The 71047-nt window shown below is 45.8% G+C and overlaps 2 protein-coding genes across 9 annotated transcripts; both read right to left on the bottom strand.

The window, feature by feature from the left end:
• Window positions 1–19115: 19115 nt before the first annotated feature.
• Window positions 19116–35688, bottom strand: GTF2A2 (general transcription factor IIA subunit 2). 3 transcript variants are annotated; one of them, XM_084816703.1, is made up of 6 exons: window positions 35554–35688; window positions 33763–33906; window positions 31959–32101; window positions 31210–31314; window positions 29938–30064; window positions 19913–20460 (listed from the first exon to the last, which is right to left on the bottom strand). In XM_084816703.1, exons 3-6 carry the CDS (start codon window positions 32028–32030, stop codon window positions 20435–20437), a joined length of 330 nt encoding a protein of 109 aa, XP_084672829.1. In that variant the 5' UTR covers window positions 32031–32101; window positions 33763–33906; window positions 35554–35688; the 3' UTR covers window positions 19913–20434. The 3 variants fall into 3 exon arrangements, with proteins under 3 accessions (XP_084672828.1, XP_084672829.1, XP_084672830.1); XM_084816702.1 differs by lacking the exon at window positions 33763–33906 and having other exon boundaries at window positions 19116–20460; XM_084816704.1 differs by lacking the exon at window positions 33763–33906 and having other exon boundaries at window positions 20136–20460; window positions 35634–35688.
• Window positions 35689–37493: 1805 nt separating this feature from the next.
• BNIP2 (BCL2 interacting protein 2) lies at window positions 37494–60379 on the bottom strand. 6 transcript variants are annotated; one of them, XM_084816700.1, is made up of 11 exons: window positions 60279–60379; window positions 53122–53247; window positions 51849–51913; window positions 50571–50735; window positions 47481–47657; window positions 47290–47392; window positions 45830–45961; window positions 43877–43963; window positions 43691–43789; window positions 41194–41229; window positions 37495–39059 (listed from the first exon to the last, which is right to left on the bottom strand). In XM_084816700.1, exons 2-11 carry the CDS (start codon window positions 53169–53171, stop codon window positions 39011–39013), a joined length of 963 nt encoding a protein of 320 aa, XP_084672826.1. In that variant the 5' UTR covers window positions 53172–53247; window positions 60279–60379; the 3' UTR covers window positions 37495–39010. The 6 variants fall into 6 exon arrangements, with proteins under 6 accessions (XP_084672827.1, XP_084672826.1, XP_084672822.1 ...); XM_084816701.1 differs by lacking the exon at window positions 41194–41229 and having other exon boundaries at window positions 37494–39059; XM_084816696.1 differs by lacking the exon at window positions 60279–60379 and having other exon boundaries at window positions 53122–53468.
• Between the last annotated feature and the right edge of the window lie 10668 nt (window positions 60380–71047).

Below are 71047 nucleotides of genomic sequence, written 5' to 3'. Positions count from 1 at the left end.
GATTAAGAGAGATTGCAAGGTCAATGAGCACAGAGGGGGTGGTTGGTCCCTGCTAGGATTTGCTGAGACCAAGGTCCACAGGACTAAATTTGCTAGTTCCTAACCAGGTGCTTTACACTGCATCCTCCCTTTCAAACCTTTTGGGGTTGGAAGGATAGGAATAGAAAGCCCTCACTCTCTGCTTCTTCCTTGGTTTCACCCATTGTCCAAAAACTATTTGAACCATATTTAGAAATACCCTTCCCCTAAGCCTTTGAACTGATGTTCACCCAGTCTTTTGAAACAAGATGAATTAATCCTTCCTGATGTGGCAAGAGACCACTCCCTCTTTAGCGGAAATAAAGCAAAAAATAACAGCCCATGGTAGGATTCTTACAATGCCCTCCCCTCCCATTATGCGATGGTTCCAGGTGTCAGAACAATTATTAATAATGCTAACTGTAGGTTTAAAAATGTATCTGACCTCCCAACTCAGCAAGGTCACTTGAGCAAGAATGTCCCATGAAAAATAACCGGGGCATGAACCCAACACCTTTGGTGGGGTGATGCATCAGCACTGAGTTGCAAGAGCCTACTCCCCCCCTCCCCCCGCTCCTGGGATACAGCCTTTTTACTTTATCATTGGCCCTGTACCCAGCAGAGAAACAACCTGTCATGATCACATGAGGGCCATGGTCAATGCCAGCCCTTCAGGGTAGGTCACCGCACCGTGCGCCCCTTACCCTTTCTCTGCTTTTGCCACCGCCTGCCCTCAGTTAGCTAGCCACGTGGAGAATGGGCAGGCACCCTCCACTCTCTAGTGCCTACTTGGGAGAAGTGTCCTCCTTTCTCTTCCTCAGTGCCTCTCTTAGCAGTCGGTAAGCATAATCCAAACCATGCAGGCAGCATAAAAGAAAACAACCAGTCCTTGAAGGTGCAAATAGGGAACATAATCCAGCCCCATAAGGTAATCAAGCAAGTCTATTAATGGGTAAATAAACAGGGTGGGGAAAAGAAAGTAATGAGGAGGACGCACAATAAAACAGGAAAACGAATCTTACACTGGAAACCCTGGTCTACCTAAAGTCAATATTGAGTAAGATGGGGAAATGCCAGCCTTCTGTCACCGTCCCTTGTTGACATTCCTTAGAGCATCGTGCCCTGGCCAATGGGGATGGAGAGGGGCCAAGCAGGAACCAGGAAGGGACAACTCAATGTGAGCTCTGGGTCATGCTTTGTTCCACTTGGCAGGAGGTGGCTTTGACTGACAGCCACCATGAAATTAGCCCATGGGCATCAAGTCACGTAGCCAGAGGATACCCAGGAAAGGATCCATCCCTGTCTCTTCTCAACTTCCAGAGGTAAACACTGGTTGTCCTGGCTGACCAAGGATGAGTCAGTGAATGGGTCCAGTCTGTTATTGATCAAGGTCGAAAGGGTGTATAGCCACTGAGTAAGAGCCCTTCCACACATGATGCAACAGACTGGGGTTTGCCGTTGTAATGAGTTGGTTCATGTGCAAAAAAGTGGACTACACAGAGTTCCTACATGCTGGTAATAGACCTGTGTGACTTGGCTTAACCAACAGCTTAACAGTTAAAAGCAGGCCTTTCACACCAGGCCTTAACTGGTATTACATATGCCTGGCGGTTACCTCACCCTTTTCTCATACAGAGTGGCATCTTATCTCTCCCATGTGCTGGGAGGGTTCCACTCTCTCTCGCTGGAAAGGCAATTGGTTTCCCTGGCTGGGATGCTTCGAGCACCTAGGGGGGAAGGAAGCCCCCCTTCTCCTCAGTGTGTGTGCTGAGGGAGAGCGGTGTTGCCTGTCAGTTCATGAGCTGGGGCAGGCATCTGGCTGAAAAGCGTATAAGATCCAGTCCACAGGCTTCGTGCTTCAAGGAGCAATTTGTGCACGACCAGCTTGGAGAAACACGAGGCCTGAGGAACGGCCATTCATACCCTGTTGGGGGCTTCCAGAGTACAAACGGTTCTGCATCCATTTTCAATCCATAAACTATTAACCTGATCCATTTGTGCTTTGTCTCACTTTAGTGCCCACAATTCTGTCTTGGTTGGGCCCTAATAAATTAAGATCCCATAAATCAAGACAGCCATCTCAGATGGAAGCTTGCCTGTCTGATGGGTGCAACTATGAGCTTGCATTTTCAATCACTCATTTGTCACGCACTTTACATCTTAAAAACACAGTGTGTGAAGAGGCCCTGAGGGCCAAACAACGTCTTACCTCAGCTGTGTAGTTCTGACATAGAGCACGGTCATTTTTTTTAATGAATTGTCAGCATGCCCCCCCCCCCCAGTCTGGATTGGTGCTGCAGGGGGGGCAAAGGATTGAAGCCTCCCTCACCCTCTTAACTAGGGTCCCAAGTTAAATTAGGCCTCCCACAATGACAATTTCTCTCTGTGTGTGGAAACAGCGCTCAAGGCCGCGCACCAAAAGGAATGTGTTATTTGGCCCTCGCCTAGCTCTGGCACTAGATCTTGGGTAGAGATCTTTCCTGGATGAAATTCAGTCAACATCCATAAGCTTACTGCCTCCAGTACCAGAGGCAGTAAGCTTATGCACACCAGTTGCTGGGGAACATGGGCAGGAGGGTGCTGTTGCACTCATGCCCTGCATGTGGGTTCCCGGTCGACAGCTGGTCGGCCACTGTGTGAACAGAATGCTGGACTAGATGGACCCTTGGTCTGATCCAGCATAGGGGCTCTCCTTATGTTCTTATGAGCTCTGCTCTCCCTTCCTCACTGGATTTTCATCTCTCAACTCAGGCCGGCCACTGACTCAACAACAGCACTCCTCTGTTCCCATAACAGCAATGGTTTGGTTTGTGCTTGAATCGCACCACACTGCACAGCGCATTGCCAAACGACATGCTTCTTGATGCAAAATAGAGCCACTGGCGGAGGAGCAGCTTTGTATTTTTCCAGATCACCTGGAAACACGCCCTAGAAGGTCTCGCGCCACCTTCCAGTCTGCACCATTTGGTGTTCCAAAAACATTGAAGCGGCGTCGGCTCCAGGTTTTGGAGGGTGCTTGGGCAAGGCCCCCTCGCTGGGCCCCCTCCCTCAGCGAGCCCACCTTCTCCCGGCCACGGTCCCCAGCTGCTCTTGTGTCTCATCCTCTTTCTCACCGTTGCTGCCCCTTGTTTGCTTGGCAGGCACAGAGCCAGCCTGCAGGTCGGCCATGGCCTCTCCCGCTCCACCACCACCATTGCCTGGGCCAGAGCGAGAGGCAGGTGAAGAAGCCAGCTGCAATGGCAAAGAGGAGGCGCACATCCAGGGGGCTCTTGTCAGGGGGCCCTGCTGGGGTGTGGGCCTCGGAAGGTGCCCAACCACACCTACGCTTCATGCCAGCCCGGCTTTGAAGCCAATGGCAAGAAGCAAGTTAGCAGACACTGTGGCCCCTACAAGCCAAAGGCAGCCATCAGCCATGGATCGGGGCCTGTCTTCTTTTCGATAACAACTGGCCTTTGCTAGCTTCCTGGACTGCAAAAACAGGTTCCTCAAGCCCCTGAGCGAGTCACTCTAGATGCCTGGGGGCCGTGCATTGTGAAAAGCTGTTGGCAGCCGTATGCACCTCCCCCTCCAATCTTTACTATCTTTGCCCCAAACACAAAAACTAGTTCGTGACTGAAAATAACCTCATCCGTCCCCCCACCCCACCCCACCTCACAAAAGGGTTGCATAATATTGGCTTGCAGAACTGTCACTGCCAGCTCTTGAAATCAAAAACCTGCCAGGGAGTCAAGACACAAACCTGTTTGTTTCCGTTCCAGTTCAGCTTCAGCTGTAAAGTTGTTCCAGTTGTTAAGCGCTCCAGGCCAATCTTGGAACAGGCTCAGTTCTGGCTTCCAAGAATGAGCGGGTAAAGTGGCCCAGTTTGAAATCACAGAGAGGTGTCCATTCTCAGATGAGGTGAGAACCCTGGGGGAGGGCTGTACCACTTCAGAGTGCAGGGGTGTGGGCTGACATGACTGAATGCTTCTCCATACAAAGAAGTAAATCCCTGCTCGTAGAAATCTGGCATACCAGGAAGACCGCTAGGTCAGGCCCCTTCTCCCTGGCATCTAGCTTTCTGTGGGGCAGGAATATTTTTGCATGGAGGAACATTCCACCTTGTGTTGCGTCCACTTGCATTTTGAAGCGGTTAAGGCAAGAAGCAAGTTGGCAGCCTTATGACTGTTTGTGAAAACAAGGGTGTAATGGCAGCTGCCTCCCATCTATACCATGAAATATGCATGAAATAAAAGTAATTAGAATGCCTGACAAAAAATGTAATAACGCCATTTTCATTTGCACAGGTGCTTAAGTGGATTGTGGTCCTAACCCTTAGAAGAGAAGCCCTTTGTCTTGCTTGCTTCTCCCCTGCCTTCCAGCACACACTTGGTTCTGCTAAGTAGCTGATGCCTCCCTCCTGCTCTTGGTAGCTTTGTTTTGGCTTCAGTCCTTCCAGCACTCAGCTACCGGAGTTTGCTATTAGAGGGAATGGCAGAGGCTTGGTACTTGGTTCCAGTTCACTTGAATCCCCTTTCTCATGGGTGTCGTCTTCCCTCCCTGCCCTGGTGTTTCTTTCTCATCTTTATTCCACCCAGAGCATATCTTGGGGAACTCTTAAAGAGAATTCTCTTTGGCGGGCAAGAGAAGTTCTGAACCATATTCGACTTTATACAAACAGACAAGAGGGTGTGTTTTTTCGTTCTCCTCTTTACCCAAGTCTTTGAGAAAAGTGGGTTCACATGCTTGCAGAGGGATGCATCTGTGGCTGTTTTGTTTGTCAGTTGCCATTAACCAGCAATAGGAAGGGTTGTGGCTCAGTGGCAGAGCCCCTGCCTTGCATGCAGAAGGTCCCGGGTTCAATCCCCTTTATCTCCAGGTAGGGCTAGGGAAGAGTCCTGCCTGAAACCACACTGAGCCAGTGTGGTGTAGTGGCAAGAGTGTTGGACTAGGAGCTGGGAGATCCGGGTTCTAGTCCCCACTCGGCCATGGAAGCTCACTGGGTGACTTTGGGTCAGTCACAGACTCTCAGCCCAACCCACCTCACAGGGTTGTTGTTGTGAGGGTAAAATGGAGAGGAGGAGGATAATGGAAGCCACCTTGGGTTCCTTGCAAGAGGAAAAAAGGCGGGGTATAAATGCAATAAATAAAAATAAATAAAATAAAAAAATAAATAAAACTCTGGAGTGTTGCTGCTGCCAGTCAGTGTCGACAACCCTGGGATAGATGGACCAAGTTCTGACTCAGTATAAGGCAGCTTTCTAGATTCCTATGAACAGAAAGCTTTAATAAAGGTAGGAGTTACTATTTTATTTTATTTTTTGAAGTGCAGAGGAGATACATACTGCTCATTTATGCAATCCTATGTATGCCTATTCAGAAATAAGCCCCATTATGTTTAATGAGGCTGACCCCCAGGAAAGTGTGCATTGGATTCCAGCACAAGTTACCTTTGCAGGAAGGTTTGCAGCCTGATCTTCTGCATGTTTACTCAGAAATAAGTCCTGGGTTGTGAGCACGATACTGCAGGCTTAATACACTGCCCCTGAGTTCCAGTCCAATGAACTGACTACCCTTTCAGCCCAGTCCTATGCATGCTTTGTCATTTTTGTTTTTGTTTTTCATTTTGGATGAATTCTAGCTTCAGTGGTGAGGGAAACACACTTAGTATATGCTCAGAGTTTCTCCATAACTTAGCTCTAGTTTTGAAAACAGACTCATTGGCTGGTGAAGTCTTGGCACAAATGAAGTTATGGAGAGGAAGATACAATGGGAGTTTGTGCATACCATGGAGGAGAAAGAGTTGCACAAAACAGGACATCTCTTTTTATGAAGATTTGATGGAGGATAGTAGAATGAGGAGGGATTGTTGGATGGAGGGGAGCGGAATTGGTACGGGGAGAGTGTAAGTGTTCAGTGGTGAAAGAAAGGCATTCTGCATATGCTCAGAGGCATTCTATATTTAAGAACATAAGAAGAACCATGCTGGATCAGATCAAGGTCCATCTAGTCCAGCATTCTGTTCACAGTGGCTAACCAGCTGCCCACAGGAAACCCACAAGCAGGACATGAGTGCAACAGCACCCTCCTGCCCATGTTCCCCTGCTGCTAACATTGGTGAAATGTAAATACATTCTAGTAATTCTAAATTGGCATGCATATATATACATACATGTGCGCATATTTCAGGATGTATATTGAATTCAGACCAAGTCTGAAGCTCAAGCAGAACTGGGCAGTCTTTATGTCTCAAAATAACATATTTTGCTTTAGTTTCACTAAGAGCTGCAGGAGGAGGACGGGCGTGTAGTTCAATGAATTACAGTTCTACTCCTAGGGCATATTGTTACCATGATCTTACCCATATGTGCCTGCCTGGACCTTAAGATCATCCTCAGTAGCCCTTCTCCGTGAGCCCCTGCCAAAGGAAGTGAGGCGGGTGGCTACTAGGAGGAGGGCTTTTTCTGCTGTGGCACCCTGGCTCTGGAACGAGCTCCCTAGTGAGGTTCGCCTGGCACCTACATTGTATTCCTTCCGGCGCCAGATGAAGACCTTTTTATTTTCCCAAGCATTTTAGGATTTTAGCTTTCTAGACTCTTAGCTTTGCTGTTTTAAATCTGTATTTTAAATCCCTGCACTGCTGCTAGGTTTTATTGTGGTTGTATTGTTATATTCTGGTTTTAATGTTCTATGTATTTTAAATTGTTTTATTGTGTGCTGTTTGGTTTTAATTTTTGTGAACCGCCCAGAGAGCTTCGGCTATTGGGCAGTATAGAAATGAAATGAATAAATAAATAATCTTCCATCACTGTGCTTTGGAGGAGGGCAAGGATGGGACCATGAGATGGCCATTCTTCCAGTGCCAGCACACTTCACTATGAAAAGGTCTTAAACTGGATTTCAAGCATCATAATTCCCTAGCCCCTGCTCCTATCCTTCTGAAACTTTGCAGGTTTCTTGCCTGGGGGACACCTCTAATGACCTGTGCATTGTCATAAAAAATTACCAAAAACTCAGGGGGTAAGGTTGAAGAGAATGCAAATGACTCTCTCCTCCAAATTGGAGAAGTCCCATTCCCCATGAACTACTGCACCTATCCTTCTGAAACTTTGCTGGTTTCTTACTTAGGAACACCTCTGGGCTATCTGTAATTTTCAGAACAATGGTCCACAAGGAACATAGGGAGATAAGTATGTCCTCTTTTGGAGACCCTCAAAATGTTATGGCCATCCTTGCACAAAATCCCCTATGTCTCTCATTCTGCAATTTGGTAGACATGATCTCCTCTGATAGGGCAATGAATCCTGAAATTTTCATCCAGTTCTTCCAAGGAATAAATTGTTATTGGCAGTTCCCTTTAAAGAAAATCAAAATATAAAGGCACACAGCATAAAAAAAGCCCCTCCAAACCTATTTTTCTGACATTGGGCAGGTGTAATCCCTTCCTAAGGTGGTACTGTGCCTGCATTTATCATCCAATTCTGACCAAGAGTAAAAAGGTAGTTTTTTTTTTTTTTTAATCCATGATAGTCAACAAGAAGCATAAAGACCTAGCTTTCCGAACCTTGACTCTGGTTTGGTACTGAAAGGAAATGGACTGACTCCAAATTTGCTTGAGCAAAAGTGGGATGTTTTCCAAACCACTGAATCGGGGTCTGAGTTGAAGAGTGTGTGTGGATGTCAGTGCACACTTCTAAAGTATGTATGTATACACATACACACACACACACACATATCTATCTGTCTATCTGAGGTGCACTGACACCCCCACCCCCACTGCTTTGACTTGGACTTTTGTGTGTAAGTACAAGCAAATTTCTGTACTGGGCCTGCGCCCCAGATCTTTTAAGAACCTATCAACACCCCTGCCCTGTCTAGAAGTAAACACAGCTGTTACACCTCTATGTTGACCAAGGAGTATTTGCATATGCCCAAATGCATTGATAAACTCATGACCTCTGAAAATGAGGTTCTGTCTTTGCCCCAATGGGTGAGACAGTGTAACCAGAGCTGACTTAAGGCTACTTAAAAGTTCAATATGTTTCAAAACATATTTTAAAACTTAAGCAGGAAAAACAGTGCTTTTTCAGTTGTTTGTTGAACTCTTTCAACTTGTTCAACAAATGAAACATACCACACAGGAAGTCTTATGATATGAATAGTTTATAAAGCAGAGTAAACCCAAAAGAACACCACATACAGAAATAAAATGTGAAACATGCAATAGTTCCAAAGAAATATTTGTGTATATTATGCCAAATACACTACAGTTTAACCCTTGCTAAGGCCTGTTAGAAAACAATATTAGGAGAGTAGTAGGCCCAAGTAGCAGCAGCTGAATTGTTACTTAGGTCCACTTAAACTTTCCACCAGTCCAAACTAGTTAAATGCAATGTTTAAAGCTTTTAACTATATAGCACTGTGTTCCAAACTAAAGAAAAGGAAAGGCGGGGGGGGGGGGGATTAAAAAGAAGGTATCTATCCCAGGCAGAGATCTGAAGAACAGGCTTTTGTGGATTCAGAGGAAGGTTGAGAGAGATCTCTCCTAGAATCCAGGGTGTAGAACTCAGCAAAGTCCAGTTAGGAAAAATTAATCCAAGTAGAAACTGAAAAAAAAAAGGTTTTAAAATGAAAAGTATGGCAAAGCCCACGCCTCACCAGTGAGCAAAATAAAATAGCTGGAGAAAACTGAATCAGCGGCTTAGGAGCGAGGTATCTAGCCCCGAAAAGCTAGTTCAGAAACGATGGCCAGGTGCAGCTTTAAAAACGGAAGAAGGGACATTGTCAAAGTAAGAAATCTCTCCTGTTCTCTCAAAAAGAGGGCAAAAATGCAGACTATGGCTCAAAGGGCCCCCAAACTTGCAAAAATCTGTTAGCCAAAACTAGAGGTATGCAAAATAGAACAAAAACAGAAGGAACTGAACTGAAGTCCTTCTCCTTAGGGTTCAGTCTCTTTTTTATTCACTTGACTCGCCTACACTTCTCCTACCTTCTGATTGGCCTTTTCCCCCTTTTCAGTTGTCAACTAGAAATTTGGTTCTAGATTTGCGAAACCCATATTGGGTGAACAGAAACCTGCAAAAACAGTCTTTTTCATAGTTTTAGGCAGCTGATCTTACCTTAAGCCTTATCAGGGTATACAGAAACTTTCTGGACTCATGGAGCTGCTAGCTGTGGGGAGTAACAAGCATTGCAACTTCTTCTCATAGTGGCCCATTGTTCCACAGCATGCATTGCTTTGCCAGCATGATTGCCTGCATCTCAGACACCGGGCAGCAAAACTTCCTGCCCTCAAGGAAAGACAGGTCTGCTTGTGAACCAAAGTTTCACTCCTTTTCCATTCCATGGCTTCCTTCTAAGCCCTCTGTTCCCAGCAATTGAACCCCAAAAGGACCTGAGGAACAACCTCCCCTCTATGATACATCAGGCACCAACGATCATGAGCTTTCAGTGATTATTAAAAACAGACTTGTTTACTCTGGCTTTTCTTAACTGTTAACTTGTCTAAATGTTGCTGTGTTTTTATAATGATAAGCTGGAGGTGGTCAAACATGAGATGGCAAGATTGAACATCGACATCTTGGGAATCAGCGAACTAAAATGGACAAGCATGGGCAAATTTAATTCAGGTGACCATCATATCTGTGGGCAAGAATCCCTTAGAAGAAATGGAGTAGCACTCATAGTCAACAAAAGGGTGGGAAAAGCAGTACTGGGGTACAGTCTCAAAAATGATAGAATTATCTCAGTACGAATCCAAGGCAAACTATTCAACATCACAGTAATTCAAGTCTATGCCCCACCACTGAGGCCGAAGAAGCGGAGGTTGATTGGTTCTATGAAGACCTACAACACCTTCTAGAACTAACATCAAAAACAGATGTCCTCTTCATCATAGGGGATTGGAATGCTAAAGCAGGAAGTCAAGAAATCACCGGGATAACAGGCAGGCATGGCCTTGGTGTACAAAATGAAGCAGGACAAAAGCTAATAGAGTTTTGCCAAGAGAACACACTGATCGTAGCAAACACTCTTTTCCAACAGCACAAGAGGCGACTCTACACATGGACATCACCAATACCAGAAGTACAAGCTGGGTTCCGAAGAGGCAGAGGAACTAGAGATCAAATCGCCAACATTCGCTGGATCATGGAGAAAGCAAGAGAATTCCAGAAAAACATCTATTTCTGCGTCATTGACTCCGCTAAAGCCTTTGATTGTGTGGATTACAACAAACTGTGGTAAATTCTTAAAGAGATGGGAGTACCAGACCACCTTACCTGTCTCCTGAGAAACCTGTATGAGGGACAAGAAGCAACAGTAAGAACCAGACATGGAACAACCAATTGGTTCCAAATTGGGAAAGGAGTATGACAAGTGTGTATATTGTCACCCTGCTGATTTAATTTATATACAGAGTACATAATGAGAAACGCTGGATTGGATGAATCACAGGTCGGAATTAAGATGGCGGGGAGAATTATCAACAACCTCAGATACGCAGATGATACCACCCTCATGGCAGAAAGCGAAGAAAATCTAGAGCCTCTTGTTGAGGGTGAAAGAGGAGAGTGCAAAAGCTGGTTTGAAACTCAACATTAAAAAAATGAAGATCATGGCATCTGGCCCCATCACTTCCTGGCATATAGAAGGGGAAGAAATGGAAGCAGTGACAGATTTTATTTTCTTGGGCTCCAAGAGCACCGCAGACAGTGACTGTAGCCATGAAATTAAAAGACGCTTGCTCCTTGGGAGGAAAGCTATGGCAAACCTAGACAGCATAGTAAGAGGCAGAGACATCACCTTGCCGACAAAGGTCCATCTAATCAAAGCTATGGTTTTCCCAGTAGCAATGTGTAGCTGTGAGAGCTGGACTATAAGGAAGGCTGAGCGCCGAATAATTGATGCTTTCGAACTGTGGTGCTGGAGAAGACTCTTACAAGTGCCCTGGACTGCAAGGAGGTCAGATCAGTCAACCCTAAAGGAAATCAACCCTGAGTGCTCATTGGAAGGACAGATACTGAAGCTGAAGCTCAAATATTTTGGCCACCTAATGCGAAGAGAAAACTCTCTGGAAAAGACCCTGATGCTGGGAAAGACTGAAGGCAAAAGGAGAAGGGGACGGCAGAGAATGAGATGGCTAGATAGCATCACCGATGCAATGAATATGGACTTGAGCACGCTCCGGGAGAGAACGGAGGACAGGAAGGCCTGGCGTGCTATGGTCCATGGGGTCACAAAGAGTCGGACATGACTTAATGACTGAACAACAACAACAAAATTGTTTAAAAATTTGTTATAAACTACTTTGGGATTTTAAAATGGGAAGCGGTATAGAAATATTTTTAAATTAAATAAATGCAACTCGAAACTGCCACTCATTGTAGCAACACATAAGACTTTCCTGTTGTCTCTGTTGTAGTAGAAGCACATAGACAGCCAAGGAAGAAGAAATAATACATTAGTAAATAAGATGCTTGAATAAGCAACTAATCTCAAAAGTCAATGTTTGCTTTATGTGTACGTCAAAAGCTCAGGAAGAACTCCCAGTGATAAGAATTCCTAGGGCAGCTATCAAGGGAAGTAATGTTATATAGAACAATGTCATCAATAGTATTTTTAATCAATCAAAGAGTAAACCCACATGAATATGAAGCCAGAGAAAACTCAGTGCAGTAACGTTTCTACAAAGGCTGCCCTTCGGTGCGGGGCTGAGCACACTCCACCTTTCTTTGCCTGTTCAAAGCACTTCCCTAGTCCGACACTGGGATCAAATAGACCCCAACTAAGTCCTAGCTTTTTCCTTTCCCTTTCCCCCCAGGTGAGCTGTATTTGACTGACTCCAACGGAACATTTAAAAAATGACAAACTGTCTCAAGGATTATGGTACAGGGGTACAGCTGTGCCATCTTGGCTCCATAATTACTCTCAGTGTGCATTTGGCCCTGGGGGAATTAACAGTGGGAGTAATCACACAGCTCAGATACCTAGTTCTCCAAGCCTTCTGGAACACAATCAATAAAATAATCATAAAATGATGATGATTGGTTAACATCTCATTAACTGCTGCATCTACCTGAAGTAGCTGTTGCTTTGTTACATGATTTTTCAACACATTCATGTAATGTAGACACCCAATACAAGGAAGGGGCTGTAGCTCAGGGGTAGAGCGCCTGGTTTGCAGGCAGAAGGTCCCAGGTTGGATCCCCATCATCTCCAGGTAGGGCTAGGAAGGAATTCTGCCTGAAACCCCGGAGAGCCTTTGCTACCAGTCAATGCTGACACTACTAGGCTAGAGGGACCCATGGTCTGACTCAGTATCAGGCAGTTTCCTATGTTCATCTGTGCCCTAGTACTTTGGATGAGAAATGCTTTAACTCTTCCTCCACCATCCATTCACTGCAATTGTGATCCAACTCAATTCCCAATGCCCTTTTCATGAAATTCTCCAATTAAAAATTGTTTTTTGTTTTTTTTTACATTTCTATACCACCCCATAACCGAAGCTCTCTGGGCAGTTTACAGAAATTAGAACATTAAAATGCAATATACAAAGTTTAAAAGCCATTTACATGAAACACACGGACAATATACACAAAGACAATGTATAGCTAAAAGCAACCTTGAACAGTCAGTCATAACCAAAGACAGATCCAGGACTGATTAAAAACTTATGTGCTGCCAAATGCCTGAGAGAAGAGGAAGGTCTTAACCTGGCACCGGAAAGACAACTTTGTTGGTGCCAAGCAGGCCTTGTTGGGGAATTGGTTCCACAGGTGGGGGGCCACCACTGAGAAGACCCCCTCCCTCGTTGCTGCCTTCTGAGCTTCCCTCAGAGGAGGCACCCAGAAGAGGACCTTAGATGTTGAACGCAGAGTACGGGTAGGTTTATTTTGGGAGAGGCGCTCTGTCAGGTATTGCAGTTCCAAAAAGTGTGTGTGTCTCCCCAATTGGGCCTTTCACCCCAAAAGTAAATTCTTTCAAACAGGGATTTTCTTCAGGGTCACAGCAGGGAGGAAAGGGTTAGCTTCCCCCTTCAAATCTGTCTGATGCCATTAATTATCAGCCTCTCCCCCACAGCTGAGGCTATTTGCATTTTTAAAAAACTGCCTATTAGATGCAAAGTTGCACTTGGAGTCAGGTGCAGTTTGGACCATGAAATGGCACAAGTTAGGAAAAACATTCTACATCTTTGGCATCATTCATTCAAGATATTTGTATACCGTGAATCTCAATTGCCATGGTTCTTAAAGAGGTCTACAAGAACAAAATAAGATTTACTGGCACGTGCTCTTGCCCTCACAATAACAGGGAGTGGTGTAGTGGGACATTTTGAAGTGCAGGTGCTCATCATGACAGCCCTGTAGCCACGCCCCCAAGGAGAGGCCAAAAATCCAAGCAGCTGGGTTGAGCCATATCAACAAACCAGCTCTGGCCATTTTCGTCTCCTCCAGGAGGAGGTCTTCTGTAAAGCCAGTGGGTCTGAGTTGCCCATTCGAGACCAGGTCACCCCATAAGCTGCATCACAAGAGGGAACAATATATTGATGCTGGGGAAATCTATCCCCCCCCCCCCCAGCCCATCTACTGTGAGGACTGCAGCTGAGCTCAGAGGGAACAGGGGAGTCTGAGGGAGGGGGCAGAAAATGTCAGCATCCCTGCTGAACAGGAAGTGCTGGCCTGGCGCTGCGTCCCTGGGAGTCCTGGCTCCACCACACCACTCATCACAGGTGCCAAACGCCAGGTGCTGTCGAAGGTTTCAGACAAAGGTGAATGCAGCTGCTGGCTCTGCTCCCCTGAAAGCAGCTCTTAGTTCGGAGTCCTGTTCCCCCTCCACCCCATGCTCTTGCTGCCATGGCTGCTGCCCTGAGCAGATGGTATTGGTCTGTCCCGGTATTAGCGGCGCCCAGACCTTTGTACCCTCAGGGGTAGCAGCTGTCAGAGGCACCGGGCAGCAGCAGGTGAGGTGGAGGAGACAGCGGTGCATGACGTCCTCTCCCTGGCCTTCCTGCCTCACCAGGACTGCTGCAAGGGCCAAGGGGGAAACAGTCCGTTTCCAAGAAATGGGTTGCAAAGCTTATACCTAGTAGACAGATGGTTGCAGTCTCTGTGGCTGGGGTCTCCAACATGGTGCTTGTGGGCACTACAGTGCCCATAGATACCTCTCTTGGTGTCCCCTAGGCTCTCTGCCCATCCAAATTTTTATTTCTTAAGATTTAATTAAAAAAAAACCTGGGACAATGTGATGCCACGAGGTTCTGCCCTCCAACACCATCTTTATTTGGGTTAACGTAAGTAGTTTGGTGTTTTGGAGCTGAGACCCCACCTCTGCTTTGTACTTAGGTTCTTGGGCAAGTTCCTTTCCCTCGAGCCTCACCAGTTTGCCTTCTGACAAATGAGTGTTTTGTGACTGGCCACACCCACCATGGAAGCCATTCTATGAATGGGCAAGATCCCCTCCCATGGTAGCGATTTTGTGAGAGTGCCCATGACATTCTCTCAAAATTCCAAATGTGCCCACTGACTCAAAAATGTCAGGGACCCCTGCCCTAAGGGGACATGGGCTGGACTTCCTCACCAGGGCTGATGGCTAACAGCTGTGGTGTCCAGCTCCCTCCCCGCCCAAAAGGTGGCAGTGGCAGCAAAGTGGGGCTTCTGGGAGCAGGTGTGTTTTCAGAATCCTCTCGCCTCTCCATCAGGGCTTCCTGCTGCCACGCTATGATCACAGATGCCTAGGTGGGTAAAGAGCACACCAAACCGAAGTCTGGGTGTAGCTGGAGAGTCAAATTAGCAACAAGGCCTCCAATTCCCCTTCATGGGACTAGAGTTCCCATTGTTCTAGAAACTGTAGAGAACAGCGTATCACACACTGATCACACAAGGTAGTGAAAGCAGTTTTGTTTGTGGTGCAAACACACCTCGCCTTACTGAAGTGGACCACAGACACCGCGGAGCAAAAGTATTAAAAATGCGATCCAACTGTAAACACACATGGAATGCAGTTTGCTCACTTTGCTACTTCCCACAGGAACAAGATCTAAAAGTTAACAATGGAACTGGCCCTGGTGGTGTCAGGTTAAGGTACATTAAAATACCAGCTGTGTGTAACTAAACTTTGGGGACAATAGATTTTAGTTTCAAATTCCCCCTGATGCCTCTCTTTTGTGGGATGTCTCTCACCCTACCTCTCACACTACTTGCAGATCTGTTTGTTTGAACTGAAAAAACAGCAACCAGCTACACAAAGGCTAGGCGGAGACTGCATGGCAGGGTGCACAGAAGCTCAGAAGGGGCCAGAAGCTATGGAGGGGCCATAGCTCAGTGTGACAGAGCCCCTGCTTTGCACGCAGAAGGTCCCAGGTTCAATCCCCGGCTTCTCCAGGTGGGGAAAGAATCCTGCCTGAAACCCTGGAGAGCCGCTGCCAGTCAGTATCGACAATACTGGGCTAGATAGACCCATGGCCTGTCTTGGTAAAAGGCAGCTTTCTATGTTCCTAAAAGGAACTAGGATTGTCACCTGATTACATAAATCTTACTCTGTTCATCATTATGAGTTGTGGCTGATCTCTTAAATTTGCCTGAATTTACACATATAAAATCATTCTGAGGCAAGAAGGATACTTCATTTTATGATCCATGCATGTTGTAGCATCATCTTCTATATGATACTGCATGAGAGAGGGAGAGAGAATGGAGAAAGCCTTTTCCATCAAATAAATGGATTAAGAATTTGGTTGACAGCAGGAAATGTTGTTGGTTTGGGATGTCCTACAAGGAACATGAACCCCTGGTTTTAAGCATCTATCCTTAAAGAACAGTTAAATTTGCTCAAGTTCCTCCAAAAGAAATGGACATGTGCTCAAAGGCACAAGAGTGCATCCAAATATTAGTTTCAGGGTGTTAAACTCAGCCCCATTATGAAGGACTTTTGGTTTTGCAGCTAGAAAGATTGTTTCCTTGAATTGTTTCTGTTATACATGGGATTCTTCTACCAATACCTGGCAAATATTTCCAAAAATTCAGTGTTTTGTTTCATAAATTGGGGTGGGGGTCTTCACCTCGAATATCTCTGAAATGGATGCAACTTCCAGTTCAAGAAGGAGGGGTTGGCTTTCTGGACCTTGCTTTATACCATCAAACCTATTTGTTGACTTGTACTCAATTTTGGTATTTTCCAGTCCTATTAGATTTTCACCTTGGTCGATTCTGGAATCCTTCTCTTTGGACCCTCTTTCCAAATAGACGGCATTAGGTTCTTGGTGTATTAGAACAGACAACCCCCCTCCCACAATTCCACCTGTTAGGGAGGTGTGGAATATAATATCATGTCAATTGCAGTTTGATCCATTTTCTCATGCTTTATGGCGAAATCCAGATTTTAAAATTGGAAAGAAAAATGTTTTTGTGGTGGGTGGAGACAGTAAGTTGATTTTTACCCTGGATCAATTATTAGGTCTAGACGATGGTCTGTCATTTTCTAATTAGCATGCTAAATACAATTTACCTGCTATGGCTGAATGGCAATACTTGTAATTGCAACACTTGTTGGGAGTCTAGGTTTGGTCCAGCCGCTTTTACAGCTTGAGTCTCCATTGTTACTGGAAACACTTATAGCGGCTGATCAGACATATCGACCCACGATTCATGTATATAAATGTTATCAGTAAAATAAATGATACTCACTGTTAAGATAGCCATAAATAGAGAATTGGATTGCCCCATTTTGCCTAATTGATGGATCATTGTTTTAGCGTTTGTACCTGAAGCATCTGTGCATAGTAGGCTACGCCTTATTCAGCAAAAAATCTTGGTTTGGGTTTATTGGACTCCACAACATCTTTTAAATAAGCGTTTGTCTACTTTGCATAATTGTTGGAGGCGTAATACAGCTAACGCTTCTTTTATCCATGTTTTGGCAATGCCCAATAGTTGCCTCCTTCTGGAAGGTCGTAATACAGATAAACTTTGTACTGGCAGACTCTTTTAATATTGAATGATGTACATATCCTCCAAAACTATTTACTGGTTTCTTGCAAGTTAACGCATGGTCAGAGCAAATGGATTTTCTGAGCCCTTTTGACAGCCGGACCGGTATTACAACAACAGAAGGACAAATGTTCACCTCCCATAATGCAGTGGATTGAGGACCTAATAACACTATTAACATCTGAACGGGTGGTACATAGGCATCACTCGCAAATGGATAAATATACTTGGTCTGCTTTTCTTGAAGCTTACACATAAACTTTTGTCTTTTTTAGAATGTTGTATTTAATACAACACTGATATTTTTATGCATGTAATATCTTGTCTCTTTTCTTCTTCATGATTTGTTTTGTTAAAAATCACAATAAAAAGATTAATTTTAAAAACCCACACATACTCTAAGTAGCCATGTCCGTAGCTTTGGTTTTGTGAAGAAAGGTGTGTGTACAGATGGAATGTGGTTCAGGTGAAAGAACATCACTTATCAATGTAGCGTGAAGACAGAAAACATCTGAAGTTTTAGGGGAGAAATCTTGATTTTTGAGGGGAATGAACAGCACATTCTCATTGGCATTAGTGGAACCAGAGTGCAGAGTTGTGTACAGATCTGGCCAGGGCGACTGATGCATAGGTGCTTTCAGCTGAGCAGCTGTGAATGCACATCTCAATCTGTGCTGCAGTGGTCACTTGAGCACCACCCAGAAGGCTGGATGACTCCTCCAGTGCCAATGGAGGGGAACACAGATAGCCTTACTGCTCATTTTCGGTGAGACTAGAGCTGGATTTGGACTTTCAGTCTCAATTGTCCCTGGATCGATTAATGGCAATGCTATAGTTTAGTATGTTTAAATTTAAAAGAAGTATCTATCATATAGAATGATTGCAGCACTAAACGAATTAAATAAGGATGAGGAGCGGCCGTGATACAGACACACTTAAGATAAAACACTGACCATGTGTTGATCTATACCAATATGTGAAGGACCAAATTTGGACATTAATTCTTTTTAAAAGATGGAGAGGGGTTTACCCTCTTCTAAAAAGGTAAAGGTGTCCCCAACCAGTCGTGTCTGACACTAGGGTGCGGTGCTCATCCCCGTTTCTAAGCCGAAGAGCCAGCGCTGTCCGAAGATGCTTCCGTGGTCATGTGGCCGGCATGACTGAACACCGAGGTGCACGGAACGCTGTTACCTTTCCCGCCGAGGCGGTACCTCTTTATCTACTTGCAATTTCTTGCTTTCGAACTGCTAGGTTGGCAGGAGATGGTACTGAAGACGGGAGCTCACTCCGTCACGCAGCACTCGGGTCTCGAACTGCTGACCTGCCGACCTTCCAGTCTGCAGTTCAGCGTCTTAACCACTAAGCCACCGTGGCACCTTTTACCCTCTTCTGCAAACACTTAATTTCTAAAGCAAAGCTTGGTGCAAGTCAGATTTTCCCTACTGAAACAAGCACACCACAGTTTGCTCATCATTCCCTCCATTTCCAGCTTTCACTGATTATGTAGACAAAATGGCACCACCTGTATACGAGACAGACATCGAAAGGCTTGGGGGAACACAAAACCTTGCAGAAGTACAAACACACTTTAGGAACAACCTCCCCCACCACCATCCAAACGGCCCAACAAGGACTGAACAAGTGCCTGGTGGGGGAAAGAAAATGGAAAACCAGGTGGGAGGCGGGATGGGGCATCCAGAGGGCACTGATTAGGAACACCACCCTGCAACGTTTTGCTGCAGGCCCCACTAGTATAACATGGGATTTCAGTTAGGGTCACAATTGTTTAGGTGCTACAGAAGCTGTCTTCAGATTGATGTCAAGGAGTCTGGAAGAACTAGCCAGAGGGAAACGCTTGACCTTAAGTAGTGTGTTCCCATCTCATCTGGTCATTTTATGGTGGAAAATGTCAAGTGTTATGCTAACAGGTGCACATAAAATTAGTTGTCAATAATTCTATAAATCCAGAAGTCTAAAGGATAGTAACAATTCCATGGGCTCAACACATCTGAGGAGGAACCACCTTGATTGCGGAAGAGTGAAAGGTCGTGGTTTGTTGGCTCCCCATTTATTCCACCCCTGCCCCAACCTAACAAAGATGGTTCTCCCTTGAAATACACTGGACACATAGAATTACCTCTATAAAGGAGCCTGCTTTTACTTCTGAAGAACATTAGTTTTCAAAATTCTGCCCTTCAGGAACTTGTAAGAGCAGCACTGCTGGATCAGATCTAGCATTCTGAGTCTGATCCACTGCCTCCGTCATGCTGCTCACTTCTGCCTTCAGTTAACAATGTATGATCTCTTCCCTTTCATAGGTTGTTATTGTAATGTCAGAACCTGGGCACCCACAATTAACCCAACAACAAATCGTAGGTTTGTATTCAACAAAACAGCCCAGGGAGAGATGTCTCTTGAGGCTCTTAATATTGGTCTCCTAACCTTTAGTGTGCTGATCTTCTTCTATTCCTCAGGTCAAGCCTCCTATGCTGTTATGGCCCCAGTTTACCTACCATGGCAGAGGCCATACACTGGGATGAAAGGATGATCAAGGCCTTGCTAGATTGCACTACAAAATACTGCAGACATTAGAAGGCTGCTGTGTGTGTGCTTTGCAGAGGAAGACAGACTTTGCCTGGCAGGGGGCTCTAAGGTTTCCAGTAGAGGTACCTCTCAGCCCCTGCCACTTCATCCTTTTAAGTAGAGATGCCATGGATTCAACCTGGGACCTTCTGCTCCACCACTGAGCTACAGTCCCCGTCTGTCTTCTGGAAAAGCTAACCTGCCATTACAGACAAGCTCCATTAAGCTTCCAAAGGTTCCTAGGATCACAGCTTGACAACAACATGCATATTTTGGCTTTCCCTTTCTCTTTTGTGGGGGACTAACCTTTTATACTAGTAAAGCATTAAGCCTTTGGAACACACGTTCTTGGTAAAATACAGAAATAGTCTAATTTAGAGCATTCCATTGTAGCAAGACTCTGCCTTCTGTGACATCAGAATTTCTAGAGGTGGAACTCTTGAATTGAGAAGATTCGTACATAGTTACAATGTGGGCCATATTAAGGCTGTAGATTCATAGCTGAGCACAGTTTCCTTCAACCCGCCTAGGACACCTGCACATGGGGAAAGGGACGCAGGCCTAATCATCACTCATTTAAAAGTTTTAAATAAAAGGTTTATTGAAGCTACCTTGATGAACCAAAAAGCAACAGCGTTTCATCCTTATTGTTTCTTTTTAAAAAGCAAGATTCTTTGTCTTCATGCTCCCCTAGGCGGTGAACTCAAAAGATGCTCTACAGAGATCTTGCCAACAGTTCCACAAGGCATTCCAGCATGGATTACTCATGTCTGCATCATTAAAATAGTCATAGACACAGTCTCTGGCCATGCTCCTCTCCAGGAAGTGCAGCCCCTTAAAGACAACGGTGGCACCGAGGTGCTGCTTTCTCTTCACTCCACAGCATTGGTACCAGTATCTAGAAGGGAGAAGAACTGAAGTTAAGAGACACACATGGCAGATGAAGTCCACGTAGGAGGAATTTGAAACGAGTTGTTCCTATCGAAGGGAGGAATGTCAAGTCCAGAATGAGACACTGAGCATTTGGCAAACAAATCTCCCACATCCCTATTCTCAACGGCACGGGGGTTCTGAGAGTCCGGAATGCAACAGAGACAGAGACGTGCCTCGTGTTGACGTTACTCTCTTGTCCCATTTCAGTCTAAACCTTGAGCTCTCTCATGAACGCACGAAGCTGCCTTGTCCCGAGTCAGGCCACCGGTCTGTAGAGCCCAGGCGGGTTTGTTCCGACTGGCGGTGGCTTCCCAGGGGTCTTTCCAGGCTGAGAAGGATCTCAGAGAGTGGGGTTGAGACACCGGGGATTGGGCCTGGGACCTTCCTCAGGCAAAGCATATGGCTCTACTACAGAGCAACGGATCCTCCGTTTGATGTTCCAGCAGTAGCAGTTAAGTTACTGTAAAGCAACCCACATTACTGACTAAAGGCACAGTCCCATGCTTGTTTAGACAGAAAAAAGGCCTACGTGGCCGAGTGGAGAATGCTGGGAATTGTAGGACTGTTTCCTGTCTAAAAGTGCATAGGACTGCACCCTAAATTGTTGACATGGCTGTAGCCCATACCGCCTCACAGGACTGTTGTGAGGCAGTGCCCCACCTTGAGGTGTTTGGAGGAAGGGCGGGATACAAATGTCAAGAGTAAATAAGCTGCAGTTAAGACCGCTGGGGGAGGGGAAAACCCATATCCCTTTGCGAAACTGAAGCCGTTCGGGGTAAGTTTAGCCCCTACCCCACAGGTCTCTCAAAGTACACACCCTTTACTTCCCCCAAGGGTTGCCATTCAGTTCTAAGAGAAAAAGCAAAGCACTGCCCTTGGGGGGACAGAGCTGGGGTGAGGGCAAAAGCTGCTCCCCTCCCTCCACTGATAAGGAACCCTAAAGTGCAAGAAGAGGTAGGAGAGGGAGAATGAGAGAGTGGGTGTGCACGCGTGCATGCACATAGACAGGACAAGTTCCACTGTACCGCCTTCTCCACTGGTCCTTGCAATATATATGACCCCACTCTTTGCCACCCACCAGTCCCCCCATCCATCACAACAGCAGGCATTTTGCTAGCACTGTATGAATTAAAATTATTGAACCATGAATGCGTAAATGAACTTTCCTTGGCATTATAGGACCGTGGCCAACATCCCCTTCCTGGGCAAGGTGCTTGAGCGGGTGGTGGTAGGACAGCTCCAGGCACTCTTGAATGAAACGGATTATCTAGATCCATTTCAATCGGGCTTCAGGCCTGGTTTTGGAACGGAAACTGCCTTGGTCGCCCTGTGGGATGACCTCTGCCGGGAGAGGGACAGGGGGAGTGCGACCCTGTTGATTCTCCTGGACCTCTCAGCGGCTTTCGATACCATCGACCATGGTATCCTTCTGGATAGGTTGTCTGGGTTAGGAGTTGGAGGCACTGCACTACAGTGGTTCCGCTCCTACTTGGATGGCCGATTCCAGAAGGTGGTGCTGGGGGATTATTGCTCTGTGCCATGGAAATTATGCCATGGGGTTCCACAGGGCTCTATTTTATCCCCCATGCTGTTTAACATCTACATGAAACCGCTGGGGGAGGTTATCCGGAGGTGTGGGCTGAGGTGCCATCAATATGCAGATGACACCCAGCTCTACCTCTCTTTCTCATCAAAACCAGGTGAGGCAGTGGCTATTCTGAATCAGTGCCTGGGCACGGTAATGGACTGTGGGTCTGGTCTTCACCAGACCCCCTCTCCGGGAGACCAAGGTCCTCTCCAGAAGACCAAGGGAGACCAAGGTTGCTGAGTGCATGTACTGGAGGTTGGGCCCGAAGGGCAGCCTGGGGATTCTGCTCGTGTACCGTCCACCCCGCTGCACGACTGACTCCCTGGCCGAGGTGCTTGAGGTGGTCTCTGATGTGCGTGTACAGTCCCCTACCTTACTGGTGTTGGGGGACTTCAACGTACATTCGGAGGCCATCCTCACAGGAGCACCTTGGGACTTCATGGAGACCATGGCCTCCTGGGAGCTGCACCATATTCTAACTGGGCCCACCCATGTAGCCGGTCGTGCACTAGACCTTGTGTTTGTTTCTGGAGAGGCGGGGAGTGACCTGGAAGTCGGGGGTATATTCACCACCCCCTTGTCATGGTCAGATCACTATCTGGTGATGTTGGACTTCTCGGTTCCACAACCCCTCCGCAGGGGTGGAGGACCCATTAAAATGGTCCGCCCCAGGCGTCTTATGGATCCAAATGGATTCCTGAACGCGCTTGGGGATTCTCTGGGGCATGCCAACGGCCACTCGGTCGAGACCCTGGTGGGTGGCTGGAACGCCGCAATCACTGGGGCATTAGATCGGGTGGCTACGAAACGCCCTCTCCCCCTGAACAGGGCTCGGACTGCACCATGGTTCAATCCGCGGTTACGAGCTCTGAAACAGGAGGTGAGACGGCTAGAGCGCCGGTGGCGGAAGTCTCGCTCCAAAGACGATCAGACACGGGCTAGAGCTGTATCTTCAGCCTATCACGTGGCGGTGAAGGCAGCAAAAAAGGAATATTATGCTGCCTCCATCGCGTCTGCAGAGTGCTGTCCCAGGAGGCTGTTCCAAGTGGTCCGGAGCCTGGTCGGTCCTGTGGCTCCGGAACCACTGGAGCATTCTAAGGCCTCCTGTGAGGCTTTGGCAAGGCACTTTGCAGATAAAATTGATCAGATTAGGTGTGTTACTCTGCACACTGTGGATACAGTTAGTGAGCAAGAGGCGGCCTGTGGCAAACCGGTTTTGTGGGATCGGTTCCAGCTTCTTCCTCCTGATGAAATGGACAAGGTGCTTTCATCTGTAAGGCCGACCACCTGCTTACTTGATCCTTGCCCATCTTGGCTCATTATGAGCTGCAGAGAGAGACTGGGTGAGGGGATCAAGGCGGTGGTGAACGCCTCCCTTGAGGAGGGAGTGATGCCATCAGCCCTCAAGGAGGCAGTGATAAGACCGCTCTTAAAGAAGCCCTCCTTGGATCCTCAAGTTCTGAACAACTTTCGCCCAGTCTCAAATCTGCCATTTTTGGGCAAGGTGATTGAGCGGGTGGTGGCGGTGCAGTTGAAGGCACACTTGGAAGAAACTGATTATCTAGACCCATTTCAGTCGGGCTTCAGGCCTGGGCATGGGACAGACACGGCCTCGGTCGCCTTGGTGGATGATATGAGGATGGCTCTGGATAGGGATGAATGCTCCTTCCTTGTTCTCCTCGACCTCTCAGCGGCTTTTGATACCGTTGACCACGGTATCCTCCTGGACCGCCTGGAGGGGTTGGGCATTGGAGACACTGTATTGCGGTGGTTCCGGTCCTTCCTCTCCGGCAGGTACCAGAGGGTAGCACTGGGAGAGGAGGTTTCGGACCCGTGGCCACTTACTTGTGGGGTGCCACAGGGTTCCATCCTCTCCCCAATGCTATTTAACATCTATGTGAAGCCACTGGGGGCTATCATCAGGAGGTTTGGGGTGCAGTGTCATCAATATGCGGATGACACACAGCTCTACCTCTCATTCAAATCTTCACCAAGGTTGGCCGTAGAATCCCTGTCCAAAGGTCTGGAGACGGTGAGTGGCTGGATGGGGAGGAATAAGCTGAAGCTGAACCCTGACAAGACCGAGGTACTTTTGGTGGGAGACAAGAGGAGGCTGGGGGATGTTGACCTGGTGTTGAATGGGGTACGGCTACCCTTGAAAGACCAGGTCCGCAGCCTGGGGGTCATTTTGGACTCCCAGCTGTCCATGGAGGCTCAGGTGTCAGCTGTGAGCCGGACAGCGCTGTATCAACTTCATCTGATACGGCGACTGCGCCCCTTCCTTCCCGACCATCTGCTCCCATCGGTAGTACATGCCCTGGTCTCCTCTCGTTTAGATTACTGTAATGCGCTCTACGTGGGGTTACCCTTGAAGACGGTTTGGAAGCTGCAGCTGGTACAGAACGCGGCGGCTCGCCTGATTAAAGGCAGCCGCCGGCGAGATCACATCACTCCAGTGCTGAAGGAGTTGCACTGGTTACCAGTTGTTTTCCGGGCCAAATTCAAGGTGTTGGTTTTGACCTTTAAAACCCTATATGGTTCCGGCCCAGCCTATCTTAAGGAGCGCCTCCAGCAGCACCAGACAGGCTGCTTAACAACATCAGCCTCGGATGGCCTTCTCTCTGTCCCATCAGCCAGGACAGCTAGACTGGTGGGGACGAGGGAGAGGGCCTTTTCTGTGGTGGCCCCCACTCTGTGGAACTCCCTCCCTAGGGAACTCCGTCATGCCCCCTCTTTAATGAGCTTCCGTCGTGCATTAAAAACGTGGTTGTTCAGGCAGGCATTTGGGGTGGGTTAGGGTATTTAAAAAAAAAAATTATGGTAGAATTTTATTGTTTTAAATTGTTTTATGGTGTGTTGTACATCGCCCAGAGTGGCTGGGTGACCAGCCAGATGGGCAATTAATAAATTTAATAAATAAATAAATAATAAACTGAAACTCAATCCAGACAAGACGGAGGTACTGTTAGTGGGTGGTTCGTCTGCCCGGCTAGGTGATATTCAACCTGTTTTGGAGGGGGTTGCACTCCCCCTAAAGGATCACGTTCGTAGTTTGGGGGTGCTCTTGGATCCAGAACTGTCACTTGAGGCACAGGTGAACTCAGTGGCATGGAGCACTTTTTATCAGCTTAGGCTGGTATACCAACTACGCCCTTATCTGGACAGAGATAGCCTTGCTACAGTTATCCATGCTCTGATAACTTCTCGTCTGGATTACTGCAATGCGTTATACGTGGGGCTGCCTTTGAAAACGGTCCGGAAACTTCAGCTGGTCCAAAATAGGGCAGCAAGATTGTTAACAGGGACTGGCCTGCGTGCTCATATTACGCCAGTACTTTTCCAGCTGCACTGGCTGCCAGTCCATTTCCGGGCCCGATTCAAAGTGCTGGTGTTAACATTCAAAGCCCTTAACGGCTTGGGGCCAGGTTACCTGAAGGATCGCCTCCTCCCATATGTGCCTGCCCGGAACTTAAGATCATCATCAGCGGCCCTTCTCCGTGAGCCCCTGCCAAAGGAAGTGAGGTGGGTGGCTACTAGGAGGAGGGCTTTTTCTGCTGTGGCACCCCGGCTCTGGAATGAGCTCCCTAGTGAGGTTCACCTGGCGCCTACATTGTATTCCTTTCGGCGCCAGGTGAAGACCTTTTTATTTTCCCAGGCATTTTAGCATTCTAAATTTTTATCTTTGCTGTTTTAAATCTGTATTTTAAACTCTTGCACTGCTGCTAGGTTTTATTGTGGTTGTATTGTTATATTGTGGTTTTAATGTTCTATATATTTTAAATTGTTTTATTGTGCGTTGTTTGGTTTTAATTTTTGTGAACTGCCCAGAGAGCTTTGGCTATTGGGCGGTATAGAAATGAAATGAATGAATGAATAAATAAATAAATAAATGTTTGTAGCTGCACAGACCAAACAAATGGGCTGAGTAAGAGGGAGACATCAGAAGGCTGTCAAACCAACCCAGCTCAGGAAGTTTGCATTCTCAAGTTAAAATTTTACAGAATGGCTGTCGTCCATCTCATCACAACCTTTGAAACCTTCCAGCACTTGACATTGCATCATTAAAGTCACATAAATCATATTCATGTGTCCGAGGAAGATCAACAGGTTTTTAGTAAGGCATTTAAGTCTTTAAGCAAGCAGGCAATGCTGTAGGAGTCAAGGGACACCAGTGTTTAAGCAGCCCCTGATCTGGAGGCATCAGCAGGGGATACTGTTTAACTCCACACCAGGAGAGTCACACACCTGCTGATTTATGCAGATGAAGCTGCTGTCAAAGGCACAATAGCAGGCACAGTTGGGGTCTTCTGCTTAGATGGCAACCTTATGTATGAGGCGATCAAAGACTCCACAAACAAACATGACAGTTTTCTGGCACCTTAAGGGCCAAGGTAAAAAAGCGGGCAGCACAAACATAAGGAAAGGAAAAGGCAAAATGTTGGCCATCTCCTTATTTTGTAAGGACATTTCACCATTTCATTAAATCCATTTTTCAGTACCAATTTGAGACTTTGCCCATTTTCTGCTACCTTAAGGACTAAGAATTTTTTTGCGGCATGAACGCCCACAAGCTGTAGAGACATAAACCAGCTGATTCAACCTGCAGCATCAGCCCCAGAAATACCAACCTGGGATTGAGAGTTCTTGCCTGTTTGCTACTACTCAAGCCTCAGAAAGGACGCGAAAATTCGTGAGGCTCCACACAACAGCTGCGTGAAGCCAAGACTCATCTGCACCTGGACCACTGTTGCAAAAGAACTGCACCAAAGGGAAAGACTCTCCAGACACCTGCAGGTGTCATCCAGAGTGAAAGGAAGCAGTATTACGTTCTGTTCTTTGTGACAGGGGGTCTTACAACAGAGTGGCTGTATTTGGAATACTGTACGCAGTTTGGGCCATCTCAAAAAGGATGCATCACAGAGCTTGAAAAGGTGCAGAAAACGGCAACCAATGTGATCAGGAGGTTGGAACATCTTCTCTAGGAGGAAAGACCAAAGAAACTGGGGCGTTTTAGTTAGAAAAAGGCAGCCAAAGGGGACCGTGTTGATGTTATAAAATTATGCATCGTGTGGGAAGAGAAGTTATTCTCCCTCTGCCATAACACTAGGTCAACCAATGAAATTGATGTCCAGAAGATGAAGGACAGACAAAATAAAGTACTTCTCCATGCAATGCATGTATGGAATTTGCTACCACAAGATGTGGTGATGGTCATGGCCTTAAATGGCCTTCAAGGGGAGTAGACAAATCAATGGAGGAGCAGGACGTCTACCGATGGCTAGGTTTACTGAATGGAACCTCTATGTTCAACAGCAGTGCACCCCTGAATAACACTTGCTGGGGGGGCGGTGTCGATGGTGAGTGAGGGACTATCGCCTTCATTGTCTTACTGAGAGCTCCCTGGAAGTATCTGGCTGACCACTGTGGGAAACAGATGCTGAACTAGATGGACCCTTAGCCTCATCCAGCAAGGCTCTTCTCATGTTCTTCCCATCTTACTGTGAGATTGGCAACGTCTGCACTTTCAGGTGGCTGTTACAAATATGATCACAGCCAATGCTTCAAACAATGGCTCTCCCAAGCTGACACTTAAGTCCAGCGCCTGCACAACCTGCAAGTCACCAAGCCAACAGGGCTCAAATAAACAACAATTCCTGTTTTTGATTTCTACCCAGGACTGCAAGATCAGAAGGGCTTTCAACCACCTCATAGGCCATGACTGATGGGCTGAGTTTGGTTTTATGGAGCTCTTTACTTCACAGGGGAGCGCAGAGGAGAGTGGAATTAAAGGGCCTAAAACGTCATATTTACACTCTGGACCCAGAGGCCATAATCCAACCAGGTAAGGGAGGGGAGGGGGGTCTCTCTCACTGCAGGTCTTTATGCAGAGCCTGTACAGTCCTTGGCTGGGGATGCTGCAATTCTGGATTTCCAGCACTGAGCAGGGAGTTGGACAAAATGGCCTGTAAGATTTGAAATCAGTGGGCTTAAACGTAACTGGAGTGCGCCTGGAGCACACAGAATTGCCAGGCTTCCAAGCGTTCCATTAAGTGCTTTGTTCATATCAGGGAAGGGACACTTGATAACCTGGAGCTTTAATGATTTTTTGAATATCTTTATACAAACATCAATCAAGGACCATTAAGAATTGTGCCAGCTGAGTGTATTTACTTTGCATCATTTATAATTCTGCCAAGACTGCAAACAAAACAGCCTTTACTCAAAAGCCACAGGGCAGGAGAGGAGAAAAGAAAAACAGAGATGGGAGTATATGAATATGGGTTACAGTTGGACAGCAGGACAGGAAGCGAATAATGGGTTACAGGATAGGAAGTGAATAATGGGTTACAGTTGGACAGCAGGATAGGAAGTGAATAACAGTTGGACAGCAGGATAGGAAGTGAATAGGTAATGGCAAAGATTAAGGGACAACAGGCCTGGGAAGTGAGGCAGGTGGCTACCAACCAGTAAGAGGGCCTTTTCTGCTGTGGCACCCCGGCTGTGGAATGAGTTCCCTAGAGAGGTTCGCCTCACACCTATGTTGCACTCCTTTTGGCACCAGGTAAGACCTTTTTATTTTCCCAGCATTTTAGCACTCAGGTCTTTTAGCTCTGCTGTTTTAAATCTGTATTTTAAGTCTCTGCATTGCTGCTAGGTTTTATTCTGGTTGTACTTTTATAATGTAGTTTTAGATTTTCATATTTTATATTGTACTTTGTGGTTTTAATTTTTGTGAACCGCCCAGAGAGCTTTGGCTATTGGGCAGTATAGAAATAAATAATTCTTGAGAAAAATGTGCATTGGAGACCTGCCTAGAAATCCATGCCCCAAATCAGCTGGCTTTTGGGCCGACACATGTGGCCAGCACATCATTTTGCTGCATTCGTGAGATCTAAGAAGTTTTTTAAAAAAAATATAAATGTCTCATGCTTCAAAACATTGTGCTAGGAATACAGTTTGTTGTGCAGGGAACCCAGACACACAGAATGATAGAGATTAAGCTCATTTTAGCCAATAGGATCTTACTAACCAAATGATTAGGTGCTACGTGAGTGGGTTTCCATCTTGACCATCAGGCAGCTCCTTCTTCCCCTTCCAAGCCACACACATGTTTACTACCCTAAGGCCACAATCCTATGTATGTTCAGACAGAATAAAGTCCTACAACTCCCAGCATTCCCCAGCCAGTATGGCTGGTTGGGGAATGCTGGGAGCTGGATTTTTTTTCCTATCTAAACATGCATAGTATCCTAATTGTGTCCCAATATAGTGTACCCTTTATAACGATGTTGAAATTGAAAGTCCTGCTGGGAGCCATTCTTGGCTAAAAAGCAGGCTATAAATATAAAAGAAATGTTTGCCACCTGTTATTAGATGAAACCTTTGAATGCATTCTTGTCACATAATTCCATCCTGGTGTAGAGCAGGGGTGAACAAAAGGTAGATCTCCAGATGTTTTAGACTTCAACTCCCAGAAGCCGTTGCCAGCATGGTCAATAGTCAAGAATGCTGGGAATTGAACTCCAAAACATCTGGAGATCTACTTTCTGCCCACCCCTGGTGCAGGGAAGACCATTTTAAGTAGGACTTAATGGCAGGAGATGCAGGAACTCCCTTGTTTGGAAAAGAAATCCTTCAAATGCAAGGACTTTTTTTTAGGAAGCATCAGTGAGATACTTAAGGGCAGAGGAAAAAGTGTTTTCTATCCTTTACACAAGATTTTCCACATAGATTCGCGCCTCTACCCACGGCTGTAATTTGCACGCACGCACACACTCTCAAGAGCTATGAGTGGCGTTGCTCTTCTGCCATTTGGCCTCAGCATCTCTACACACATCATAGTCCAGAACTTACTTTTCCCATCACAGGCTACTATTTTCACTTTATCCACTTTCACAAGCTCAGTGACCTCTCTGAACTCAACGTCGTTCAGTACAAATGTCCAAACGTTGTCACAGAATCTGTATGTGTTCAGAGAGCCCTTCAGGAGGAAAAAGAGGAGAATGTCTGAGTAAGTGCAAGCACACTTGCTACAAATAGCTTCTCTAGAGTTGTGTCGTCTGGACTTCATGCCCTTGAAGCCACCTTCTCCTCATCCCACATATGCCCTGAGAAAGGTTATACACAGAGTGCCTCCTTGTGGTAGTTGAAAGAACATTAGCACCAAATAAATGGGAAAGTTTGAACGGAGGAATGCCAGATTCATAAGAACGAGAGATGGGTTATTTTAGCTTCAGAATTCTCCCATATTATTTTAATCTGGCCTCCCTTCCCCTTTGCAACTATCCTTAATTGCTTGGCTCAGCCTCTAAACCACGTCATTCAGCAGAGCTAGCCTCTCGATTTCAAGTGTTACATTACTTTACAAAGTTGTTTTGTGCACCTTGTATGGGATCTTGAGCATTTCTCTTTACAGAGAACTGATTAGTAAATAGAACTGTGCTTCTGCTATGTAAAGGTGGTTGCTCTGTTTTGGAATAGACTGAAAAAGCTGGTAAGCCAAGCTGTTACCAAATATGCATAGGGCTGCACCCTTAATGACACAGCATTATAAACTATGGATCAGCCTCCCAAGAGAGGTTTCTTAGGATCCCTCTTTTCCTACTTTTAAACAAGCTCCAAGAGTATTTTATGTTGGTGGGCATTTTAGTTGTGTTTGAAACCACAACCCTAAGGTAGCTCAGTGGTAGAGCCCCTGCTTTGCATTTAGAAGGTCCCACCAGGTTTGATCTCCAGGCAGGGCTGGAAAAACATCAGCTTGAAACTCTGGAGAACTGCTGCCAGACTGTGTTGGCAATACTGGGCTATTTGGACCAACTGTGTAAGGCATTGCAAGGCAACTTCCTATGTTCCTATGGCCCCTGGGAGGATGTTCCAGAAGCCATAGGATGTTTCAGATCTCCTGTTTGAGGATGGAGAGAGGGGTCTGACCTCTCGGGGGCGGGGGAGATCCAACTTCACAACCCCCTCCCTGTTTCTGCCGAAACTTCCTCAGCCCTTGCCTCTCCAACTTCATTTCAGGCTCGCAGAGGGCATTCCGTAGGTATGTAAGGCTTGGATCCACAGCAGAAGTTATAGCAAACATGGAAACCATTTGCTCCTCCTATCTAGCATTAGCGTTCTTACCCTGAAATTGACTCTGTTTCTGACCCGCTGTGCCAATGCAGAGTTAATAGCTTTGTCAAACTGCAGAAGTACTTTAAGTGCAAGCTGGGGGGTGATCTGCTGAGACTGAAAGAGGGAAGATAGAATCTTTCAGGTTTAAGGACAAATGACAGTCAAGACAGATACAAACTCATATTTCCAAAATCTTTGGATTATAGTTTTCTGTTTATGTATTCACATTCTAATAGTGAAACAAAGCTCCCCCCAAATTACTGCTTTCACAGCTCTCCTAGTATATAGATACAAAATTTCCTTGCCAGATTTCAAACAACACAATGCAACTTGGTTTCTCACTTTCACTGAATTTTCACTAGAAACATTAATTACCCTCTTAACATCTTTTATTCAGGCCTGTGTGTGCAATTCTGCCCATTTACATTTTTTACTAGGTCAGCAAGCACAGTATTTGGTTTCTGGTAATGAGCATGCCAGTGAGCAAACCTTTGTTTTCATTTACAGGTTACATTTTAAAATTCTATGGCTGCACTGAAAAGTTAGTGGGCCCATCTTCCTTTGTGAATTTCCTTTTACCATCACACTGATGTTTTTAATCTTTGCTTATAACCGAGGATGTGGAAGAGCAGTCAACAGTAAGCCCAACTACATCTCATCCAGTCATACCTTGAACACCTATTGTGGCTTGAACATAAAGCATTTATACACCACTGGGATGTTCTGACTTACTGGGGCAAAGCAGGTCTAGACCCTACCTGTATGAGTTCATCCAGGCTCTCCTGAAGACTGTTTCCCAGCGTGGTGTTTCTATATAGCTGGTAGGCCATGGCTCAGGTGAATGGCAAAACCGTTGCTGATCATGCACAGATCTGAAGATGCCCTAACTTTCACCAAAGACCTAGGAAATCCAGCATAACAGTTACTGAGCTAGCCAGGGGAGGGGAAAGCATGTAATGTACAAACTGTGATAGCAGGGTTCTCAACCATAGTCCTTGGTTCATAAACAAAAAAAATGGAAGTTAAAGTGGTCACATACAGGATCAATATGATGAAGGAAAGAAATGGGACGTAGGTCAGAACAAGAGTGGGCAACTAGTGTTGTCCAGATGCCTTGGACTACAGCTCTATTGGCCATGGTGGTTGAGACTGACGGGAGTTGTAGTCCAAAATACCTGGAGGGAACTAGGCTGCCCACCCTGGGTTAGAAACACAGTTTGTCCACAAGTGAAGTATTGCTCACACATTATTCTTCAAGGCTGGGGCAAAGTACAACATGTGCCCAGCAGTGCCTAAACAAATAGATCTCTTGTGTTCCCATACTACCGAAGTCAAGGGCTGGCTATGGCCCTCCACCACTGTGGAAATGTGTAAGAACTTTGAACCATGTGTTTCGCCTTGGGTACATTAAGATCTTCTGAATTTAATTATAACTCTACCTCAATCATGGAGCTTTATTTACTAGCCTTCTGGTAGGTGGAAGGGATATTCTGGAGAGGTGATGTTCTATAAGAATGTTTTAGAACCAGGCCACCTCTCTACTCCACCATTCTTAAGCTGCTAATAAAGCAAGCTGTAAGATGCCCACAGAAATATTATAAATAGATGAAGATGAGGCGCGCACACACGCACACACACTAGGACTGTCCTTGCCATTTTTTACTTGCCTGGTTCCTGGGCCTTTAAATATAGCCTTGACATGTTAAGTTAAGCAAATGAAGATAAAGTGAATAGGGAAGTATCGCCTGCTTAACTTTTGCATGTGCAGCAAGAAAAGTTGGCAAGCCTATAGGTACACATTGCGCAATGCTGAGCAATTCAACCTGAAACTAACATAGACCAGTTTCAAATGAACTGATGCCAGACCAAATAATTCAAGGGCCTTTTGTTGAATCTAGAAGAGAGCAGCTGTCAACTTTATTTTATGTAAAATGGACTCCTGAACAGTTAGAATCAAAGTTTTTAGTCCTTCTTAGTTCTGCCTAGTCTACCTTAAAAGCAGATTTCCGCAGCACTACCCAATATAATCTACTACTATTAATCTATGTAGATACTCAATATACTCCAAATCATAGGGTTCACTGCCACAAAAAAGCAAACAGCTCATCAGACTAGAGCTCAGCCAATGAAGATGACTCAGATGCAGAACAAACAAATGGAAATACTTCTCCATATGTTTAATTCACTGCTACAAGATAAACAAATCACAATAGTAAACAGGAATGTTTTAGGAGCACCGTTCAATTTAAAAACACCACAAGAACAAGAATTATTAATTATAAAATGTCAGCTAGCATTAAATATTATTACTGTTCGTAATAGTACCACCAGATTTACTATTAATTTTTTCTTTCTAGGAGATAGTTCTGTTAGTCTGTTGTGGAGAAAACAACAGAGTCTTCTGGCAGTTTAGCAAATTTGTTATGGGTTAAGCTTTTGAGGAACGGTTCACTTCTTCAGATACATGAAGCATTATTCCCAGTTCGCAGGTATATATAGATACTGGTGCACAGAAAAAAACATAAACCATTTGGTCAAATGAGAATGAAATACAAAACATACACTCTCACAGCAATCCTGCCTGTGGTAGTGGGAGCTCATTCACTTTGGCGGGTATGTTTGGGGATCAGGAGGGCTGTGGATTCACAACTGCTCCGAAGACAACCCCGGGTAGACTTTCTTTTCCCCCTCTCTGATGTCAGAATTCTGATGGTGGAGAAGAACTGGCCTCAGAGGTTTCCACAGCAGTTGGGAGGGGAATGTTAAGGTTGGATCCCCCCCCCCCCCACGAGGGGGAGATCTAACATATCCCACAGTGCCTGGGATGCAGCATTAATGACAATTCTATTAAAATGGAAATGTATGCAAAATAAGCACAGCAATAATAGCCCCTATGCTTCTTCGAAATATATGTAAGCTTTATGGTCACTGTGCTTCTTCTGCATTAATTTAAGCTCTAACAGACTGTCAAAGAATTAACTTTCTGTATTTCATTGTCATCCTGTGCCTAGATATATACATACATACATATATATGTATGTATATATATATGGGGATGTTTCGTGTGCATGTGTGTATATCTATATCAAACCCCACCCCATTAACATTAATACTTTATGCACTTGATGTATTGGACTCTAGTTCACAAAAGCTGATACCATAATAACTATTGTTCTTTAGAGGCACCACGAAGACTTGTTGTGTTAGATACAGAATATAGTAAGTTGCATTCAGGTCCCAAAGAAACCAATGGGTCAAGCTAGCCATGACAACATCCCCATTTAAATCAACGGGACTTAAGTTAAGCGCAACACGCTTCAATTATGATGACGATGAGGTAGTAGTAGTACAGCAATTTGCAAAAACAACAAAGCAAATTAGGGAGCAATCCTACCAATTGTGCCCTTGGTGATCGGAAGCCCCCAAACTCGGAGGCTTCCGATCATCCAATCCAGGGCAGGAGGAGTGGAGGAGGTGATCTTCGCCTCCCTGTTCCCTTGCCCTGCATTTTTTGCTAGACAGGCTTTTTAGACTGTCTAGCGGTGGCACTCTGGAGGCGGAGGGAAGGAGGCTGGAAGAGGCTCAGGACTGCTCGTATCCCGGCCTCTCCAGCCTCTTCCTGAAATGCCCCCCTCGGAGGCTGCTTTTCTGACTTCAGAGGGCACCGGCGCAGCTCCTCCTGTGCCAGCTGTGAGGGGGCAGGGGAGGAGCGCTGCCTCTGACCTCTGAGGAGGGAATTCCCAGTATCCTATGGCCTCTCAGACAACGCCTAGGAGCCATAGGATTGCTCCCTTAAGGGTGCAACCCCGTCCGTGTTTAGCCAGAAAAGAAGGTCTACAACTGCACACGGATAGGAAACATCCTTGTCAGGGTTCGAGCGGCACCCCCCCCCCCACATTCACTGGCTCATCACCCCCGACATCGATTCCCCTCCCAACATCTTTTGTTCAGGCCCAGGCGCGCCGTTCTGCCCGTTTACAGCTCCGCTCGGTCAGCGCGGCCGGCTGAGGAAGGCTGGGCGCCGGGGCTCTTCGCCAGGGCCGCGTCCTCAGCTGGACCAGGCCCCACGCCGCGAAAGCGGCCCAGAGCGGCCCGCGGGGCCGAAAGCGCGTCTCGGGCGCTGAGGGAGGGTCCGCCGCCGCGGAGACTCCCTCCCTGGCAGCCGGCCGGCCGGCCGGCCGCCGCAGGCTGCCCCCGACCCTCTCCTCTACTCTGGGCCGCCGACATGGCCGGGCCGCCCTCGCGAGGCCACGGCGACCCCGCCTTCCCAGAGGCTCCCCGGACCGGCTGGCTGAGGCCTCCCCGCTCCCGGGCGGCGCCCGAGCGGGGAACCCTCCCGGCAGGAAGCGGCACCTGAGGGGGACGAAGGCGGCGGCGGCGCCCGTCCGGCTCTTCGCGCCGCTTCCACTGCGCAGCCCGGGAAAAGGGGCGACCGAGGCGCTGCCGCCGCCGCTGGCGCCACTTTCCCGTCCCCCTCCTCTCTCCCTCAGAAAGCTCGACCCGGAAACGGAAGCAGCGCGAGGCGGAAGACGCGACCATAGAGTCCCCGCGCCCGTCGGGGCGTCGGCTGGGGTGCGCGCATGCGCATCTAGGGGAAGCGGCGTGCGGCAAGAGCGGGCTCCGGCCCGGCGCAGGCGGCGCCCCCCGGGGTCTGAGGGGCGGCCGCTTCCCTCGCGCGCCGCGCCCGCGGCAGAACGCGGGGCTGGCCCGCGGCTAAACGTGCGTAGGGCCGGCCGCAGGGAAGGCTTGGGGCGGGGAACTGGGGAAGCCCAGAACAAGCCGGGGGGGGGGAGCAGCTTCTCCCGAAATTTCCCCCAAATCCCCGAAACCCCTTTCTTTCCCCATGCCGAATTTTCTGGTGGCCCCCCCCCCACCCCTTCCTGTCCGCCCACTGCCCCCATTGCGCGGATTTGCTCATGATCAAGCCCCACCGATGGCGCTGGGAATGTCTCCCGAGGAAGCATCCAGGGTGGGATGCTGGCCGGGCACGATCCCAAAACGTGCCTGCCTGTTTTGGGATCGTGCCGGTAGGAAAGGACACTCTGCACATGTGCAGTGGCATTTTGGTTCGATGCTCGAAGCTGAGCCTTTTCCCAGCAGCTTAAATGTCCTCGTGGGCGTTTATCGGATTTTTAGCCCACTTTCCAGGCAAATTATAGCCTCCTTCCTCAGATAAGTCTCTTGGACTGATAGAACCATACCTTAACTCGGCCTTTCCCCAACCTGGTGCCCGCCAGATGTGTTGGGACTGGGTTGCAGCCCCCACACGTCTGGACAGCACCAGCTTGGGGAAAGGCTGCCTTAACTGATCACAGCATGCTTACTGTCATTTATACAATTCTCCCTTCTAAGGCTGCGTCTTAGGATTGCAGCTTAAGGACTGGAGGTTACAGCAGGGATGAGGAACATGGTGGCCCTCAGGCTGTTGGACTGCAGCTCCCATCATTCTTCACCATTGGCTAGGGCTGATGGGAGTTGTAGCCCAACAACAGCCAGAGGACCATGATTCCGCACCCCTGAACTAGGAAGTTGAAATGTTTCTTCACAATCCATACCGCTGCAGTGCCTGTATCAGGCCAAATCAAAGTTCACAAAATACTGTGCAAGCTTTCAAGTTCTCCAGAATGCTTCCATCAGGCCAGATGGTAAAGTAAAAAAAGGGGAGGGGAAAGGGGAAAAAAGTGGCTAACGTTCAAGGCAAATTTAATTGCCACTGCCTGTACTTTCTGCGTTTCATTTCCCTCTAACTTTGCTGTTTACTATTCCTCCCCCACCATCCCTGACAACCATGTATGACTACAAACCTGATCAGCCCCAGGCAGCAGTCAGGAATGATGGGAGCTGTAGTCCAGCAACGTCTGGAGGGGCATAGGATCCTGATCTACACTTTGCATTTTCTCAGATTTCCAAATAGCAAGTGCAACTAAATAATCTGAGCTCAATATCCATCCAGTAGTAGGTTATCTATTCTGCCACCTAGCTCCCCAAGTCTCTCAACTGGACACATTTAAGCTTCTTAGCAAGCAAGCATCATAAGCTAGTAGCAACTACTATCATTGGAGGAAAGCAGCTCAGCAGTTCCTTTATAGCCAGTCCTCTAAATAAAGCAGCATTCATTTCTAGCAACAAGGCCAACGTTCACATGTAGGAAGAGCAGAGACCTCTATCGAACTGAATACCACTTGATATTACCTCAAACATACCACCTTTTGAACCTAACATTACTCTGAAGCACTTTGAAATTGTGTCAGAACCCTCCTTAACATAAACTTCCAATTCAAGTCATTTTTCTTTATGTAAAAACACTATTTATTGACTAGGTTATAAACCGACATATGGACAGCATTTCGCCCCCCAAGTAAACAATGTTTGGAGATCGGAAAGGTGCTTTTGACTGAGTTGCTAACATGCGAGACAAATTTTTAAAAACAAGTGAAAATATTTCTAAAGTATTTCTTCCAAGGTCAGCAAAGTGTTTTAACAACTCTGCTACAATCAACAGTTCTGATGATTGACCCATAGGAATTAGTGCATATGATATGTCCACATGTTCACTCAGGACAAACACATAGTACAGTCCCTTTCTGCAGACAGGTGAAAAAGCTTGTGGACATGCAGATTTTTTTGTTTTTAAAAGAGATTCCTTTAAAAAAAGTGTATAAAGTGAATTTAGTGCTTGTGGAAGGTGCTGAGTCAAAAGCACAGGGCACAGGAGTCTTTCTGGCTGCAAAATGGCGGCGCTATCTCATTCTGCCCTCATTCTTCAGGTGGAGCTACACTTCACAAGAAATACAGGGCTGTCACTGTGAAGAGCACCCCTGTATCAAACTCTCTAAATTGTAGCACACATCAGTCCCATACACACACATTCTGATGTCATGTTGTGCATCTCTATTCCATGCTACTGATGGGCACAGAAACCACAGAATGAGACCAGGGCATGAAGTGTTCTGCATGCTATGGAGGAGGCACCTCAACATGGAGGTGACACTTTGGGTAGCAGGTCAGTGTTTCTTGTAATACACGATTCTGCCCTGAATCTTCAGCCTGCACGGTTGGCGCTTTTTGTTCAGAGGGTGGCTAACTTATGTCAATACAATACATTATTTGTAGACAGCTTTCATTGGCCAAATATTAATGCAATTGTTCTGCAAGCATTACTCTGTTCAAAAATTAAAAGCCCTCTGACCGAACAGGCTAGGACTTGGACAGAATCCATTTTGTGTCAAGAAAACCTAGCCAGGGAGGAAATCCAAGCATTAGATACATCCAACATGGGAAGTGGCAAAAAATCTTCGCATTCATACAGGATAGCTGATTATGTCTTGTTAGCTTAGTAAATCACTGAGGTTTTGTTTCTGTTTGCCAGCCAAGAAGCATTTGACCGTTCATAAGACACTGTCATGCACTTTATTACCAAATAAATGACAACAGTCATTTATGGCATGGTCTACCTGTGAGGGCTTCTGCAGATAAACGTTATAAAATATTGTTTGGAGAAATCATAAAAATATATATTATCTCTTTCCTTAACATTTAAGCATATAAATATTTACTGAATAAGCATCATTTAGGATAAAAACATGGGTGCCTCCTATGACGCTTTGCGACACTGCAGTATAAAACAGTTATAGTAAAGGCAGCTATTAAGTGTCAATGGCTAGCCAGGACTTGCAGACCCATTCAGCAGCAAGTAGTCCACTGGGCACAAGTCCGGAGGCAAATCTCAGAATAGGTTTTGATAACGGCAAGACGTCATTCCATCGACACATTCTTCAGTCTTGGTTCAAATCCAAAACGCAAACATCTTTCACTGTTCTGTCTTCTGTTCCTGTTTCCCATTAAGCTCTTGGTCAATTCTGCTTATTAGACAAAAAGTAAAGAGTCAGGAATACATACATTTTTGCACCCTGATTGAGATTGAAGTTCTTGACAGAAAAAGAGTAATGCTTATTACTTGGCAATTGCACTGAAACTGTTAAAAGTAGAGCAGCAACTTTTCTTCACAGACCATGAATCAGATCTTGGAAGGGGAACACAAGGCGACTTTTTAACAGTGACAAGGTAACAGGCAAATGACACACAGACCATGGTGAGGAAAGGTACAGCGTCCTTCATTTAAGTGCGATTTATTCAGACCGAGGCCTAGAGCATGGGTGTCACGCAGAACTGAAGTACAGCACACACTCCTATTAATGAAATTCCTAACCCTTCGCATAGAATGGTATCTCCACACATTAATTTTGGCACACATCTGTCAGGGAGCTGGTTTTGGCTGTGGCTCCCTGTTGCATGTAGACTTGGTAGGGAATCCAGGTTGGCCACCATGTAATGTGCAAAAGCAGCCCGTACAAGTCAGTAGAGCTAGATGCTTTGGCTCCAAGAGAGCCAACTTCATAAGGGGTATTTTAGGCTCGAAAAGCCATCCCTGCTTAACGTATTGATGACGGACAGCCAATGACACACAGAAAGCTTGCAAGTCTACTTCAAACGCTGACTCTGCTTATGAAATCAGCTCTGGTTAGCCCTAATGCCAATGCCTCACTACACCATGGTTAAAGTGAGCCAAGGCAGAGAGTGGGAGAGTCATGCTGGAGGAGAAAGCCTGCAGCCAAGTGCCCAGTGTCTTAACCATGGCTAATCTCTCAAATTAGTTTCCACTGGCACAGAGTTTTTCCCCCCTATGCATGTTCTATTGCTTGTCAGTTTAAGATGCAACTGGAACAAGCTGGGTAATTAATCCCAAGACTAAGTCTGGCCAAGTGAAGTTCTCTACAATTCAGGCAATGTCAGATATTTAGAGAAATGCTGGAGAAACAAATCTAGTAGCCTGTCCAGATATCAATGCATAATATTCTTCATGGCTCCAAGTGAATAGAGTCAAATGCCTGCTTCTAGCTGTTGTCAGTTCTTTGCCAGAGCTTAGAAACATCTCTGCCGCTGTTTAAATTTGTAAAAGACACAGAATGACACTTGTGACTTTGAAGACTGACACAACTAATAAGCAAGCACTGGATTAGAGGGATCTTATTTGAAATTATTCCCATTATGTTTTTGTGATTTGCTGATCTGTTCAGAGATCAAAAACAGAACTTCACCTCAAAGCAATACCAGATCCCAGGTTAAAAAAAGGAGAAAAGTGTTTATATGCAACCAATACAAGATTGGTTATACAAATTCCTCCCTGTGCTACAATCCTCAAGTTGTAGGAGGGGTTGGATTAAACATGGGAAAGCATCCTTCCCATGAAAGCAGCTTAAGGATCCTAATGCACACGCCTTGGTTTGTAATACTGCTCTGAAGACAGACTAGCTTTGCCTTGCTAGGTTTGCAGTTTGACCCCTCCCTCACAAGAGAAAAATGATGATATCTGCAAAGAGGCATCTGGAATAGTTATGCATAATGGGCACATTCTGGATCAAGTGAAGTTGTTAGTAGCAATAGCAATTGGTGATCTGAATTGGACAGTATTGCTGAGGTACATTCATTAGCGGGTCACACACTTTTGGGCACCAGAAGAGTCCAGCATGCAATGATAAGACACCTCCCCCGCAAACAAAAAAGATACTGCAAATGCAGACAGCACAAAGCAAAAAAGCTATACAGCCAGTTTAGATAGTGGTTGTGCAAATTAAAGCAATTTTGAACTCAAGTGATTACTGTGTCACAGCCACCATCAATCTGGATTTAAGGAAGTATTTTGCAACAATGGCTAGCCAAGTTTAAGGGGGGGAAATTTTGCAGTTCTAGGTTTGAATATTAGTGCATTAGCCTTTTCGCTAGTTAGCTTACATCTGACGTGGCAAGCCATTTGCGCAACAAATGTGGACAAACAAGCATAAGCTTAGTCAGATACATGCACAAGATTTTGCGATGGGTTCACTCTCATTCGCACATGCTGTATGCATTCCAGCAAGCCAAATCCATCCTAACAGTCGGCACAGTGCAGAGATCGCAAGATTAGAGATAGTCCTGATCAAGATGTGCATATACCTTCTGGGTTTCTTTTTAAATTTTTCTTCTTCATACCTTAGTGGGGAAAATTTGATTTTAGTAAGTAAGATGCAGCTTTATATACCAGCAAATCCCAAACAGCTTTAAAGCCAACAATTAACAGCACCTATTTAGCCAAGGCATTCCCATCAATAACTTTTAAAAGCCAAGATAAACAAAAGCAAAGAGATTTTGTAGTAAAGCAATACTAGTTATGTTGTAAGGTCACTACTCTATGGTTTCTATCATGTTTGTATCCTGCTCTCCAAAGAGTTCAGGGTAGTGTGCATCCCTCCGACAAGTAGATTAGGCCAAGTGGTAGCAACAGCCCAAGGTGATCCTGTGAGCTTCATAGCTAAGTAGGGATTTGAACTTGGGCCTCCTCTGTCCTGTCCAACAGTCTGTCTAGAACAGCCTTCTCCAACCTAGAGTTGGGATTGAAACTCCCATCATCCCAATGGCCATGTCATTTTTAGAAAGTCAGTGCAGGGCAATGATTCGAGTCATGTAGCATGAATTTGCCAGATACATATTCTTGCAACAGCCTTGAGGAAGGTCACTAGGGAATTGGCACAGGTATGTCTTATCTGCAAGAGTTGCCTTATGTCTGCTCTTTCAAATGACAATTTTCATTTTCTGGATACTTTGCCTCCCAATACTGTTTATCCAAGCATCTTCCAAACTTTTCAACCTTCACTCCTAATTAAAGCCTTTTAAACAATCCCAAGTGTTAGAAAGAAAGTGAACGCATGCACACACAGGACTAACCTCTTGTTCATAACTGTAGTTCATTACCTAGCAGACCTCCTTCCCTTATACGTAACCAGGTGACCTTTAAGATCAGCAGAGGAGGCCTTGCTGGTCATTTCAAAATGAATGGAATGTCACTGTGCAACGCCCCAACAGCAGGCCTTCTCTGTAGCAGCACCCACCCTCTGGAAAACCCTCTCTCGTGTAGTTTGGGAGGCAGAAAATGTGACATCTTCCAAATGTCTCCTGAAAACATACTTGTTCACCCAGGCTTTCCCTAGGCTATAAGTAAATTATGCTGTTCCATTTTACTGCTCCTTGATTATTTTTTTATTGTAGTTGGAAGTGTTTTAATGCTGTGTTTTTAATGCTGTATTTTAATAGTGAACTGCTGAGAGATTTTATGATATTTAGTGGTATATAAATGCCACAAATAAAATAATAAATGAATTAATACACACAGAAGTTGCCAACATCTGAACATGAACTTTTAAAGTGACATAGGTAATAAATAGAACCTTCTATCTGCTTTGAGCTCTGTGTGCACCCACAGCAAACTGGACAATGCTAAAATTAAAAGCCCGTGATCTTATGTTGCATTGCTGCATGTTATATTAAGATAGCAAAATGCCCACTGTTATGTCAGAGAAAGGTTAGAGGGGTTTTGTGTGTGGGAGAGTATATATAGAGTCACTGGGTAGCCAGCCAGATGGGCAGCTAATAAATAAAATAAAGAAAGATAGATAGATAGATACACATACCAGCCTTCCCCAACTGGGTGCCCTCCAGATATTTTAGACTACAGCCCCCAGCATTCCTGACCACTGGCCATGGTGGCTGGGGCTGATGGGAGTTGAAGTCCAAAACACCTGGAAGGCACCAAGCCCAGGAAGGCTGGACTACATGTATCTAAATCACATTGATATATGATAGAAAGGTGGAAATGACAATCATGGTTGCCAAAGGAGCAACAGCTGGCAGCGTGGATGGGCATATGAAACTGTACGGAGCTGTCAATCCAATCATACAACCTACTGGTCTATTTTGGATGCCCTTTGGGATCTGTCCAGTTTTAGACGACTGCCATGACGGTGGCGAGGTATCTCCATCAAACTGTATTTACATGCCGGAATGGCTCAAATTTTAGCAGTCAAATGAAAGGCATCAGTTGTGAGAACTTCTTGCCACCTAAGTTGATGAATCAATTGACTTTTTAGCTATGGACCCTCTTTTCTTGGGGAGGATGGAGTTGGGTATTTTTTTTTAAATGCTGAATTTCTTTCCAAGGCACACCCAAGGGGGCACGCTACAGGGTTAAGGCTGTAAAACATATTTTTTATGAATTGTTGTAAACCGCCCAGACAGCTTCGGCTATGGAGCAGTATAGAAACAAAATCAGCATCATCATCTATCTTCCTACATACCTAGGCAGGGAGGATGTGCATACTACCAAGATCCCTGGGTGGGGTGGGGGCGGTCTATTTCTGTAGTCTGTGAGCTAACACCCCCTGCACGCCCCTCAGTGATGGCCAGTTCCGCCAGTGTCAGGGGTGAAAGGCAGTCTGGCCCATATCCCCTAAAGCAACAGTTCCCTTCCCCTTGTAATTGCAAGCTGCTTTGGGGGCCAGTTGGGTTGAAAAGAAGGGCGTAAAGATACACCACAACTCGACAGATGGGACATTTAGACATTTTCAAAAAAGCATCGATGCACCATGTTGGGACTGTGAATAGGTAACTAGCAACCTACTGTTTTATGCATTCAGGTATGCCAACATATTCCATGGGAACGAGTTCTGCCAGCTCTGCCAGGGTAAAGACATATCTGATTTTTTGGCTGAATTTTGAGCTAGAAGAGATGCAAAAAGGTAGTTACTGCTAAAATGCAAAACATACCAGCACTTAAAAAAAATGAAGTAAATATTCCGAGTGTTACCTAATAAAAGGTTTTGTGACTGCCAGAAGTGTTCTAATGAACCACGAAGGATGAACTATGATTAATGACTTCAGGTTTTTCCTTAACCTAAAGTTAAATCAAAATATTAAAAGAGTGATCAGCCATAGAAACAAGGCAAAAAGCTCCCTAAATACTAGCTTGTACATAGCAGATACTAAAGATTTACAAAGACTTGCTACTGCTCTACGTACGTACGTACGTACGTGTACGTGTGTGTGTGTGTGTGTGTGTGAGAGAGAGAGAGAGAGAGAGAGAGAGAGCGCGAGCTAGAAGGAACTTCTAATGAGCCTCAGATCAGCACTCTTATTAGAGCCAGGCTAAAACAGCAAGACCACAGTTGTGCTCAGATGATTTGAAGGGACAATGAAGGGGAATGTCTCCCCCTACCTGCAGATAGAGGCTCTGCCCATGTTTCCTGGGCAGGAGGCGGAAAAGGAAAGGAAAGCCATTCTGGGAGAAGGGCAGAGACAGGACTGAGCACCTGCATCCTCAACCTAGCGTCCAGGACAAAGGAAATGGACCCACTGAGAGGACACACACACACACACACACACACACACACACGATCTATTGGCAGAATTAGAAACTGGATTGGGAAGTTTAGATGGTCTTTGTAAATACGAAGAGAAAGGATACAGTGAAAAGTTGGAGAAAAGCACTCCACAGCATGCTAAACAAGAACCTGCATCTTAACCTGACATGAGTCAATCATATAAGGAAGGATGGGATGACCTGAAGATCTCTAAGGCTGTGCAAAACTATGTCTACACTGCAAGAACCAATGAAGAACATCCTCAGGAGAACTCCCTCTTTTCCTCCCTGTATACCTAAGTAGATCTGGTCCCATCCAAATTCAAAGATTAGATTCCACAAAGCCAGGGATATTCTAGCAGCCAGGATGGATAAACAGCATCTCTCCAGATTACAACTTGGCTTAAATTTGAGAAATGCTTGTGTAACTTTTTCTTCTTAACCATGCTGTCCAGAGCATGGACCTTTTGTGTGGAAAGCATATGTCCAGGACAGAAATGATATGTTAATGGGGAATACTTAAGTTTCTTAGTTCTCATTACTAATTTTTGAGGAACCCTCCCTCTGTGTTTCTTTTTACAGCAATTCTGAAGCTGCTTAACAATAAGCAGCAATTAACTGCTGCTTAAATTAGCAATTTAACAGCAATAAGCTGCTGTTAAAATGGTAGACATCTTCCTAGAGAGATATTGTAAGCTGGACACTAGTTAATGTAGTGTTTAAGTTGGCCTTTCTTCTAGAACGGGGGTGGGCAGGATGTAGATCTCCAGATGTTTTGGACTTCAACTCCCAGAAGCCCCTGCCAGTATGGCTGATGGTCAGAACTGCTGAAGTCCAAAACATCTGGAGATCTACTTTCTGCCCCCTCCTGTTATAGAACACCCAGATCTAAGGAAAGATTGCAGCTCAAGGGGAAAGCATATGCTTTCCACACAAAAAATTCCAGGTTCAATTCCTGGAATTTGCATGGAGGGACTAGGAAAGACTCTTGCCTGAAACCATGAAGAACCCCTGCCAGTCACTTAGGCGATGCTAAGCTAGATGTACCAGTGGTCTGACTTAAGCATTTTCCTATGCTCTATACTCAATCCTTCTGGAAGGTTTAAGAAACTTGCTTTAGACTGTGTACAAAAATAACCTGCCTCATTGTTATACAGGGCCATGTGTCAATTGTGTATTTTTTTTCTTCTTCACCTGATCACACTAGCGTAAGCACTAAGCAAGCTATTTCTGCCCTGGAGGTTTGGAACCCAAATCACACAGAATGAGACAGAGCTGCCTTTCAGAATTTGACAAACAATAAATAAATGACACTTTAAGGAACTCTGTACTGATCACTATGCTGGTGTGCATTTTCATGTGTTAAACAGTTAGATGTCTTATATACCTTCTTAATCTTACCTCCTATCAATCTGTTGGTAACACTTCCTGAGCCAACCTAGACTGGGCATCTTCCTCCGTGTTGTTGCACCATTCAGATAAACAATCATATAGTTCTCCGCTACTAACAATTCTAGTGTGCCAATAACATACCTGTGGATAGAGAAAGTAAAAGCAACCTATTTTCCCATTAAGTTTCGCCGAGACCACCACATTCAAGCATCCTTTGCTGCAGGTGCCTTGGCCATTCTTTGTGCTAGCCTGGTCAGAGCGAACTGCCATCATCGGGTGGGTTGGTTTGGGGCGGGGGGGGGGGGGGGAGAAGAGATCACATTTTCCACTGGGCCATATGAAATGTTGGCCATCTCTCTCAGCATTAGCAGAGAGGGAGGGGAAAGAGTGCAAGGACTTTGAGCATGTGGGCCCTATATCCTTTAGGTCAAAATATTCCAATTTCCCAATCACTGTCAAGGCAGCACTTATGAAAAGAGTGTTACAGGACCAACATACAGCTGCCAATGGTCTTGGATGACAAATAGATATTCCTTATGCTGCTGACATCCCTCTGTTAAGTGAAGCCCACTGATGACACATATACAAACACGGGAGGCTGTGGAGGCACAGGAAATCAGTAGGTGAAGCAGACCAAACAGAAGGTGGTCCAATTTGAGGGGAAGGGGAATTTCTCTGGCAGCTGCCAGTTTGTTTGGTAGCTATGTGAACAGATTGGAGCAAATCGGCTTGGCATTTGAACAGGGCCAGCTGAATCTTATATTTGAAAGAGTCACTGCATGATGACAATAATGGCTCCCAGTGTAGTAAGCCACTTACAGTATTACCCCTTATTCAGCTTTGGAGATCAATCTGAAATAAGACATTGTAATTGATTTTCATTTAAGGAATGTTAAATTGTTGGTTCAATCCTAAAGGAAATCAACCCTGACTGCTCATTGGAAGGACAGATACTGAAGCTGAGGCTCAAATATTTTGGCCACCTAATGGGAAGAGAAAACTCCCTGGAAAAGACCCCGATGCTGGGAAAGATTGAAGGCAAAATGAGAAGGGGATGGCAGAGGATGAGATGGCTAGATAGCATCACTGATGCAATGAATATGGACTTGAGCACACTCCGGGAGAGAGCGCAGGACAGGAAGGCCTGGCGTGCTATGGTCCATGGGGTCACAAAGAGTCGGACCCGACTGAACAACTGAACAACAACAACAACAAAATTGTTGGTGGTGTTACTGGTGGGTATTTCTAGCCTGGCTTCAGCAATGTCAGATGGGTGAGGTCACAGCTGGTACTTTGTATGAAGAAGGTCTTGGGTACAATCCTTAACATATTCCATTATAAGGCTAGAAGGGCTGTGGAAGACTCCTTGCAGTAGCTCTTCAAGGCCTTAGGCAATGGAGCTGAGCGAACTGGATTATAGGCCTGATTCTGCATAAGGCAGGTTCATATGTTGACAAAGTACTACTTACTTAAACAGATTATCCATTAAGTATCTGTAGTTTGGCTGTCCACCTTCTGGCATGAAGCAAACTGCAAACACAACAATTGCATTTAACCCATCCCCGTAGTAACCTAGAAGAAAAGAAAAAGGCAGTTATGCTTTTTCCTGCAGTCTGTGAAGGGTGGTGTCCTGAACAAGGCATTTCCTGTTAATCCTCACCTCCATGACTGATAACTTTTTTATAGGGCTCAATTGCCTTCATGTCTACCCTGTGATCTTGTTCTCCAATCCGGAACATTCGCCATCGCCGTTCCTCTTCCTTTTCATCTGATGCTGCATATTCTGAAAGTGATCCTTTTCTAATTACATCAGTAGTTTTGGGCTTTGGAAGGTCATCTGTCCATATTTTTTTAAAAAATTAAAAATATTTCAGATACCATTACAGTAAGAGTCACATACTAGTCCAAGTAGGTTTGTTACTTCACTATCTGCTCAAAATCTTTTAAAATCCTGTGCCGTTATATTGAAGTGTTAACATCTATATCTAGAATTGCTTGTGTTGCGTTTTTAATAAGTGATTAAGCAATGACTGTGCAGAATTATTTTAAAACTCAGATATTTGAAGTACAACGCTGCAATTCCTTCCCAAAACCTTGAATATATTACAGATTTTTAAAAAATCAACATGAGATACAGCTGGTCCTTTGATCAGAGTAGCTTCTATTTTTGTAAATCAGAGCTGTCCACTGTAACGGAGTTCTTGGTATTTGAGCTAGATACAGCTGGATTCAGGCAATTAATTTTTAAAAAGCATATTCAATTGCATAACCCATACTGATACCCTAAAACGATGTATGCATGATGACAATGCTGAAAACCCTTTGATCAGCTGACAGCCCTGGATATCTTCCCTTTAATAATTATTTTCCCATTGATTATAAGTTTAGCAGTGAATCATTTCAATGCACTGATTGCAGCAGTCATGCAAATAGACATTTCAATCAAAACTGAGCAGAATCTTGGGGACACCCTGAAGAATGCATCAACCTCATGGCCTCGTTAAAGTAATTTCAGTAGCACAAACCTTACCACAGAGGTGTGAAAAAACTACTGCAGCATGTTAGTAGTTTGTTTCCAAGACAGAGGTTGTTAATGGAAACTATCCTTCCAGGAAAACGCAGACAGCCGCATTAAAGAGAAGAGAAGAGACAGAAACCTTATTCCAATGACGTACAACTCCAGTCCAGCCTCTCTCTTGCCCAATGTACTGTAAAGTCTAAGTACTTGGAGTTGTGCATTTCTCACCCCAGCTTTAATGCATTTGAAAAACTAGCAAAAATGAGCAAAAGACTGCCACAGTCATCAACTACAGTATGCACTGAAGTTTGTTCAAATGCTCAAAGCAAGGTACTACATTCAAACTGAAGAAACACCTTCCTTAATCTCTACACCAATTTCAGATGGTCCATAATTGATTCAAGAGCTATCTGAAAAATATATCTGAAAGTTGGTGTTGAGCAAAATTAGCTTCTATTCCTTTGCATGGAAGTAGCGATTCAGCTAGTTTGTAAGGTGAACTAAGACACAGCCAGAAGCCTTGAAGAAAACTGTTAGCTTCATCGATTTAAGAAATACATGCACACTATTTTGAACCAGCTGATGAATTGCCATATGACTAAACATTTTACTTATCACCATTACAGTGTCCAGTGTTCCTGTGGGAATACCCTGGATAGGACACATGTGAACAGAGTTGCTAACCACCTCAATTAACAAGTGCATTGTTTGTACTGTTTTAGTCTTGTACACCACCTTGAGAGGTTTCTCTCCTTAAAGACAGCCTAAAGATAGTTGGAAAGAAATTATCCGCAAACACAGAGACCACCAATAAATTATTCGCAAACACAGAGACCACCTGCAGGTGGTATATAAAATAAAAAAGGAGGTTTTACCTGCCTCTTAAATATCAGCGTAAAAAGCACTGCCAAGATCCATAGATCCCACCACACAGGGAGGGGGAGCGTCATACTGGAAACCAGCAGTCCGCAAGGCAGCCTAGACCAAGGCCGTCGTACAGCACTCCTTCCAATATGCTCAGAATATGGTATTTCTTCCAGTAGGCCTACATGGGGTTATTCCATTTTACAACAAAATCTCTGAGAGGTGAACCCGGGTTTCAGCCACATCCAAATATGGAAAGTTTCGTCTTCATTCTTCCTCTCCACCCCCCATCCTGCTCTACAGATCTTACATTTTTAGTTGTGCCCAAACTTGTGAGAACTATCTGGTCAATAGCCATTCCCAAAGGGGAGGCTTACACCAGGGCCGCAAGGTGCTTCTTAGAGGACCAATGGCCATGTATTTGGGGCAAGGATGCCACCACCTGCCCTGGACTGGTCAGGAGCTTTAGCCAGCCAGGATTGGCAGAAAGGCCCAGCTCAGGTGTGGTTGCACATACAACTCTCAAGTGCCCTTTCAGTATCAGTGGGCCAAAAGGAGTGGACACTGGTCTAATGGCACCCGAGACCCTACGCTATCGCCTGCAGTCCTTTACAGTCGGGATGGGCAGAAGACAGGGATCTACTGGTAAATCATGATGATTTGCAGTAGATCAACAAGAGTTTTTCACTCCCAACTGCTGAACAATAGCAACAACAAAAAAGCTCCCCCCACCCCTACATTAGGCTGTTCGACTCCCTGATCTGTAGTAACACAGATATAGGTTCATCCTTGTATAGCAGTGGTGGCGAACTACTGGCCTGTGGGCTGAATCTGGCCCACAGAGGAACCTCCACTATCCATGCCCCTCTCCCAGCGCTGCCCCCTCCCCAGATATCATCCCCACCCAACTCCGTACCTCTCTCTGAACAGAGAAAGAAAATGGGCAGGGTGGGGGAGGAGGATGTCAGGCGAGAGGATGGTGCTTCACCTCCTCAACATCATCTAGCCCACCGGATTAGTCTGGAGTGGCAACTGGGCTCTCAGAACAAAAACGGTTTCCCACTCTTGTTGTACAGGCAGGTCATCCCAGAGCAGCATGTAAGTGACTCTGACCCCAGGCCACCATTTTGCACTCGGATCTGCTTGTTGATCCTTGGGACTCTAGTTTGGAAAAAAGATCACAGAGGCCTAGATTTTGCCCATGCCTGTTGTCATACAATTTGATCTGGAAGAAGTTTAGCAACCTTGCCATATGTGTCACAACAGGATGCAGAGGAAGCAGCCAAAGCTCAAGGGGCCATCCGCCACACAGGACAGCTCCAGAGAATATGCATATGCACCGGGCTGAGATATAGTAACAAACCTTACCTTCCCATTCAAACTCATTACTATTTTCAGAGGGCGTGTCTATATCATCCAGATCAATATCTCTGCTGTCATCCAAGTCGGACAAAATGGATTCTTCACTGTGATCGAGAGTTAAATTTATATTTGGAGCCAGAAGTTTCTTCTTAACTTTGTTGCCATTCACTTCTAATAGGTTAGGAAGGGGGGGAAGTTACATTATAAGAGATTTTAAAGCTATTCCAGCAGGATGAGGTGAGGGGGGCGAGAGGGAGAGCAGAGTCATTCCTCCTGCCCCACTAAAGACCTCCCTCATGAAGGCTCCTCCCCCCTCAACTGTTACCACCAGCAGCCATTCCAGCAGGTTGTATTGAGGGAGAGAGGAGGGCCATTCCATCAGCCCAAATAAAATAATAATTTTTCTCCTCTTCCCTCCCCATTCCTTTTTCCTTGTATATCATGTCTTCTTAGATTGTAAGACTGCAATTACTTGTTTAATTAATTATATGTAAGCCACTTTGGGAGCCTTTCTGTCTGAGGCATAAAAATACTTCAAATAAGTGACATATTTCTCAAAACAGTCATTAAAGGAAACTGATGAAAGCAACATTTTACTTCAGGTCCATATGAACAGAACTTGAATATTGCTAAATAAGAGCCTTTTAGCATGAAAGAATATGACTAGATCTTCCTTTGAGCATAACTATTGTGCTGCAGTCACATTTCTCCTTTCACTTTTTAAAGAGATATAACAAGTGCATGGTACATAGTTCTGCAAACAGTCTATTGTATACTAATATTACTAATAGTAATGTTTTTACTATTAGTCAAATAGGAGTCATCTAGAAGACTGGAGGACCAATTGTATTCTGTTATGTTTAAACAGCCTTAACACTTCCAGGTATAAAGAAGGCAAACAGATAAATGTGGCTGAAGCAATCTCTATTACAGATCTAGGCAAGTGGATACTATCTTTCACACTTAAAAATACTTTATTTCCTAGTTTCATATCCTGTTTGACCCATCCAGCACAGGAACTGGCCAATGGAAAGTCAAACAAGGCAAATGCTGAGGTGGAATATTAGAATCACTCAAGTGTTTTGATGATGCAGGAGTAAACAGCAGCCTCACCTTCCAGGAAAAGGCTGTGAGGACAATAGGCAGAGCTCCCTTATATCATTAGCAAAGATAGTTTAGACCAGCTTTCCCCAACATGGTGCCCTTCCAAATGGGTTGGATTATAATCCCCATCATCCCCAGCCATCTGGCTGGGGAAGGCTGGTCTAGATTGAGTACACTTACCAGGTTGGTCCCCTCTTTCAGCAGGATCAGACATATCTTCAATATGGTCATCTTCTGGCAGAGGTCTGGGATACAGAATAAACGCAAGAGTCAAAATCACAATATTCCATGTCTAGAGATGGGAAGGCCCGGAAAAAACAAAACAAAAAAAATAAGGTCCCCCACTTTTTCCAGACTTTCACATCTCTCTCAGACACTGATAGTTTCTTACATGACATCTGGATGCTAGCTTTGCGCAACATGAATACAAGCAAGCACAAAGCAAGTTAGTTGCCAGAGACGTGGAACTCAGTGGACAAGCAAGGCTGACAGCCAGCCAGTGCAATGTTCAGCCTGATGAGTCATAGAAAGCTTCTTATTGAAGGAAAACCTAATGTGTACCCAAGTGCTCCTTCAAGGTGGCTGAGTTTTGCACACTGGCATTCCAGCCTTAAAGACTGCATAGCTGCAACAGCTCAGTTGCAGCTTGCACTTGTGAGGCCAGATCACTGCTTCCGCAGTGCCAGGTCACTCTCTTATAAGGCAGTGGGTCAGTCTTATTGTGTCAGGCGATGAGGGTTGCACCAATATATTATTCTGACTACTGCAGAAGAACTGAGTAGCCTCTGCAATACATGCACCACCCCCTCGTCCTGCTTTGTCTAACGGCTTTGCATGGTGCTGCTATGAAAGACATCCGTAGGTAGTTGCTGCCAGTGGCAATGGCATTCAGACACTCTATTGTCCTGCTGCAATGCCCTCTGTCAGTCTACTTCATCATTACTGTTCTGCATCTTTAACGCTTATCCAAACACTTCCCTGTCACATACTCAGAGGAGTCCCTGAAGCAATGCTTTAGAATAGACTTACACATCCACTCACCTGGGTGCCCCTCTTGAATAAGAATTGGCTCCAGGTTACCAGGCAGGGAAGTTTTTGTACTGAGAATGGTTCTCTTCCTTTAGGCTACCAGTCACCCATAAGAAACAATTTATGCACACTAATAAGCCATACACCTCTTCCTGAGTTTGCTTTAGAAACTATGTAATTCAAACTCATAACTGAATATACACAAGAACCCAACGTAACAGTGCAGAAAATAAGACTTCCAGAGCCATACAAATGAACTTAGATTAAAAAAAAAAAGAAATCAGAAGCCAGTGACTTGCCAGGCCAGGCTGATGAGTTACACAGACGGTGGCTGATAAGGTATTTTTAGAAGGATCAAGCGGAACTTCACTTTCCAAAGAAAGAGTTCTGGAGCAAGTCAGACCTTGCCACAACCACTCCTTACCTTGGAAAATCTTCGTCTTGCCACTCCTCCTTAAGCTCAACGCCTTCCATCCTCAGTGTTGCCTCAATGGCTGAGGCAGATTCCACCTGATCCAGAATTCCTCCCTTTCGTGTTAGATGGTAAGAACTGTAAAGTATTTTTAAAAGAACTGTTTGTTCAGCAGTACTCGTGAGCTGAAATGTCTTCCTAAGAAACCCAGCACTAAGCATATGAGTAACATTAAATGAGAAGCAGGAACATGAGGATAGAATCATGACAGAGAAGTGAAGAATTACGGTTTCACTGAAGTAACAACTGAAAATTAGCTCCAGGATTTGCTATGTATTTTCTGTGCAAGTTCTCTGAGAGTGGTGGCTCCATTATGCAGGAGGTGAAGACAGAACAGCGGAGAGGAGACGCCACTCACACTACCCTTAGGGCGCAATCCTATGGAGATAGGCAGCCGCTTCTGAACTTGCAGGCAACCGCCTATCCAATGGAGGACAGGAGAAGCATGGAGGGGATCATTCCCTGTGTGCTTCTCCTGCCCTGCATTTGCAGCTAGACAGCCTATTTCGGCTGTCTAGCCATGAGAAGGTGGAGCGGGGGAGGAGGCTGCCAGTACGACACATAGGATGTGTCATACCAGCATTTCCGCCTTCCCCGCCCCAGAACGCTCCCCGGAACGCCCTGTTTTGGCCGCTCTGCACTCCTCTTGCAGGAAGGTCGCAGCAGTGTGGAAGTGGGGGAGGTTGGTTCCCGGAAAACCACATATCCTATGGCCAACTAGCCACTGACTAGCAGCTATAGTATTGCTCCCTCCATATCCTTGGCGAAAAGCAGGATAAAGATGTAAAACATTCTATTGTATAAACAATAAGGGACTGGTGAGAAAGATTTAGTTTTCAGGTTGTTTCAGTTCAGCAGCTAGTGTGACAACTGTTCATTTAGCCCAGCCTCTCTGTTCCATTCACTGGTAACAATTAGGCTATATAATGTGGTCTACACAGGGCTGCCCTTGGGTCTGGTTTGGAAGCTGCAGCTAATGCAAAATGCAGCAGCTAGGACGGAGCACCTAGCTATTCACATATTCCCCCTGTGTTAAGTAACTGCTCTGGCTGCCTATTAACTACTGAGCCATGTTCAAGGTTTTGCTGACAACATACAAAGCCCTAAACAACTGGGGACAAGGATATCTAACTGACCACGTTCCTTTATATACCTAGTTGACCCCAGAGAGCTTCTGAAGAGACCTTACTAATTGTTCCATGATCAATGGAGTTGCCAGGTAATAGCACAAAAGTGTGCCTTCTCAGTGGTGGCACCTGCCCTTTGGAACACTCTCGCATGTGGCTCAAGAGGCAAAAGACAGCGACAAGTTTTAGCAAGAGTAACCATTGCCTTGAGTATCTTCCATCTTTCCCAGTGCCAAGAGCTCAGGGTAGCTTACAGAAAACCACCCCTGTTATTCCACAATCAAGCCCCTTGCCCCGGAGTCAGTAGCCTGGATAGCTCAACAGGAATTTGAGCATATCTCTCCCAAATTCCACTAACGGCTCCCCTACCTGTTCTTTTGGTAGAAGGATGAGACAACAACAACTCTGCTTGCCATGGCGGACATGTCACTGCTGTTTAGCCCAGTGAGCAACCAGACTTCCTTCCTCCCAACACTGAGGCTGCAGAAGTGAATTAAAGTTGTTCTGGCAGTTGCACAGCAATACTTGCCACCAGTTCCGAAGCCAGAGGAAGCCTGGGGGTTGTTTGGTAGCTGTGTAGCCAATGCCTGTGTAGCCTGGAGACACTTGGCCACACAGGGCCAAACTGGAAAAACACAGCACACCCTGCCTGCCTTTCCTGCCCTGCAGCAGGAAAAGCAGACAGGGGAGAGTCAGACACCACTGCTGGAAGATACTCAGAGTGCTTTCCAGCCACAGCATCCAACTGGCTGTCCTACCTGCTAGCACTTCCTTTGGGAAAGGCCAGGAGGAGAGTCTTGGGCAGTGCTGTAAGGCACCTGGAGTGCCTTCAAACAGTGGCACCCAAGCTGGCATGCTCCTCCTGGGTGGGGGGTTGGCTGACTATGTTTGACTTAGCCAGCAAGACCAAGCAGAAGTTGTAGACTCCTGCAAAGGACACTCCCCATTTGGAGGCTAGTTGTTTGCCTGTACAAGTCTTGAAGAAAATAAGATCTGTTGTGGGCTGGGAAGCCAAGCTGAAGACTTCAGAATAGCTGAACTCCACCCAGCATACCACAAGCAATGATTGCTCGTAATTGATTGACATTTTGCCTCTGCACCTTATAACATAGCCTGAGGAGTTATTCTCTCAATATGCTCTGCACAGCTCATCTAATTGCTTAATAATGAATGATTTAAGCGCCTCCAGGAACATAAAAACACAGAACTATGATGAAGTGACAGTGGAACATCAAGTTGTTCATGTGCTGTAGGTTTGTATAGGTGAAATGTTTCCTTTTAGCATCATGTGTAACTCTACTGATGCTCACCAATAACCTTGAAGCTTATTTTCAAAAAGGATTTGTCCCAGAATTCTGATGCAGCAGCTCCCACCCTGCTAAGTGGGGGAAGGAGCTGCATGCAGTATTGTGGATGAGACTTTCACATTCAGTCACATACAGATAGGCTATTAAAGATAATTTCTCAATGGCAGGTTTGCAGGATAGCTTGGATTGCTGTACAACATGATATAAGACCACATTCGTACCATTATAGACTTTCAAGAGCAAGATACTTTTGCCCAACTTATATCTTCCCCCGTAACCCAAGAGAAGACCAGCAGGCAATTAACTACACTGCAAAATGCAGGCCACTATCCCCACCACTGCTAAATTAAGATTATTGCATAGTCATGAGATTAAAGTGTGCTCTTATTTTTCTATCCCCCTCCTCCCACAAGGGACGCATTCATTATTTCCTCCTTAAGCTGAAGGGCTTTCATTTCTCACTTTTCAGAGAACAAAAATGCACTCCTGTTTTTATACAGCAAAAAATGGCACAAAACTCCTCCCACCAGGCATGTTTACTCTCATGTAACTCCCACGGAGGACTCAATAGGATTCTATGCAGACTTCGGAGTTAAATCCGATTGAACTCAGATGGACTTCTAAATAAACATGCACAGGATCAAGCTGTATGTTTGCTTAGGATTGTAGCCCAAGTGATCTCAGACAGGTATTGATCAACTCTTTAGAAAAGCAATTATGTTCTATAGGTGAGGTGTGATAACCTTCATGATTAATTGGTTTCAATGTTTTTGAAATCAGATCAATTCCCCATTTATAAATCCCCTCAACCTTCACATTTAACAAGCTAGATTCCCCTTTGGCTAAAAAGCAGAAATTGTCTGTTCTCAGGATACCGGCCTCATTTTCCACACAACATCCGTTATTGCAAGACATGCTTCAAAGAAAATAAGATGAGCCGTGCTGAATCAGACCAAAGGCCTATCTAGTTCAGCATTCCGTTTACACAGTGGCCAACCAGCTGCCAATGGTAACCCCACAAGTAGTCCTTCCTCTGCAAACACAACAACCTTTGAATGTTTCCAGTGCTTTGTAGCACAATACAGTAAGACCTCAATTATCCTCTCATCCACTGTACCACCTCTGCCATGGTAGGTAAGCAAGGGCCACAACAGCATAGGAAGCTTGACCTTGGGAATAGAAGAAGATCAGCACACTGAAAGTTAGGAGGCCAATAGTAGTAGTCTTGAGAGACATCTTTCCCTGGTGTGCTTTACAGCACTATCCCTATGTCCCCATCTATGTGCTTTGGCTTGGTTATACTAGGGTAACTAAACTAAATAATATATTCTGTCCCAGTTTACTCCTTACTTCATCTCCCTCCTCTTTCAGTATTGTCCCTTCTGTTTTTGTTAGACCATAAGACACTTGGAGCAGGAATCTGTCCTCTCATTCTTTGAAAAAACACTGCATATAGGAATGGTACTATAATTAACATTAATACAGCAATTATCTGGAAATTAAGAATATGAGGTAGTTCTGTCAGCCCACTTCAGCAAAAACAAGAAACACATCTTAGAGCACCTTAAATGACCAACACATTTGTTGTTGTTCAGTCGTTCAGTTGTGTCCGACTCTTCGTGACCCCATGGACCATAGCACGCCAGGCCTTCCTGTCCTCCGCTCTCTCCCGGAGCGTGCTCAAGTTCATATTCATTGCATCGGTGATGCTATCTAGCCATCTCATCCTCTGCCATCCCCTCCTCCTTTTGCCTTCAGTCTTTCCCAGCATCAGGGTCTTTTCCAGGGAGTTTTCTCTTCGCATTAGGTGGCCAAAATATTGGAGCTTCAGCTTCATTATCTGTCCTTCCAATGAGCACTCAGGGTTGATTTCCTTTAGGATGGACTGATTTGACCTCCTTGCAGTCCAGGGGACTCGTAAGAGTCTTCTCCAGCACCACAGTTCGAAAGCATCAATTCTTCGGCGCTCAGCCTTCCTTATAGTCCAGCTCTCACAGCCATACATTACTACTGGGAAAACCATAGCTTTGATTAGACGGACCTTTGTCGGCAAGGTGATGTCTCTGCTTCTTACTATGCTGTCTAGGTTTGCCATAACTTTCCTCCCAAGGAGCAAGCGTCTTTTAATTTCATGGCTACAGTCACCGTCTGCGGTGATCTTGGAGCCCAAGAAAGTAAAATCTGTCACTGCTTCCATTTCTTCCCCTTCTATATGCCAGGAAGTGATAGGGCCAGATGACATGATCTTAGTTTTGTTAATGTTGAGTTTCAAACCAGCTTTTGCACTCTCCTCTTTCACCCTCAACAAGAGGCTCTTGAGATCCTCTTCGCTTTCTGCCATTAGGGTGGTATCGTCTGCATATCGGAGGTTGTTGATAATTCTCCCGGCAATCTTAATTCCAACCTCTGATTCATCCAACCCGGCATTTCTCATGATGTACTCTGCATATAAGTTAAATAAGCAGGGTGACAATATGCAGCCTTGTCGTACTCCTTTCCCAATTTTGAACCAATCGGTTGTTCCATGTCTGGTTCTTACTGTTGCTTCTTGACCCTCGTACAGGTTTCTCAGGAGACAGGTAAGGTGGTCTGGTACTCCCATCCCTTTAAGAATTTGCCACAGTTTGTTGTGATCCACACAATCAAAGGCTTTAGCGTAGTCAATGAAGCAGAAATAGACGTTTTTCTGGAATTCTCTTGCTTTCTCCATGATGCAGCGAATGTTGGCGATTTGATCTCTAGTTCCTCTGCCTCTTCTAAACCCAGCTTGTACTTCCGGTAGTTCTCGGTTCGCATACTGCTGAAGCCTAGCTTGTAGGATTTTGAGCATCACCTTGCTGGCATGTATGATGGTCACCTGAATTAAATTCGCCCATGCCTGTCCATTTTAGTTCGCTGATTCCCAAGATGTCGATGTTCAATCTTGCCATCTCATGTTTGACCACCTCCAGCTTACCTTGATTCATTGATCTGACATTCCATGTTCCTAAACAATATTGTTCTTTACAGCATCGGATTTTCTTTTCACCACCAGACACATCCACAGCTGAGTGTCCTTTCGGGTTTGGCCCAGCCGCTTCACTCTTTCTGGCGCTACTTGGAAATACCCTCTGCTCTTCCCCAGTATTATATCGGACACCTTCCGACCTGAGGGGCTCATCTTCCGGCGTCATCTCTTTTAGCCTTGTGATACATTCCATGGGGTTATCTTGGCAAGAATACTGGAGTGGGTTGCCATTTCCTTCTCCAGTGGACCACATTTTGTCAGAACTCTCTGCCATGACCTGTCCGTCTTGGGTGGCCCTGCACGGCATAGCTTATGGCTTCACTGAGTTACGCAAGCCCCTTCGCCACAACAAGGCAGTGATCCATGAAGGGGAACACATTTGTACTAATTATTAAAAGTATTCTAACATTGTTTATTATCTTGTCTTAAAATTAAGCCGAAATAGATGAAGTATTAACAAAAAATAATATTACAATACTCAGAGTACTACATTACTCATTATGAAACTGACTTGACATTATTCATTATGATATTGACTTAACTATTTTTATATTACTGTGTTAGTCTGTTGTAGCAAACCATGAAGACAAACAAATTTATCATGGCATAAGCTTTCATGGACTACAGTTCATTCCATCAGTTTTATATACAGTACATATGGATGTGTGTGTATGAAAGAACTGTAAACAACGAGGTCAGAAGGAAATTGAATGAATGTGTTAATTGGCTTACGTAGTGCCAGTGTGTTGGTCTTATCACCAACACCTACCTTGTGAATGACCACTGTTAATAACAGGATTGTCACTTTCTGCATTTAGTTTCCTTCTGACCTCACGGTTTACAAGTCTGCCCCAGCTCCTGATATGTAGCAACCTTCCCCAACCTGGTGCCCTCCAGGTATGTTGGACTACAACTCCCAACACAGGCTGGCTGGCAGATCCTGGAGATTGTAGCGCAACACCTCTGGAGGACACCAGGTTGGGGAAGGCACTGATGTACTGTACTGCACATGAACTTGAAACTTTCCATAAACCTCCATGCATCTCATGAAGAGAACTACGGTCCGCAGAAGGTGATGCCACAATAAATTTGTTAGTCTTTAAGGTGCCATAAACCTCTTTGTTGGTGTTGTATTAGTATTATTGCGCATAAATAACCGTTCTGGTGTGTGTGGAATTAGAATTAAACCTGAGGAAAGACAGAAGACCCCCAATTCCTGCCTCAGAGTTTACCCCCCCATGCGTCCCCCATTCCCTTTCACACCTGAAACCTTCCAAGGCCCCCCATAACAGCCCTCCAAGGCCCCCCATAACAGCCCTCCAAGGCCCCCCCATAACAGCCCTCCAAGGCCCCCCCATAACAGCCCTCCAAGGCCCCCCCATAACAGCCCTCCAAGGCCCCCCCATAACAGCCCTCCAAGGCCCCCCCATAACAGCCCTCCACGGCCCCCCCATAACAGCCCTCCACGGCCCCCCCATAACAGCCCTCCACGGCCCCCCCATAACAGCCCTCCACGGCCCCCCCATAACAGCCCTCCACGGCCCCCCCATAACAGCCCTCCACGGCCCCCCCATAACAGCCCTCCACGGCCCCCCCATAACAGCCCTCCACGGCCCCCCCATAACAGCCCTCCACGGCCCCCCCATAATAATTGCCCCCACTCCTCACCAGTCTCGGGGGGGAGAAGGGGCGTCAACTCAGCCCGTTCCTTCCTTCCCTCGCGTTTAACCAGCCACAACGACCCCTCCTAACGGAAGCGACCCTGCCCCGGAAGCACACGTCAACGAACAGGAAGCTGCGCCGCCGCGGAAGGACGACGCGAAGGGAAGCCGCCTCTTCCCTTATCACGGAGAGGGGAACAGGAGAGGAGACCGCTATATGCGCAGGCGCAGTGGCTCGCAGGAGGAGAGGCGCCGCCGCGGTTTTCCTGCGGAAGGAAGGGTGCGCGCTACGGCGCATGCGCGCGCCGCTCGCCCGTGTCCCGGGCGCTCCCTGCGTAGACCGATCTCGGCGACTCCCTGGAACCGCTAGCGGGCGGAGAGCGCATGCGCGAAGGGAGGGGTTCTTCCCCCGCGGCAGTCAGTGGGCGGGCCGGTAGGGCCGTGTGGGCGGGGCCAATGCAAATGAGGCTCCCGGGGCGGGTTGGGTTGGGTTGCCGCAGCGCCGCGCACCGGGGCGGGCGGGTGAGCGGCCTTGTTTCGTGCAGGAATTCGTGCAGCCTCCTACTTATTCTCGAGGACGTGTTTTTAGCATCAGGGCAGCAGAAGCAAACTCCATTCTATCCCTGTAGTCATGCTGGGTCTCGAATTTAAGTGCGTTTACAGCGCAGTCCTATGCATGGTGAGACGGAAAGCCTGCAGGCTGGGGCATGCTGGGAGATGTAGGACTTTTTTCCTGGCTAAACGTGCCTAGGATGGTGCCGTTATTGATTAAACTTGCATAGGGCTGCCCCCTGATTGACTCATTGATTGATTCATTGACTGCATTCTCTCGTTTTACACTTTGACGGAATGACGGGGGAGGTCCGATGCAGTCAGAGCCTGAGCAGTGAAGTGCGAACGCAATGGGGCTTCTTGTTGTTCAGTCGTTCAGTCGTGTCCGACTCTTCGTGACCCCACGGACCATAGCACGCCAGGCCTTCCTGTCCTGCGCTCTCTCCCGGAGCGTGCTCAAGTCCATATTCATTGCATCGGTGATGCTATCTAGCCATCTCATCCTCTGCCATCCCCTCCTCCTTTTGCCTTCAGTCTTTCCCAGCATCAGGGTCTTTTCCAGGGAGTTTTCTCTTCGCGTTACGTGGCCAAAATATTTGAGCTTCAGCTTCAGTAATGGGGCTTACTCCCAAGTAAAAGTAATAGTCCTAATGCTAATGATAAATATAGCGAAGTGCTCTTCCACAATTCCAGGTCATCTCACTGGGGCTTCGTAAGAGAACATCCTGGGAAATTGTGCCCTGTGGGTCAGATCCGTCCATGTCCCAGCTTGCTGTTCTCATGGTGCTCCAAGTAGGAACATAAGAAAAGCCCCACTGGGTCAGAGCAAGGGCCCACCTAGTCTTATCATCGTTTGCTTTCTGCAGTAGCCAGCTGGATGCTTCTGAGAAGCCCACAAGCAGGGCAGGAGGGCGATAGCCCCCTCCCACGGCTGCCCCCCAGCAAGGGGTGATTCCGAGGTCTCCTGCCTCTGGAGTTGGAGTTCTGCCCCCTGCGGAGGCTGCCTCCTGATGTTTGATGGCAAGGCTGCATCTGGCTAGGAGAACCATTGTTGTCCGGGCCCGTTTTTGCTGTATGAAATTGTTCAAGGTCTTAAGGTCTTCCTTGGGTCACCCCTAGGGTTTCCACTGAGGCATCTGCTAAAGTCTGACCTACAAGTGGGCAGCACATTTAACCCATAGAGGAGGGGACACTTGGTCATGACTGTGGTGGCTGTTTGAAAGGAGTGATTTATTATGAAGCAACGATGTCTCCCTATAAAAACAGACACATGCCCCCGATTCTCCCCCCCCCCAATTTTTGGGTGGGTGGTGTTCTATATTTTATGCAATGTTTTGCATTTGCCACAGGGTGGCAGCTAATAACTGAACATTGACAAATCCAGGAAAACTGTATTCAAAAATGTAAAGTAGAAAATAAGCAAAGGAAGAGGTCAGGAACTACACTGCTGCAAATGTGGAATAGTTCTGCTTCTCCCAAAAACATGTATTTCACAATCCTAACCATATTTACTCTGAAGTCAGACCTGCTGAGTTGACGGGAATTGACTCCCTAGTACGTGAACATAGGATTGCAATGATCAAATCAGATGCAAAAGGAATATTTGGAAGACTACAAGACTGTGCACCATTGGACAGCTACCACTGGACCCTGGGGCCAAATTCCAGGACCCTGAAACACAGCCTGCCACCCCAATGACCATGCAGAGAGCAGCAGGTGATTGGGGTTGCAGCAAACCGGTCTGGCACCAGCACCTTGGCCAGTATGGGTATGCGAGGCTCACCAGGACTACTGCTGGTCACCGCAGCAGCCTTTCTTCTTATTTTAAAAACATTTTATAGTCGGGACAGCCAGCCAGGCTGGCTGGAATAACATTTCCTTATTACATTTATATCCCGCCTTTTTTCCTCTTGGAAAAGGGGAACCCAAGGCGGTGTACAAAATCCTCCTCCTCCTCTCCATTTTAGCCTCACAACAACAGCCCTGTGAGGTAGGTGGGTTGTGCTGAGAGTCTGTGACTGCCCCAAAGACACCCAGTGAGCTTCCATGGCCGAGTGGGGACTAGAACCCAGATCTCCTGGGTCCCAGTCCAACACTCTAGCCACTACACACCGGCTCTCTTTACATGGTTACAGACACTCATTATTTTACCTTTTAAAATATATGACCCTTTTCTACAACAAAATGTGTTTAGCATCAGGGAAGCAGAAGCAAACTCCATCTTATTCCTGTAGTCATGATGGAGCTAGGATTTAAGTGAGTTTCAGGCTCAATCCTATGCATGTTTAGACAGAAAAAAGTCCTACAACTCCCAGCATGCTGCAGCCAGCTATGCATAGGATTGCGCCCTTAAAGTGAAGCGCCCTTCACAACTGAAGTAATACATGGGGCCATTTAGCCCCCCCAACCCTTAAGTCCAGGGTTTAAAATTACCTAGCTGCACCACTGAGTAGACTCAGTAGGACTTACTTCTGAGTAAAACATCTATTGGATTGGGCTGCATGAAAACATAAACTGACTAGCAAAATTAATTCCTGTATTTCGATTGGATGTTCCTTGAGAGAGGAACTTGTCTTCTCTTTTCTGGTGTTCCTCTGTAAAGTACTTCTTCGTACAATACCCAACCTAGGGAACTCGCTGCCACAAGATGTGGTGAAAGCCATGAACTTAGATGGCTTTAAAAGGGAATTAGACAAATGCATGGAGGAGGAGTGGGTTAGATGATGGCTATTAGCCATGATAAGTGCTCCTCCATGTTCAGAGGCAGTAGACCAATGGATGCAGGATAGGGAGCAATAGTGAGGAGTGGGCATCAGGTTGGGGGAGGCTGTTGCACGTGCACACACAGGAAACATGTAGTTGCTCCTGGATTTTTGATCCAGATTTTGAGCCGTATGGATTCATTTTTATGATGTTGGTTAACCTGTGTCTGCACTATACCACTTCAGACTGCAGGGGGAGGGGGGTTCACAAGATTTAATGACTCTCCATCATTCTTTTTTTAATGCCTTGCACATAGAAAACGAGCAGATCAGGGGTAAGGGACCTTTCATGCTAGTGTTCTATGTGGAGGTGTGTGTGTGCATGCTTATGGAAGAGCCTTCCATCCTGTGAGCCTCCACTTCTAATGAGAAATGGTACAACCCAAACAAAGGCTTACCATCAGAGTCAGAACTAGGCAAACAAGTGGAGAAGTAAGAGGTTTACTATAGCAAAGTCTTGCTGTTTCCTGCTCTTCATTATATTTTACCGACAACAACCTGCCAAGATCCCGTTCCCCCTTTGTGAGAATGATGCAGTTGCAGCCTGTTTGGTTGTGGTGGTGGTTTGTGTGTGTGTGTGTGTGAATGTTTGTATTACTATAAAAGAGGCTGTGCACTCTATGTATTCATCAGAGAGTTGCTTCCCAAAATATGACATTGCGACTCTTAATTGGTCCACCATTCTGTTCTTCCCAGCTTCCCCAGTGCTCCTTTTGCATGCTAAGTTAATGTAATTAGCAATGTGTTCGGTTCGCAAAGGAGCCTGGTGTTGCCACGAGCACATGGCTAATTAGGAAACGACAGCCATGCACTGGACTCATTCGGGGGACAGAGTTGGCGGCTGTGGAGTCCTTCACCTTCAGTTCAGCAGCTCTCTAACCCCCTCCTCCCCAATTCCTAGGCAGTCAAGAGCAATTCCTCCTTAACCCCAGCCAAAAAGAGATCTCCATTTCAGTTCGGCCAGCTGGGTGCTGTTTTGTTTGTTCCTGGTGATGTTTCAAAACCCCATGCTCTACTAATAAGAACAAACGAGGATATGAATATATGGACGAATTAGAAGGCAGAGTATGGGAACATCTGGACATACAAACATCTGTCTAATAACGAGTTGGACCACTGGTCCATATTGTCTGTTCTCACTGGCAGAAGCTCTCCAGGTTCCTGGCCAGAGTTCTGAAGAATGTACAAAGACCCCTGCTGGAACCCTGTAGTAGTCCAATAAATGCTTCTCACAATAGCCAGCCTGGTGTGTTCTGCAGCCTCCTCTAACCTGGTGCTCTCCAGATGTATTGGACTGCAAGTCCCGTCATTCAGCCAGCCTGACAGATTACCCCAATGGGAATGGAAAAAGATTCTCCAGCCTGGATTTAAATTGAAGCAAGTGCGGGTTCATCATCAGCACTGCGGACCCAAACCAGTTTCCTCCTGGCTTCGTACAAATCAGCAAATTGACTGTGGGCTGATACATCCGGGCTATTTGCTGGAAGGCCCAGACAGTGACGTGGAATTTGTTCAGCACCCATGGCCAGGGAACCTGCCGCATGAACAGAGATCACAACTGATTTGCAAACACCACGTGCAAATTAAACTCCCTCCCTGCCCCCATGTTACATTCACCTCCCGACTGGGCTGGATTAACCTGGAGGTTAAATTTGAAAGAGAGAGAGGAACCAAGGCCCAGGCCTACTGGAAATTGCCTGCTTAGATCCACAAGCCCTGCTTTTAAATCCAGGGATGGGCTATTTGTGGCCCTCCACAGGTTCTGGCCTACACCTTCCATCATTCCTCATCATTAGCTATGCTGGCTAGCGATGATGGGAGTTGTGGCCTTCCAGATGGTTTAGCCCACCCCTTTAATGCCTTAAAATCAGTAACAGACTGTGGTTAGGGACAGAGGAAGCTGACTACACCAAGTGAGACAGCTGGTTCATGTAGCTCAATATTATATTGACTGCACTGACTGGCAACAGCTCTCTTTTGGGCAGAAGACTTTTCCAGCCCTATTTGCAGGTGCTGGGGATTGAACCCGAAGCCTTCTGCATGCAAGGCAGGTGCTTTGCCACTGAGCTACGGGCCTTCCACTGGTTAGCAGTGGAGGAAATGCAGGGCCAGCCCAAAACATATCTGGTGCTAGAGGCAGAAAATCTGCATGGTGCACCCAACCGACAATTGGCAACTTCATCCTGCCCCATAGAATAGTAGGGTTGGAAGGGGCCTACAAGACCATTGAGCTCAACCCCCTGCTCAATGCAGGACTCCAAGTCAAGGCATCCCTGACAAGTGGCTGTCCAGCTCCACTTTGAATGCCTTCAGTGTGGGAGAGCCCACCACCTCCCTAGGGAATTGGCTCCATTGTTGTATTGCTCTAACAGGATGTTTTTCCTGATGTTCAGCTGGAATCTGGCTTCCTGGAACTTGAGCCCATTATTCCATGTCCTGCACTCTGGGATGATTGAGAAGAGATCCTGGCCTTCCTCTCTGTGGCAACCATTCAAGTCCTTGAAGAGCGCTATCATATCTCCGCTCAGTCTTCTCTTCTCAACACTAAACATGCCCAGTTCTTTCCATCTCTCCTCATAGGGCTTTGTTTCCAGTTCCCTGATCATCTCTGTTGCCCTCCTCTGAACCCTCTCCAGTTTGTCTGCATCCTTCTTAAAGTGTGGTGCCCAGAAATGGACACCGTCCTCAAGATGAGGCCTAACCAGTGTGGAGTAGAGGGGAACTAGTACTTCACGTGATTTGGAAGCTATACTTCTATTAATGCAGCCCAAAATAGCATTGGCCTTTTTTGCAGCTACATCACATTGTTGGCTCATATTCAGCTTATGATCTACAACAATTCCAAGATTCTTCTCGCTTGTAGTATTGTTGAGCCAAGTATCCCCCATCTTGTACCTGTGCATTTGGTTTCTTTTTCCTAGGTGCAGAACTTGGCACTTATCCCTATTAAATTTCATTCTGTTGTTTTCTGCCCAGTGCTCCAGTCTATCAAGATCACGTTGAATTTTGCTTCTGTCTTCCAGGGTATTAGCTATCCCGCCCTATCCCATGGTAGAGCCAGCACTGGAAAAATGCACTCTGCATATGCTCTGCTTATTTCTCTCCTTCAGTATGACTTAACATTTTGGAGGGCTAAGCTGGAATGCTGAAAATAGATGGTGGGGGCATTCCGTTTAAAACACACCAACAGATACAAATAAGGACATACCTGTTACTAGGGATATGTGGATTTTGTTAAATCTGTTCTGTCTGTGTTTCATGGATTGTCAGGTGTCTTTTGTTCCATCCTCTGCTCATTGACGGAATTGGATTTTTTTAACCAGAATTTCATTCTACTTGCACTAATTTGCATTAGCATATGAATTAGCATATGAAAATTTTACGCAAATCACCACCCTCTTTTGTCTCCTTTATGCTGATGCATTTCTTCTACTTTTTTTTTTTTTGGACAATTCATAAGTGGCCACCCTAAGTTTGGCCCCAAGTTTTAACTTCTTGTCACGGAGAGGAAGGCCAGGATCTCGTCTCAATCATCCCAGAGTGCAGGACACGGAATCACGGGCTCAAGTGACAGGAAGCCAGCTTCCAGCTGAACATCAGGAAAAACTTCCTGACTGTTAGAGCAATACGACAATGGAACCAATTACCTAGGGAGGTGGTGGGCTCTCCCACACTGGAGGCGTTCAAGACGAGGCTGGACAGCCATCTGTCAGGGATGCTCTGACTTGGATTCCTGCATTGAGCAAGGGGTTGGGCTTGATGGCCTTGTAGGCCCCTTCCAATCCTACTAATCTATGATTCTATGATTCTAGAGAACCAGATGAGGGAGCTGAACCCAAAAGGATGACAATTCTAGCAAGATGCACGTATCTATCTCTTCACCTTCCCGCTTCCCCCTTTTCTATCTCTCTCTCTCCCCCCCTCCTTTCCCTTTTCCATAAGGATCAAATAGTAATAAGCAATTTCCACTAAGTGAAAACACTTAACATAAAACTGCAAAGTGTAGAGCTGTGAGAGGGGCTGGTTGTAGGAGAAATTGGGAAATTGTAGTTAAACTTGTAAAAAACCTGAAAAATCAGAAATAAACTAACAAGGAGAAGGAGAAGAAGGCAGGACAAAACAGGGAGAGTGATTTATCCAGGTCAGAGACCAGAAGATAAGAACTGCTCCTGGTTAATTAGGATAGCTGGAGCACATGTAAAAGTGCATTTGAATGGGAATCATTTGGAGGTGTGGAATGCAAGGAGTAAAACAGACAAATTGGCCATTCAATAGGATTTCAGGAAATTATACTCCAGCAGAGCCCAGAGTCTGATGAGATCTTGTTTAACTAATGATTTATCCAGCTTGATTTTGAAAAGTGTAGGCAAAGTAGTTCAGACTGAGTGACTCATCAGGAATAAAAAATAATAACAAAAATTTAAACCCAGCTCGAGTCAAGTCCCTATTTAATGTTACTTTCTTTATTTGCTGTGATAAGCATTAAAATTTGCACACTGGTTGATTAATCATTGTTTAGCAATGTGCAGTGGGGTCCAGTAAATGGTTTGAAATTGCCACAGTGTAATAAATGGTTATTTGATAATGAATGAAATTGTTTGAAAATACTGTTAAAATGTCAGCTTTTAACACACAGATCATTACTCAAAAACGAATGCAAACACGGAAACCACACTGACACCGTAAATATACTGCAACAAATACAGGGCAAATAGCAGGGAAACTGGTACAAATTGATATATGAAGTTAATTTCAATCTGTAAAAGTAATTGCATTGGTTTAACTTATTTAACTCTTCTTACAATAAAATTTATGGCAGAGGGTGAAAGTAAAGAAATAAATGATGATAAATAGATAAAAGACATAGGAAATGGGAATTGTTTTCCAATTTAATTACGCTGTCACATAAAATTATCACACAGATACACTATGCCGACAGGAGGAATACATTAAAGCTCTATTATGCTCTGAAGAATGGTCTGGTATCCATTACTATTTATGCCATACATATTTTTGTTCCTCCAAATTATCTTCCATCTTTTCAGATTGCTAAATACTTCAGTACTACTGAGCTTGTTCGCTCGAAGTAAACATTCCAGGGACTTCTTTCCAGTTAGATGTTTTTAGGATGCCAACCCAAACCTCTGTGCAAAAGGTAACCTAGAACTGTGAAAGGGTCTTTGGGACTGTTTCCACACCTTGCTAAGATGGGCACCCTTAAATGTGCAAAACATGAACTAGCTGAGGGAGAGAGGGTTAGAACCCTCTGGGTAGAAAAATAGAACAGACTTCTTTAAACTTTCTTCCTTATCTGTAACTAGCAAAATGCTGACCATTATGGTGTGTGTGTGTGTGTGTGTGTGTGTGTGTGTGTAGGGTTGGTTTCCATATTGCATCATGCAAACCTTTACCTGGGACCATAATAACATTGCTAGAGGTCACTCAGAGTCACCTGAGTGTGAGGCTCCAATCCAGAGCAGTAGCTAGTGGGAGAGCACATACTTTGCATGTAGAAGTCTCAGATTCAGTCCCTGTGTCATGCCCCCACGGGAGGGATGTTCCTCTTCTGAGGAGCTACAACTCCCAGAGATGGAAAGTGCCATGGAGCCACCCCTGTCAAGACACCTGAAGGAGCCTGGGCCCTCAGGAGAGATGACCACAGGTCTGTCCCTGCAGGAGGAGGGGAGTTCCCCCTCTGAGGTGGAGGCTGGGGCACCATCTCGGAACAAGGCCTGTGAAGAGCTGCAGCAGAGCCCTGGGGTGGGGCTCAGCAAGCTATGGCAATATAAGCCTTCAGTATCAGTCTAGCCATTGCTAGAAATGTCTGAATTTCAGTTCTAGTTCCCCTGATTTTGGCTTATGTTTGGGGCTCTGTGCAATTGACCCCCGGACTCCTGCCTGACTCTGCTTTTGGACTGTATTTCTACTTGACTGACTTCCTGGAGTTTGACCTTGGCTGTGCCTCAGACCTCTCTCTACTTGCCAAGCAAGTAGGGGAAACCCCCTACTTGCTTGGCAAAATTGTGCTTGATCATTTGCCTGCTAAATTGATTTTTCTATCATATTTGTCCCTGTGTTTGCCTAGCAAAGAGCCAGACCTAGTTAGAGCAGGGCACTCTGGCATCTTTAGAAAGGCAGGGCTGGTCCAAGATGTTTTGCTGCCTGAGGTGAAGGGTGATCCATGCACAGAAGCTGACCATATTGGCAGTTGAAACTTACTTTGACACACTCTAGAGCAGGGGTGGGAAACTGGTTTGAGGTGGGGGGCTGAATTGCCCCCCACCAGGCCCCCCACCAGGCCCCCCATGGGCTGGATGATGTCAGTGAGCATTAAGATCAGCATCAGAGGCCCTGCTATCAGATCCACCAGCACCAGCCATGAGGTAGGTCCTAGGGACAGGGCTTTCTCAATGGTGGCCCCACACCTTTGGAACTCCCTCCCCAGCGAGATACGTATGGTTTCATCATTGCTGGGTTTTTCTTAAAAATACACACGCCTGAAGACACATTTATTCTATTCTGTATTTGGTACATAAATATCATTAGCTGCTTTTGCTGTGTGTATGTGTGTTCAATTGTAATTTGCATCTTCATGTTTTTATAATATTGTAAGCCACCTTGTGAGGGCAGTGCACCCTGAAAGGTTGCTTAAAAATCTTTAAAATAAATAAATAATAAATTGCAATGTTTTTACCAGGTTCTTCTTCTGTGCCAGCAGATTTTAGTGACCATAAAATTGATGTTTGACCTGCCTGCCTTTTGCTTTGCTTTTGCTTATTGCCTGCCTGACTGCCTGTGGTAGCTGTCTTGTCTTTAGTACTGAGCTCTTGACATCTGGCTCGCTTTCAGCTCTACGTTTCACTGGTGGAAAAATAGCGCCAACAAGACCCTAGAGCACTGAACCTCTTTCAGCCCAAGGGCCAAATTACATTTCAGAGAAGTTCTTGGGGACTGCAGGGGCAAAGGCAAAAGGGGCAAGTCCAAAACACCAGCCTATTTTAGCTTAAAAGCTCTTCCTGCCAGCAGCTAAGCATTAGGGGAGGCATTTCAACCTTTTAGAATGGGGAACCCCCCCCAAAACCTAGGAAACCACCCCAAACACACCCACCAGTGGCTGGAAGAAAGGAGGTGGTGCCAGGGGAGGGATGTGGCCATTTCTGGAACCCCTGTGGGCCAGATTGTGACCCCAGGAGGGCTCCCAAGCCTGAGGTCCTGCACCTCTGCCCTAGGTGAATGAGAACCCCAGAATGAAACCCCAGACTCCCGAGAAGCTTGGAAAATAAGACACATGTTCCAGGCTAAATTGATGAGAGGGAAATAATCTACAATATCTGCAGAATAGCCCATCAGGGCAACCATAAATTAAATGAATGGACTTGCTCCAGAACTTTATTCTAGGTCTTAAAAATGATATGTGTATGCTGTAAGGATGGTTTCTTTTACCGCCTAATGCTGTAAGACA

The sequence above is a fragment of the Heloderma suspectum genome, chromosome 11, assembly GCF_057233095.1.
Source record: "Heloderma suspectum isolate Gila_16-S chromosome 11, 16-S_ref, whole genome shotgun sequence".
Lineage (NCBI taxonomy): Eukaryota > Metazoa > Chordata > Lepidosauria > Squamata > Helodermatidae > Heloderma > Heloderma suspectum.
Note: the sequence above shows the minus strand (reverse complement) of the source record. Positions and strands in the feature narration are given on the sequence as shown.

Excerpts from the sequence above, each read along its gene's own strand:
- BNIP2 (XM_084816695.1), bottom strand. The coding sequence starts at position 53,375 with ATGATTCTATCCTCATGTTCCTGCTTCTCATTTAATGTTACTCATATG. Across the intron at positions 51,914-53,121 it reads CAAGACGAAGATTTTCCAAG|ACCTCTGCCAGAAGATGACC; the intron begins GTAAGGAGTGGT and ends TCTGTATCCCAG. Across the intron at positions 50,736-51,848 it reads TGAAAGAGGGGACCAACCTG|AAGTGAATGGCAACAAAGTT; the intron begins GTAAGTGTACTC and ends CTAACCTATTAG.
- GTF2A2 (XM_084816702.1), bottom strand. The coding sequence starts at position 32,030 with ATGGCCTACCAGCTATATAGAAACACCACGCTGGGAAACAGTCTTCAG. Across the intron at positions 31,315-31,958 it reads GCCTGGATGAACTCATACAG|TCTCAGCAGATCACCCCCCA; the intron begins GTAGGGTCTAGA and ends TCCCTCTTTCAG. Across the intron at positions 30,065-31,209 it reads GAAACAGAGTCAATTTCAGG|GGCTCTCTGAACACATACAG; the intron begins GTAAGAACGCTA and ends TTCCTCCTGAAG.